Consider the following 72,089-nt stretch of genomic DNA (forward strand, 5'->3'; position numbering starts at 1 on the left):
CAGCCCCCGGATGAAAGAAAAGGGAAAAAAATGTTTCTCGCCTTTTTTCAATGTCACCGTATGTCTACTGGATGCTGCTGGCAGACACAGTGCTGCAGTGCTACACAGCAGCATCCCCTTCCCTTCCCTTGCCTTACGGATGGCAGATGGTATAGTATGACTGATATCTGTCATTGTCGTCCCGTGAGTGCTCCTGGCTGGCCTCAGTGAGGTCGGCCGGGGGCGCCTGGGCAAAAATGGGAATGACTCCCGGTCATTCCTTTCTTTAAGCTTTGTCTCCTGGAGATTCAGTCCTGCCTGGAATATCATAGCAGCTAGAGGCTGCCTCCTCCCCATTTTATCTCTGATTGCAGATGCAATAAAGTCAGTGTGGATTCTTATTCATGCATTCTTTATTACTTCATCACACAAATGGGGGGATAACTGCCCCAGTACCCCAGGAGGGGTGTGAGAGGAGGGAAGCAACAGATGGGGTTGTTGCAGGGGCACCCCCTAGAATGGCATGCAGCTCATCATTTCTGCGGGATGTCTGGGGCTCTGACCCGGAGCGGCTGTTTGCCTCTCTGGTTCTTTAGCAGACTTGCCTGATATTCTAGGCAGGACTGACTCTACCTTTAGACAAAATTTAAAGAAGGGAATGATCTGGGGAGTCATTCCCATTTTTGTCCATGTGCCCCCAGTCAACCTCACCGAGGCCAGCCAGGAGCACCCATGACAGCAGCAGACAGTACAATATAACTGGTAACCATCTCTGCTAACTTGCAAAGGCAAGGGGATAGTGCTGTGTAGCACTGCAGTATCGCATCTGTCAGCAGCATCCAGTAGACATATGGTGACAGTGGAAAAAAGGCTGAACAGGCTCCATGGTTGCCGTGCTATGGCGTCTGCCTGGGCAATCCAGGGAAAAGGGCGCAAAATGATTGTCTGCCGTTGCTTTCATGGAGGGAGGATTGACTGATGATATTTACCCAGAATCACCTGCAACACTGTTTTTGCTCCATCATGCATTGTGATCTCAACCCAGAATTCCAATGGGTAGGGGAGACTGCGGCAACTATGGGATAGCTATGGGATCGCTACTCACAGTGCAATGCTCCGGAAATCGACGCTAGCCTCGGTACATGGATGCACACTGCCAAATTAATGTCCTTAGTGTGGCTGCATGCACTCCACTTTATACAATCTGTTTCCAAATACCGGTTTCTGTAAAATCGGAATTATCCCGTAGTGTAGACATACCCTTTGTCCTCATCCACAATATTTCAGATTTGGGAATGATTTATACCTTCAAGTCAGCGGCACTGCTATGGGTATCCGCATGGCCCCACAGTATGCCAACATTATGGCTGACCTAGAACAATGCTTCCTCAGCTCTTGTCCCCTAGGATCCCTACTCTACTTGCATTACATTGATGACATCATCATCTGGACCCACGGGAAGGAGACTCTTGAAGAATTCCACCTGGATTTCAACAATTTCCACCCCACTATCAACCTCAGGCTGGACCAGTCCACACAAGAAATCCACTTTCTGGACACTACATACAAATAAGCGATGGTTACATAAACACCACCCTACACCGGAAACCTGCTGACTGCTATACTTACATACATGCCTCCAGCTTTCATCCAGATCACATCACACGATCCATTCTCTATAGCCAAGCCCTCAGATACAACTGCATTTGCTCCAATCCCTCAGACAGAGACAAACACCTACAGGATCTCTATCAGGCATTCTTAAAACTACAGTACCCACCAGAGAAGGGAAGAAACAGATTGACAGAGCCAGAAGGGTACCCAGAAGTCACCTACTACAGAACAGGCCCAACAAAGAAAGTAACAAAATGCCACTAGCCATCACCTAGAGCCCCCAACTAAAACCTCTCCAGTGCATCATCAAGGATCTACAAGCTATCCTGAAGGATGATCCCTCACTTTAATAGACCTTGGGAGACAGGCCAGTCCTCGCTTACAGACAGCCCCCCAACCTGAAACAAATACTCACCAGCAACTACATGCCACTCAACAGAAACACTAACCCAGGAACCAACCCCCGCAACAAACCCCTTTGCCAACTCTGTCTGCATATCTATTCAAGGGACACCCCCAAAAGGACCCAACCACATCAGCCACACCATCAGGGGCTCGTTCACCTGCTCATCTACCAATGTGATATATGCCATCATGTGCCAGCAATGCCCCTCTGCCATGTACATTGGCCAAACGGGACAGTCTCTGTGCAAAAGAATAAATGGACACAAATCAGACATCAAGAACTGTAACATTCAAAAACCAATAGAAGAGCACTTCAATCTCCCTGGACACTCAATAACAGACTTAAAGTTGCCATTCTTCAACAAAAAAACTTCAGAAACAGACTTCAACAAGAAACTGCAGAACTGGAATTAATTTGCAAACTAGGTACCATCAAATTAGGCCTGAATAAAGACTGGGAGTGGCTGGGTCACTACAAAAAATAATTTTCCCTCTGTTGATATTCAGACCTTCTTGTCAGTTGCTGGGAATGGGCCACATCCACTTTGATTGAATTGGCCTCGTTAGCACTACAAAAAGTAATTTTCCCTCTGCTGATATTTACTCTTTCTTGTCATTGGGCTACATTCACTCTAATTGAATTGGCGTCGTTAGCACTGACACCACCCCACACTTGGTAAAGCAACTCACATCTTTTCATGTGCTGTATATTCCACTCGATGCATTTGATGAAGTGGGTTATATCCCATGAAAGCTTATGCCCAAATACATTTGTTTCTCTCTAAGGTGCTACAAGGACTCCTTGTTATTATTACTGATACAGACTAACACAGCTTCCCTCTGAATACTGACCCTGAACTTAGTGAACTTCAGGCTCACTATCTGAAATGTCCAGTGACGTTCCAAATATCAGCATCAGCCTCTGAAGATTCTCTAGCTATTTGTCCCAGACAAAAACAAACACACCCAAACTGCAAAAGAGCATAGTCACTGACTCAGGGGTTTACTGATGAACAGAATTACAGTAAAAAATGTGTCATGCTCCTTCCTGAAGAAACTGAAGAGCATACAATAGGATTAATGGGCAAAATAACCATGTCTGACAAACAAACACCTCATGGTATGTCTTGTGTTTAAAAAAAAAAACCCACGGCTATTGTTGACGCAGCTATTAGTGAACAATTACTGCACAAATTGCATAGCAGAGTATGATTTTAGAAAACAGTATCTTAAACAGAGGGCTTCATGATCCTTTCAAACTTCAAGTGGTGATGATCATTAATAAGTGGACTTTTATTACAACTCAATTCATCGATCTCCAAAGTATCACAATATTCCATAAACATATAGCTATATGTGGATCATCCACTACCAAAATGCATCCACTTCTGGAGTGGAGTGCAACAGCTATTTAACAATACCCAGCAATATTAAAAATAGTTTAGGATAAGAAGTTAAGAAGAATGTTATATCCAATTTCTGCTGTATGTAACCTGTACCTATTGACTTGTCTTGTGTAGTATAACTTTAAATGGAGTGAAATATCTGCCTTGCTGCACTCATTTGTGTGTGTAGATGTAGTCTATTAGACAAGAAACTCACACACTGTGTATTCTCTCTTGGAGGTCTTACTTTTATTCTTTTACTACAAAAGAAAAGGCAATATAAAAAGTGTATTTATGTATGGTTGCTTTTTGTGTATGGAAAAAAGATAACATACTAAGGGGAATTTAGGAAGGCAGAATGTAATCTTCTGAGTTGGTATTTAGTAGGAACACCAGGGTTAACAATCTTACACTTGTAAAAAGAGTCATGGAAACTTTATTGACTACAACTGAAAAGACGCTTGATTTTATGTCTTATCCATCCCCCAATCCAATTACCACAATAATGGTAATTGGAGGGATAGCTCAGTAGTTTAAGCATTAGCTTGCTAAACCTAGGATTGTGAGTTCAATCCTTGAGGGGCCATTTAGGGAACGGGGGTAAAAATATGTCTGGGGATTGGTCCTGCTTTGAGCTGGGGGTGGGACTAGATGACCTCTTGAGGTCCCTTCCAACTGTAATCTTCTATGATTAGAATGATTTAGCACTTCTCTGGGAGGTTGTTTTGTCATTAGGAACTTGTCATTGTGATTTATAGAAAGCAAGGAAATATGGAGAGGCAGCTTTCACACAGGCAAGTGCATATCCTACATTCAAATATACAAAACTTCAGAGGTGTCTAATCATGATGTATAAGAGGTAAGGATTGCTAGCCAAATGAACATGAAACTGAAAGAGAGACACTACATACGTGTACGATAGCTTGACACTGGAGTAATGATAATCCATTTCTGAAACTGGAATTAAAAGGTAAGGCCTAGGTAGGGCAAGATTTTCAAAAGTGACTGGTAATTTTGGGTGCCTCATTTTTGGGTGTCCGAGTTGATACCCCTTAAAGTGGCTTGATTCTCGGTGGGTGGATGCTCAGTTCTTTCTGACAAATCAGTCCCCTTTAAGGGGTCTCAAGTTGGACACCCAAAAATGAGGTACCCCAAATTAGTAGGCACTTTTGAAAATCTCGACTATCTGTATTCAGAAAAAACCCTTGGAAATTAAATTGCTCTGGATTATTCAGCTTCAGAGATCAATTGACACAAAGTACAATATTTTATTATAAAGCAATTCAAATCTAACAATTAATCTTTCAGATATATTGAAACTTCAGTTTATGCCTAAGGAACCAGTATTCCATTTTCCTATGAGACTTTTCTTGGTGTTAACTATGGGCCAGATTTTGAGGACTCTTACTCATGTGAATAGTCCCATTGACTTCAGGGAGTCTATATGCATAAACAAGGACAGCAGCTGTCTTTGCAGTTTTCCTAGCCAAGGCAGAAAAAGTTTTTCACGCTCCCTCCCCCCGTGAGCAACCAGGAGTGGGAGGAAGGCTGGCCAATCAGCAGAGCAAAAATGGCCACCTGATCAGAGAAGTGCAACAAACAAACAAACAGAGAAGTGCAGCAATATGGCACCCCATGGAAGCTGGCACCCAGGGCCACTGCCCTGCTCACCCACTCCTAAAACTGGCCCTGTGTAACAGCTACTCACATGAATCAGAGTTTGCAGGATCATGCTCTAACTGAGAATCTAAATCACAGTTTGTGTTCATTAGTTCTTTGGAAGGTCTGAAGGGGAGTGGACAAAATTAGTTTCAATGGCTGATTTAGAACAGGAGAGAAACATCTGTCAGATTCATAAGAAACTTGCTGGCTGAGTTCGGAGTTGGCAGCAGACCCTCTGCAGTTTTGGTAGATTAGTTCACAGTTAAAATCTAAGCACTTTAATGAACAAGTGCACTTATTTTTCTCACACCAGAATTGTGAAAATTAAGACGCACTTCCCTGAATGTATTGAGAAATCAGTTTTATTTATAATTTGAAATCACATTTGGTATTTCTGAGCATAGTGGAAGCTGCTGCCTTCTTGTAAACTAAGGGCATTTGCAAGGCTAGCAGTACAAGATCTCAATGAGACCCTGGAAATCAGTGTCCCATTTACTCTGCTAATGGCTAATAATCATCAGGGTCCAAATTCTGCTATCCTTACTCATGCCAGTAATCCCATTGAAGTGTCTTTGGTGACTACTGCTTACAAGAGCAAAGTGATTAAGATTTAGCTCCAAAAGAACTTTTTGGTTTCAATGTATGATTTCCATAAGGATCATAGAGAGCCCCATCCTGCAAGCCTCATGCAGGCAGAACTCCCACTGGTTTCATCAGAATATATGGGCAACTATGGATCCTTGTTTTAGAACACAGTGCTGTATTCTACAGTAATTGTCCCAGACCCTGCAGTAATACTATTTGAAGCTGTAGCATTTTGCATCTTTGTTGTAGAATACACTGGAATGGAGGGTTTTGTTTGTTGCAGATTCAGGTGAAGAATCCACAGTTAAACTCTAAAGAAACAAGATCCATTTCCAGGTTAATATCACTCATACTAGTAAAGAGAAACACAGAGGAAGATAAATACCAGGTATGTAGTCTGCAGCATTTCTCAGTAGGTTGTTTTTCAATCTTTGTCACAAGGCATCAACTGCTGTTTAACATTACAGGGAAGCAGAAAAACAGGAATAAGTCAGGGCTGAGCTCTGGTTAAGATGCTTTCAGTTTCTTTAAATCACTCCAGTGTTCTGCCCTACGAAATCATTAATGAACATCCAGCAGCAAGGACAATATAGAATACTGAACATTAAAAGTGATGGAATATAATGTGGGAGCTGTAAATGGTGCAATAAAATGATACATTAAGAAGAGCCCCAGGAGAATAATTAGGAATTAAAATATAGCTGATTATGTGATAGAGATACTGAGTTTGATTGTAGGGCAACATCTCTATTTATGTAATATTTAGATTAAGGATGGACAAACTTGCTCAGATAAAAATCAGACAGATTAGAATCTATGTTTCAAACTCAACTCTATTCCAAACATTTTGTGCTTTCAGTTAGGTCCTGATCCAGAGACCAGGGCAGGCAATAGAAAGATACCTTCTGATTTGAATGGGCTGTAGTTCAAACCCTAACTAAATCTGTATTTGATATGAGGGTATTTTTACTTGAGTATGGAGATTCCTAAATATATTTAGCTACATTGTAAAACTTACCTTCCATATCCCCATGAAACCCACAAGTTTTCTGACACACAGAACACTTTAAAAGAATCTTGTTTCATCGCCTGGGAGTGGTGGATTGAGAAGTTCTGACTCCTGGGTTTCAAGGAAATCCTTAAACAATGTTGAATTTTGTGCTAATAGCTTGATAAAGAGATTACTGCAAAAAGATAGGTGTTTTAAGCAATGTTATCAGCCCCAAGACATATGAGGAACAACCACACCATGTGATAGCTTTGTTTCTCTTCCCATTCTCCCTGCAACACTGAAACAACATAAAGTAATGCAAGGCTGTGTACAATTTTGCATTAACAGTACAGTACATTGAAGTTATTGGGGCTCTGTCTATGTGATGCTCCTTGCAAGATCAGTTCCTAATGATAAGAAACCACTATTGTGAATAGCTGGTCTTCAGAGCAAAGAATCTGGAAGTTATTTATGAAATAAGCCCGAGGTTGGTATTGGGACCAATATTATATAAAATATTTATTAATGATTTAAAGGAGAAAAGTTGCAAAATCTGCACATGACTTTATGGGTGCATCTACACTGCAGGGAAGTTTTTTGGCAGCGCATAGCATGTATACACACATTGCCCCCCAGTATGGGTGTAAGTAGCAAAGAAGATGGTCAAGCATGGATTAAAAATATATAAGCTAATTAATTTTATAAGCATTACCAAGATTTTTTTCATTCTGTAGGCTAAAATAAGGGTAAAATAACGTAACGATTCATGATACAGTATAAGCTGATCAGCTGTGGGGATCTGGAAGGAATTTTTTAATCCCATGGGCCTCCCTCTGCACAGATACATGCATGTAAAAATATTGAATTTCATAGTTGGCACTAATAGAGGTTTCCGTCTGCTTCTGTAGCATCAGCTATTGGTCAGTCTGGAGCCTGGATGCCAGACTCTATGTCCGTGTGTTCTGAGCCAGTATGACAAATCCTATGCTCCAGTAGCTAATGTTTCTATTAAAAGGGCAAAAAGCAAAGGAAACAGAAGGGGACAATCCTATATTGTGCCTTGTGGACTTGGGCTGGACCTACATACAGCTAATTCTTAAGTAAATACAATGAAATATTTTAATAAATGACAGTTCTTTCTTTTCACATAAAAAGATTGGCACTTGTTGGCAACACTATTTTTAATTCATCATTAATTCTGAGGTTGTCAGTGCACTAAACAGAGTGATTACAAAATAACTGGATTCAAATCAGTGTTATTTTGCAATCAAATTTTGAGGTTAAAGAGTTTCCTTGTTTCTTTTCTTTTTTGTTACTGAAACATTTAACGTGCACTGTTTAGCAACAAAGATATAAAATGAAGACTGGAGGAGTTTTAATCACACACATTTCTAATGAATCCCTCACTTATTCATGTTCAGAAATAAGATTCTATTATACTGTACACAATAGTTCAATTTTCAAATTAGCAATGTGGTGCAGTTTCCTACTTAATTTTTGGTGTTTGGAATAGCTGTAAAGCTGGTTTGAAATGGCATTTGCCTTATCTGACGCATGCAAAGGCGATCTGGAAATAAAAGTGATTCACTCATATTTTATTCTATAATTCTTACATTTTTCATTCAGAGAGTAATTTTTTTGTTAATGAAATCATTGCTTACTCATCAGCCTGTATGGTAAATGAATGATTCCATGAGCCAGGTTCATCTTTAGTGTAACTCTACTGAAAACAGTTGAACTCAGTGGTTGAATTTAATGTTATACCAGGGTTGAATTTTGGTCCGTTGCATTAAAGTTATTCTATATTATATTTCATTTTAAAAAATATTTTTCATATATTAAGCAGGCTTCTTATTTTTTGATATTGGAGATACTGCTCTACATTATTAAGTTGTGAAATAAAACCTCACCCCAGAGAATTAAATGGAAAATTTAATCTAGCACTGCATCTCTTATGTAGCAATCTTCATTTCCTGTCCTAAACTTTTGGGTAGTATTGATGTGCACTGTTGAACAGCTGCTACATTCCATCCCAGAATGGCTGCATTTTGTTTGTGGATGAAGTGATTCCTATATACAGACAGAGCTAAATTCTGTCCTGGGGTACACTGCCCTAAAGGACACGAAGATGATCAGGAATAGTCAACATGGATTCACCAAGGGCAAGTCATGCCTGACCAACCTGATTGCCTTCTATGATGAGATAGCTGGCTCTGTGGATATGGGGAAAGCGGTGGAAATGCTATATCTTGACTTTACTTAAGCTTTTGATATGATCTGCCACAGTATTCTTGCCAGCAAGTTAAAAAAGTATGGATTGGATGAATGGACTAGAAGGTGGATAGAAAGCTGGCTAGATTATCGGGCTCAACGGGTAGTGATCAATGGCTCCATGTCTAGTTGGCAGCCAGTATCAAGCGGAGTGCCCCAGGGGTCAGTCCTGGGGCCGGTTTTGTTCAACATCTTCATTAATGATCTGAATGATGGGATGGATTGCATTGCACCCTCAGGAAGTTCACAGATGACACAAAGCTGGGGGAACAAGTAGATACACTGGAGGCTAGGGATAGAGTACAGAGTGACCTGGATAAATTGGAGGATTGGGCTAAAAGAAATCTGATGGGGTTCAACAAGGACAAGTGCTGAGTCCTGCACTTAGGAGGAAAGAATCCCAAACACTGCTACAGGCTGGGGACCAACTGGCTAAGTGGCAGTTCTGCAGAAAAGGACCTGGGGATTACAGTGGACGAGAAGCTGGATCTGAGTTGACAGTGTGCCCTTGTTGCCAAGAACGCTAATGGCATATTGGGCTGCATTAGTAGGAGCATTGCCAGCAGATCGAGGGAAATGATTATTCCCTTGTATTTAGCACTGGTGAGGCCACATCTGGAGTACTGTGTCCAGTTCTGGGCTTCCCACTACAGAAAGGATGTGAACAAATTGGAGCAAGTCCGGCAGAGGGCAACAAAAATTATTAGGGGGCTGGGGCACATGACTTATGAGGAGAGGCTGAGGGAACTGGGCTTATTTAGTCTGCAGAAGAGAAAAGTGAGTGAGGATTTGATAGCAGCCTTCAACTACCTGAAGGGGGGAGTTCCAAAGAGGATCGAGCTAGGCTGTTCTCAGTGGTGGCAGATGACAGAACAAGGAGCTATGGTCTCAAGTTTCAGCGGGGGAGGTCTAGGGTGGATATTAGGGAAAACTATTTCACTAGGAGAGTGGTGAAGCACTGGAATGCTTACCTAGGGAAGTGGTGGAATCTCCATCCTTAGAGGTTTTTAAGGTCCAGCTTGACAAAGCCCTGGCTGGGATGATTTAATTGGTGTTGGTCCTGCTTTGAGCAGGGGTTTGGACTAGATGACTTCCTGAGGTCTCTTCTAATTCTAGTCTTCTATGATGCTATAATTCTATATCCATCCAATCACAACCCTCTACAAAAGGTACCCAAAGAAGCCTATCTCCAAACAGCTCTGATGATACAAGCTGAGGAGACATCCTGGTTCATAAAGCTAGATTTGGATCATTTGCTAAAATCTACAGAGCTGTTGCTGTTTCAGAGTTAAGTGGCACTACTGCCAATATGGGCACGGTGAAGAGCTAGACTGCCTAACGCAACAGACTAGACAAAGAAGATAACTCAATAATCTTGCATAATATTATTGCATAATATTGCACTTTTCTTGGCATTCTGGTTGTAAAGCATGATCTAACTTCCTGGCATTACTCTGGTCTGTTCCAATTGCATGGAGTTTGTTGGAAACTGTGTCAAGTATTTTTAATTTTCATAGGCAAAAAATGCTAGCGGATGCTTTCTCTTCCAAGTGCAAGTCATGAAATCAAGCAACCATTAACTGATCTTGTGGTATAAGAGTAATCAAATTTCTGCTCAATAAGATGATATTCCACCCTTATTCAGAGTAATAGGATATGTTTATTTCAGGCTGTACCATTCACGGCATTATGCTCAATGAAATGCAGGATTCCCCCACAATGTGGTAGGTCTAATCATATATGGGAGGACATAGCCATGGACGAGTTTGTCATTAGAAGTTTTTTGTTACAAGATTTATGATCTTCTATCAATAGCTCCGTTATGAGTCAGTCTTTCTATGGGTGATTCTGAAGAAATTCTATTGATTTCCATTTTCATAAAGCTGCAGTCTTCTTGAGCTAGTGCTTCTGTGTAACTGTAATATGTGTATGCCTTGAGTTAATGGAATAAGAGGATAGCAGAGGTAAGTCGTTCCAAGAATGTTTGACTTTATGAGGTTGGTAATATAGCTGGTTAAAAAATTTCAACACAAAGTCTTTTTAATCTCCAAACCTGCATAAGGCAGTGGTCCTGTGGTCATATAATTAAAAACTATCATAATGCATATGAAGAAAGATACTGAATTATTGTTGCACAGACAACCTGAATTCTGACTTTTCCTAACTTTTGAGTGTTTGATTTTGCAAGCTTAATAATGTTTGTTTAGCCCAATGTTTTGGATATAATATACAAATATTATAGATAAGTGCATATGAAAAATAGGTGTATAGCATATAGTACTTATTTATTAAATCTTATATTAATTCTTTTGCCTATGGTATTATGTTCTCTTTAGTATTCTAGTAGCTGTGAAATTATTGCCAAGAATAACTTAGATTGAAAGATCTTTCTTAGTAAAAGTGGTCACATGGCAATCAGTATTAGCTGTAACACAATGTACTGTACATACTTTTAAGCCCTAAGTAATAAAAATTCTTGAAGGACCCAACCAAAGTCCTTAAGACTGATTTCCATGCCCTGAGATCAGCATCATTAGGTGTTGGTAAAACAGGATCATCCTCTTTCCTGACTCTTTTGATGGAGTTGGAATTAGAGTGGTAGTTTCTTAAAAATGAAAATATACAACACTTCTATTAAAGTGTGTGTTTTAAGAGTCTTCCTTTCAGTGCCAGGCTCGCTACAGGAAAGGCTCCTTGTTTTCTCTTGTCCCCTCTGGTTGAACAAACAAGCGTACCTACTGAATTTAAACACTATTTGGTGGTCTTTTCCTGAGCACAACTCCCTTGTGGTGGCTTCCACCTCAAGATAGGTGTGATGGCAAGAAAGAAGGCTGTGGACTGTCTGCCTTCAAGACTCTTTTCTATTCACTGAAGGAGAACACATCTTGATGGCTCTCTCTCCTGAGCCCATCTACCTTCATACTATTTAAACCACTGGCAGAAAAGGGGGACAGCATGAATCTGCCTTTTTTGGACAGGACGTATTCTGACACTGCATTAAGAGTTCCTCTAAAATCAGTCAGCCTCAGATCTAGTAATGCTGTATAATACAATGGTTTGATATGATTATCATTCTCTTGTAGTTAATCTTACATTACAAAATGGTACCACAGCATCGCACCAAGATACTATGTAACATTTCCAATATGTCCTGCCCGAGAGCTTGAAATCCTCAAAAAAGTAGTAAAAGTGAGCGTCCTGGGGTCCAATTACCGCAGGTGGTACCTCCTCCTGGTCAGTCTGGGAATCAGCTCTCTTCAGTTCCAATGCCCCCTTCTGCTTCTTGCTATATGTTCTATTGCCGCTCTCTCTCACAGTAACTCCATCTTCGTGCCTTGGCCCTCCAGCCAGGTCATTCTACATATTTCTTCAATCTGGGGTATCAAAGTATTTCCTCACTATCAGTTTCTGGCCATCTTCCCATTCACTGCCCCCATGCCACCTCCTCAGTGGTTGGCAGGGGAACCCAGGCCCACCCTCTATTCCAAGTCAGCTCAAGGACCCTTTAATCAGCAGCCAAGGTCCGTTCCCTCCTTGGCTTTTACTACCTTTCCCTGAGCCCTTTCCTTACCTTCTATCTCTCCCCCCACCTCTGGGTTTGCCAACCTCATAACTCCCTCTTTCCAGGGAGTAACTGTAAGCTGCTGGTTCTAAACCAGTGGTACACGGACCCCTGGGGATATGCAGAGGTCTTCCAGGAAGTACATCAGTTCATCTAGATATTTGCCTAGTTTTACAACAAGCTACATAAAAAGCATTAGCAAAGTCAGTACAAACTAAAATTTCATACAATGATTTGTTTATACTGTTCTATATTCTATACAGTGAAATGTAAGAACAATATTTATATTCCAATTGATTTATTTTATAACTATATGGTAAAAATGAGAAACCAAGCAATTTTTCAGTAACAGTGCACTGTGACACTTTTGTATTTTTATGTTTGATTTTGTAAGCAAGTAGTTTTTAAGGGAGGTGAAATTTAGAGGCACGCAAGGCAAATCAGACTCTTGAAAAGGTTGAGAGCCCCTGCTCTGAGCTACTTGCTTCTGTAGCCCCAAACACACCTCCCTTCTCCCAGGGAGTGTCTGCAGCCTTTCTTCCAGCTGCTCTCAGCTACCGGGCTTTATACAGCCCCTCTTCCATCCTGTCCATCTGAGCCTCATTTAATTTATCCTTGCTCCCTGGCTCCTCCTCCATGTACACCCTGGAGAGTTAACTGGCTTAGCTAGCCACCTTAACCCCTTTAGGGCTTGTGTGGCGTGGACACCTCATCACATTGAGCAATGGTGGTTTGTAGCAGGGTGGTCACCCGCTCCGTCCCTGAAAGGATTACAGCCAGACCTGGGAGAGGGCTGGGGCTGAAGGAAAAGCCTAGAGGAAGGCATCCACAGCTGGGGCCACATCCCAATCAGGCCACAGCTAGCACTAAAAAAGACTGGGAGCCAAGTACTCAGGCAGTCTCTCTCTAGATGCTGAGAGGGATGGGCCTGGCCGCTGGGAGCTGAGCAAGGTACCTAGACTGGAGCAGGGCTGGGGAGCTCCAGCCTGGAAAACCCCCAGACTGCAGGCCTTGCTAAAGGCTGGAAAAGGTACTGGGGTTCCAGAGGGGCAGCCCAAGGATAGGCAGAGGCAGCAGGTTCAAACCCTCCTTGCTGATGATGAGTGGCAATTATACTGCAGTCCGCCCCAGTGAGTGGGGGCTAGATGGTGACTGGCAGTAGCCAAAGACTGAGGCAAGATGGGGACGGGAGGTTCCCTGGGGACGGGAGACCCAGAAAGACTGTGTGGTACTGCAGGGGGAAGAATCCCAGCAGAAGGAGCACCGGGGTCTGGGAGGGACATGGGAGCAAATGGCAAGGTGAAACACTGGCCTGCAGAGGGTGCTCCAGAGGCTGGTGAGCTAATTCCCTGGATGACCAGCAGGAGGTGCCGCAGGGGTGAGTCCTCACCCTGTTACATGGTTGTACTGAATGTTTCCACAAAAGGGAAGATGGGGAGATTTAGGGGGAACATGTTAGTATTAAGGTCACCACTAAGTAAGTGGCTTGGTCTTTGTGTTCACCCCATTGCTTTACTGCAAACAAACAGACCCTCAGTTAGTTGAAAGGTGACAAATTTAAAAATTGATAAAAAGAAATATTTTTAATGCAATGTGCAACTCACCAATGCATAAGATTATGGAGGCTAATAACTCAACAAGACTAGATGGGACTCAGGTCTGACCCATTATTGCACTCCTTTGTTTCCTGCACTGGATCTTTTATATGTGCTGCTGCGAAGAGAACCAACACAGAGCACCACTTCTTTGCATGTAGGGGTGTAGCATCCCACTCTGAGGCCTTTCCATGGCCTGTCATCTTTTCCAGCACAGCAGAACTGCTGTGACTATACTGTATTTTAAACCTTGCATATCTGGGCAAGGATATTAGCTGGGCAGGATTTCCTTCTCGTTGTATAAGAACAGCATCTGCCATTACTAGTCTGTCTAGAAAACAAATGACAACATTTGCAAAGGAAGCAGGTGCCTGGGGCGGCCAATGAAAAGGGGCGGCAGTGCATCCATGTCAGGGTAGCACGTCCGGATCGGCGGCACTTCGGTGGCAGGTCCTTCACTCGCTGTCTTGCTCCTCAGCGGCACTTCGGTGGTAGCTCGATCAGGTTCTTCTTCTTTTTTTTTTTTTTCTCGTCGCTTGGGGCAGCAAAAAAGCTGGAGCCGGCACTGTCTACGCAGTGCTGAGCACTCTGGCCACAATCGAGAAAACTTGGGCAGTTTTTAACTTTAAGTATTTGAGTTATTTCATTAAAGACTATGTAAATTATACTATGGGGAAAAGTTTGTCTACATTTAATTAAAATACACATGGTATAGTACCTTATAGTCCTTATATATTTCCCTGACTCCTTCCCCAGCTGCTGCTCCTGTTTTATTCAGTTTCTTCTGCTGCTCAGAAAGCAAAATGCATGACATAAAAACCTATGAACGGCCATACTAGGTCAGACCAATGATCCATCTACCCCAGTATCCTGTCTTCCGACAGTGGCCAGTGCCAGGTGTTTCAGAGGTAATAAACAGAACAAGTAATCAAGTGATCCATCCCCTGCTGCACATTCCCAACTTCTGGCAAACAGGCTAGGGACACTTCAGAGCATGGTTTTGCATCTCTGCCATCCTGGCTAACAGCCATTGATGACCCTATCCTCCATGAACTTACCTAGTTCTTTTCTGAACCCTGTTATAGTCTTGGCCTGCATAACATCTCCCAGCAAAGAGTTCCACAGGTTCACTGTGTGTTGTGTGAAGAAATAGTTCCTTTTGTTTGTTTTAAACCTGCTGCCTATTAATTTCATTTGGTGACCCCTAGATCTTGTGTTATGAGGAGTAATAATACTTCCTATTTACTTTCTCCACACCAGTCACGATTTTATAGACATCTGTCATATTCCCTCTTAGTTGTCCCTTTTCCAAGCTGAAAAGTCTCAGTCTTATTAAGCTCTCCTCATATGTAGGCTTTTCCATACCCCTAATCATTTTTGTTGCCCTTTTCTGTATCCTTTCCAATTCCAATATATCTTTTTTGAGATGGGGTGACCAGATCTGCATGCACTATTCAAGATGTGGGCGTACCATGGATTTATAGAGAGGCAATATGATATTTGCTCTCTTATTACATATCCCTTTCTTAATGATCCCCAACATTCTGTTCGCTTTTTTGACTACTGCTGCACACTGAATGGATGTTTTCAGAGAACCATCTACAATGACTCCAAGGTCTCTTTCTTGAGTGGTAACAGCTAATTTAGACCCCACCATCTTATATATGTAGTTGAGATTATGGTTTCCAATCTGCATTACTTTACATGACCTCTTATTCCAGAGTTCATGCTAATGCTTATTATTCTGGCAGGAATGCTCCCATAGCAGCTTCCCCTCCTTCCATCAAATGACCCTGGAGACCAAAGTACTGATTCTTCAAGAGGATCAGAATACTTTTGATTCCTACTCATTGGAGTCAGGGGGAGTTGAGGGTGATGAGCTCAGCCCCCACCCAGGTGACTGGTAGCCAAGAGACTTGAAGAGTCATGTACACCACAGAAATGGTTTAGCTTTGTGGGGAGGCAATGCCATATGCTGTTGCTTCACAATTTCAAGAACAAAGGTTTTCAAAAGTCACTTTATAATGTTGCTGCTTCATACTTTAATTGTGTTCTTATTATGTGTCACATTGCTATATCCCATACTATCTATCTCATGCAGAATCTGAACACTCAGCCAATCTCAGCCAATTATAGCCCACTGACAGGACAGAAGAACAGGCACAGGCTACTAACATGACTGCAGATGGGTGGAAGAGCAGACATTGCCACTGGCTTCCAAGTTGGAAAAAAATGGTTACTCATCTTCTCGTAACTGTCTCTCTTACAGATATGTTGCTCATATCCATTCCAATTAGGTGTGTGTGCACAGTTGTCAGAATGTTTTTCCCTTAGCAGCACCTGTCGGGTCGGCTGTGGAGCCCCCTGGAGAGGCACCTCCATGGCGGTGAATATAGGTACCTACCAAACTGCTGCCTCCCCCAGTTCCTTCTTGCCAGCTACTCCAACAGAGGGGAAGAAGGGTGGGTTTGGAATGGATATGAGCAACACATCTACAAGAACAACAGTTATGAGAAGATGAGTAACCGGTTTTTCTTCTTTGAGTGTTTGCTCATATTGATCCCAATTAGGTGACTCTCAAGCCCTACCCCGGAAGTGGGGTTGGAGTTATGGAATCGCTGACTGAAGCACTGCTTTACCGAATGCCGCATCCCCTCTGGCATGCTGGGTGATGGCGTAATGAGAAGTGAATGTATGAACCAGGGACCATGTTGCCACCCTTCAGTTGGACCTTGTCCTTACAGAAAACTGTGGTGGGGGCGTTCAGAGGTGAGGGCCTTTAACTCAGACACCCTCCTCGCTGAGGTAATGGTGACCAGGAAATCTACCTTCCATGGTAGGTAGAGGAGTGAAGAAGTTGCCAGTGGTTCAAATGGGGGCCCCATTAGTCTGGAGAGGACCAGGTTAAGGTCTCATGCCAGAACTGGTTGTCTAACTTGCGGGTACAGATTTTCCAGACCCTTAAGGAAATGGCTGACGATGGGGTTGGCAAAGGAATGCCCAGCTGCTCCTGGGTGGAAGGCCAAAATGGCTTCCAGGTGCACGTTAATGGATGATGGTGCTACACCCTGTTGTTCCAGGTGCTCCAGGATGAGCGGTATGGGCGCCTGTAGTGGGGGTGTGCAGCCTTGAGTACACCAGAATGTAAACCTCTTTCATTTAGCCAGGTTGGTAGCCCTAGTGTAGGGTTTTCTGCTACCAAGTAAGACCTCCTTCACTGGCTCCAAGCACATGAGCTCTATGGGGTTTAGCTATGAAGCTTCCAGGCTATAAGATGGAAGGACATGAGGTTGAGGGTGGTGAAGGCAACCATGGTCTTGGGTGATCAAGTCCAGGAACAGGGCCAACATGATCAGGGCGTCCGCTGACAGCTCCAGGAGCGTGATGTATCAGTGTTGGCCAGGCCACACTGGTACCACCAGTATACGGCCGCCCTGTCTCTGCAAATCTTGAGCAGGACCTTGTGTACGAGTGGGAACGGTGCGAATGCATACAGCAGACATCCCATCCAGGGGAGGAGGAACATGTCCGCAAATGAGCCTGGGTTGCGCTTCTAAAAAAAGAGCAGAATTACAGGCACTTTCTGTTGCCTTGTGTGGTGAACAGATCAACTTGGGGAGCTCCCCACCTCTGGAAAATGTCGTGTATGATGTCTGGGTGGATAGACAATTCATGGTTGTGGAAGGATCTGCTGAGGCAGTCCACTAGCTCATTCTGGGCATCTGAGAGGTAGGACACTTCCAGGTGAATGGAGTGGCTAGGCAGAACTCCCACAACAGGAGGGCTGGGATCCACCCTGCTTGTTGATGTAAAACACCGCAGTTGTATTGTCCGTCATAACCGCCACGCACTGGCCTTGCAGCTGGGCCTGGAAGGTTTGGCACGCTAGTCGGACCGCCCTCAACTCTTTGATGTTGATATGAAGCAAGGGCCCGTCCTGAGACCAGAAGCCCTATATCTGAACATCTCCCAGGTGTGCGCCCCATCCCACCACTGACGTCCATTACCACGGACAGAAAGGGCTGAGGTCTGTTGAAGGGAACTCCCTAGTACACTTTTGAGGGTCAAGCCACCATCGGAGGGACTCGATTACTTGCACCAGAATGGTGACCACAGAGTCTAGGCTGTCGCACCTCGGATAGCAAGGCAAGCTTGGAGAGATCTGAGCCTCAGTCTAGCATCCTGTACCATGTATGTGCATGCCGGCATGTGGCCAAGAAGACTCAGGTACCCCTTTGCTGTAGTGGTAGGATACTGTCTGAGGCCTTGTATGATGTCAGTCATCGCTGGAAGCGAGCCTCCGGCAGGAACACCCCAGCCAGATTGAGTCCAACGCTGTACCAATAAACTCTATTCTTTGGGTCGGTAGCAGAGTTGACTTGTTCACGTTGAGAAGGAGACCCAACCTGTTGAAGGTTGATCTGATGAAGCATAGCTGAGACTCAGCCTGTTCCCTGGAACAACCCCTGAGCAGCCAGTAATGATGGTATGGGTATACCTGCACCTGCCTCCGATGGAGGAAGGCTGCTACGACTGACATGCACTTGGTGAACACTCAGGGGGCTGTTGACAGGCCGAAGGGGAGGACCATGAACTGATAATGGTTGTGGTTGACCACAAATCGGAGGAATTGTCTGTAAGCAGGCCGTATGGATATGTGGAAGTACGCATTCTTGAAGTCAAGGGCGGTGTATCAGTCTCTCGGATCCAGAAAGAGAATAATCACACTTAGGGAGACCATGTGGAACTTGAACTTTTTCATGAATCTGTTGAGGCCTCGCAGGTCTAAAATGGGTCTGAGCTTTGGAAATTAGGAAATATCAGGAGTAGAATCCCTTGCCCCATAGCTCCTGAGGAACCTTCTCCACTGCCCCTGAGGTGAGGAGCATCTGCACCCCCGTATAAGGAGATGCCAGTGAGCAGGGCCAGTGCTACCATTTAGGCAGCCTAGGCAATCGCCTAGGGCGCCAGAATAAATGGTGAGAGCCATTTTGCCGGAGGGGGCGGCAAGCAGCTCCAGTGGAGCTGCCGCTATCATGCCTGCGGACGGTCGGCTGCTCGTGCGGCTCCGGTGGACCGCCCGCAGGCATGACTGTGGCAGCTCCACTGGAGCCACGGAGCACCGGACCCTCCGCAGTCACTACTGTGGCAGCCCTAGCGGAGCCGCGGGACCAGCGCGCCGGGGGGCGAAATTGCCGTCCGCCTAGGGCGCTCAAACCCCTAGCGCCGGTCCTGCCTGTGAGAATGGTCTCTGAAGAGGGATGGGGGGGGCGAAGCAGTATTGGAGGGAATATCCCACTTCTACCATGTGGAGAATCCAGTAGCCCAATGCTATCTGGGACCAAGCATGGTAAAAGTGGGACAGATGGTTGAGAAAACAAGGGTAAGGATCTGGTGCTCTGGTTGGTGCACCATCCTCAGGCACACATTCAAAAGGTGCACCATCCTCAGGCACACCTTTGAGTGCGAAGAAGGCGTAGTCGGGCCCTGGCCTTGGTCCTGGCTGGGTGGAGGATGAATGGCTTGCGCCTGCCATTCCTGCCCCGCTTTCTCTAGAGATCCTGCCTCAGCCGAGGGGGATAGGAGCGCTGTTGCAGCTGAGGCTTAAAATGTTTACCTTGGGTTGCTGGTGTGTGCATGCCCAATGACTTCATAGTAGCCCAGGACACTTTAAGGCTGTGCAGCCTGGAGTCCGTTTGCTCCGCGAAAAGGCCTGCACTATCAAACAGCAGGTCCTGTAGTGTTTGCTACACTTCCAGGGGACGCCTGGATGCCTGAAGCCATGAGCTTCTTCTCAGAGTGCTGCCCGAGGACAGGGTTCGTGTAGCAGAGTCCGCAGCATCCAGTGAGCCTGTAAAGAGGTCCATGCCACTGCCTTGTCCTTCTTCACTATTGCCGCAAACTCTGATCTTGAGTCGGTGGCATCAATGTTTAAACTTCAACATGGAGGTCCATGAATTCAAGTTGTACCTGCTGAGGATAGCTTGCTGGTTATCTATCCTCAGCTGCAGCCTCCCAGTAGAATGGGGGGGGCACTCCCTAAGCTGAAGCCCTGCCAGCACTTCATCCAGCAATGAAGATGACAAAGCCAGAGGTGGCACCAGGCCCTCCTGTCCTTCCCACTCTCTGCTGTTGTCCTGTTTGGCACCGTGGCTCTCAGTGCTGATCCTCTCAGCAGGTACTGGGGATCAGCACTGCTCGGCTGGTGCTGGGAACCAGTGCCACTCAGCCGGAGCCAGAGACCGGTGCCGCTCCATCTGTGCTGGGAACCGGTGTTTCGGTGCCAGTGATGGGGAGCGATACTTAAATGGAACCGGGGAACCCCATCTGGAAGCTGATGCCAGAGAACGGTGCCACAATGGCAGTGTCAAGGAGCAGTGCCATGGGGGGAAGTGCCATGTTGGTGAAGGTCACTACCTCATCATGGCAAGTTTTCTTCTAGACAGTGCCGCTCCCTGCGGTTCCAGAGGCCTGTTTGTGCCAGCCAGGAACTGAGGTGCTGTCATGGCCTCAAAAGTGTCTGGGGTGGAGGGGAGCTCCAACTCCTCCACCTGGCACTCCCGGTCAGGAGAGTCTATGGGCACTGGACTCAACGGACTCCTTTGAGAGACTGAAGTCAACAGTGCCGTCTCCTGCAACTCCGGCACCAGGTGCTCCTGCACTGGATGCACTCTGGTTGCGCCAGCTGGCACTGCTGTCTTTGGCGCAGGGGAGCAGCCTCTGTCTGTCTTCCTGTGCTGCTTGTGCAGCACTGGGGAGTGGAAGCGGTGCCAAGTTGCCTCCATGGGCTTCGATGCCAGGGAGCACTGGTGTCAAGGGTCTCTTTGGCCAGAGTCCTTCCTCAGCACCATGTCACACATACAGGTCAGAGCACTCTGCATGGATGCACTTGGTGCCAGATCCTGTTGTCCTGAGAATGAAGGGCTGCCTCCATCAGAATCTACTTGAGCCTCAAGTCTCGCTTTTTCATTGTCCTTGGGCAGAACGCCCTGCAAATTTTGCACCTCTCTGTCTGGTGCGCTTCCCCCAGACATTTAAGGCAAGAGTTGTGGGGGTCACCCATTCGCATGGGCCTGTGGCAGGTTCCGCAGGGCTTAAACCCGTGGGACAGAGGCATGCCCCATAGCCCAGGGGAAGGATATGGGGGGGGCACACAACACTCCAACTATTCCTATCACTAACTAACTCAACTAACTACTTACCAACTATAAACTAAGAACTATGAGCTATAACAAATAACAAGCTAAGGGAAGCACTTGAGAAGCAAGCGACCGCAGTTCCAACAACCATCACTGGTAGTAAGAAGGAACTGAGGAGGCAGCAGGTCAGCAGGGACCTATATTCACTGCCATGGAGGCGCCACTCCAGGGGGCTCCACAGCCGACCCGATGGGTGTTGCTACGGGAAAACTTTCCGACGACTGTGTACGAGGCATGCACACACCTAACCAGTATGGATATGAGCAAACACGAAGAACATGCACTTATTTGCAGGAGAGACAGATGAAGAAACAACATGGCTAATACTGCTCAGCACTGCTCTTGACTGTGACCTTTCTGGAAGTTTAGTGTAGGGAAACTCACACACATCAATTATTAACAACTTGAGACCATTATACTTTTGTTTTGGTTGTCAGATGGAGGTGATGGGGGGGGGCATTGGACGGGTCAGCTTGCTGGTTTTCTATAGCATATTGCCTAATTGAAAAGCTTGATTCTGCAAGGTTAAATGGTATTTGAGGGTATGCAGCACCCCACAGGAGATGCTCAGAACCTGCTAGGATCTGGCCCAGAACTTCACCTCGCTGATTCACCTGAAACATACCTGAATGGGGTCCCTGCATTGCCCCCTGCCTCCTGCAGGACTGCTCAATCCCCACAATGCCCTGTGGAATCACTGCCCTGTGTTCAACTCTGATTTGAATACTGTATGAATCACACTCCACCCACAGGATATGTCTTTACTTTTCCAAATTTACCCAAGGATCTTTACAAAGGTAAATGTAAGTTTTTCTTCCATGTGTTTCCATTACATTTTACTCTTAATGTTCTTGTGCGTTGCCCACTATTGAATCTAGTCTCCTATCACATAAGCTCCCTGTTCTATGGGCACTATGTAAACAGCAATGTTAGTAGCTCTAACTTTTTGCAGCCCCAAGAGCCAAAAAAAAAAAAAAAAGGCACTGCCCCGCTGAAACAAAAAAAAAACCCTGAGCACCGCCACACCCCGACAAACCAAAAAAAACCCCAAAAACCTCCAAGCACAGCCTCACTCCAAAAAAACAAACAAAAAAACAAAACAAAAACCGAGCGCCGCCCTGCCAAAACAAACAACCCCCTCAGACAGAGTGCCGCCCCATCACCCCAAGATTGCCCGTTCTCCTTACAAGGTGCCGCCCCAAGCACGTGCTTGGTCGGCTGCTGCCTGAAGCCGGCCCTGCTTCTCTATAAGGGACAAAAGATGAGTGTGCACCAGTTTAGATGGGGACTTTAAAAAGGTCTCAGCTTCGGTCTGACTCTGCTCCTATTGAAATCAATGGTAAAACTCCTTTTGACATAACTGGGGACAAAGCTAAACCAATACTGAACAGAAGAACAGCCATACTGGGTCAAACCAAAGGTCCATCTAGCCCAGTATCCTAGCCAATGCCAGGTGCCCCAGAGGGAATGAACAGAACAGGTAATCAAGTGATCCATCCTGTCACCCATTCCCAGCTTCTGGCAAACAGAGGCCAGGGACATCATCCCTGTCCAACACAGAGCACTTTCAAAATTCCCAGGTTTAGCACACTCCATTTTTAAGCAGAACTGCCCATTGACCTGGATGGGGAATTCTCAAACACAGGCAAACAAAGAAACAACAACCTTAATGACCTAATGGCACAATCCGCCTTTTAATTAGGAAGAGGTACCAAGTGACTGTATCTCTCAAAGCTTATGGTGAAAGTAGACATTTGAACTAGCCCAGAATCTAACCTCATTTTAACATCCCTGGTTTATAGTCACCATTTATACAGTACAGTATTGTATGATGCAGAGTTTCAGCTGTTGATCCATTTGGTTATTACAGTTGTGCCAGGTTATAATGGCTGTTCTAACATCGCTCATGGATACAATAACATCACTATCTTCCTTTTTCCTTCTGCTCTGTGCATATTTATAGTGCCCGCCTTCCCAGGGTCTCAAAGCACTTTACAGACATTAATGAATCTAACCTCTGAAAACCCCTGTAGTTACTCACAAGGAATTATTATTCCCATTTTACAGATGAGAACACTGAAATAAATATAAGTACTAAAGACTATAAAATGACAATAATACTGTGAACACCCTTTATGTGACACTTATCACTTGCAGATTTCAAAAGGCTAAAAAGTCAATATCTGCCTGTTACAGAGAGAAAAACTGAGGCATGCTCGTTCAGTGACTTGCTCAAGATCACACAAAAGTGTGTGGCAGAGCCAAAAATAGATTTCAGGTATTCAGATTTCCAGTCCAGCATGATCCAGTGATTCAAGGGTGCTTATAAAACACAGAGGGTAAAGTAACATAGTATGTCAGTGGCAGAACCAGAGGCAGAGTCCAAGACTCTTATGTACCAAACTACTAAACTCTAAATCATCCTCCCTTTTGGCATTCATAAGGCAGAAAGAAAGCTGGCATTATCAGCAGCCACAATTCAAAATTCAAATCATGAAAACCAGCAAAATGTTACTTTGTCTAATATATAAAAATAAAACAGCAGTGCATAAACAGAGAAGGATTCTTGTTTAAGAAAACAAGTTCTGAAAATTAAAATAATTTGCAATACGCTGTCCTTTTGTAAGAACTGTGTATGTACTGCACATAGAAAAAAATCACACACTTGTTTACTTCCCGGCTTTGAAATGGGCTCAATAAACATAGGTTTGCTTTCCGATTGGTCAGCCTCTTGGCCCTATTTAATAATGCTCACCACAGGCCTCTTGGCTTGTAGAGACAGGCAAGCTGTTTTCCTTCAGAACAAAACAAATCTTGATTCTTTGCATTCGCTAACAGTTTTGGTCTTTAATTATGACCATTCTTGATGCTATGATTCATAAGGTAGTGTTGTTTGTTTTTCCCCCAAAATGAAAATTAATTAGATGGAGAGGCTAAAAGAAGCAGAAATTAGGTTAATTCTTTGAAGACTAGTGTAGCATGTCGGGTTATTAATAAATTCATAGGTTCATCTGAGTATAGCTCACCAAATCAATTCCCTGCCATTTCAAAGGCCATGCAGGCACTGGTGTACCTCAGTCACTTCTATTCTCTGCATGTGGCACACAATAGTTTAGTCTCCTGAGGGCTGTAATATTTTCATCTAATCTGGGTTATTGGGCTCAGTGCGAGGATAACTGGGTGGGGTTTAGTGTCCTGTAATACGAAGGAGGGGATCTCGTTGTCCCATCTGGACTTAACTCTAAGATTCTGTGATTTTATGTATGCAAGCATATTTAATTGACTATCAGAGCTGGTAAAATTATTACCTCTTTTTTTCTCTTCGTCTACAAAGAGTTCATAGCTCTTACAAACTTGTTTGCTATTCAGAGTTTTTTGCCAAGTGGATCGTGAACAAATTTTCAGGCTACAGACAATTGTGAACTGCTTGCAGTGAGTACTGTCTTTATTCAGCTATTCAGAATTATTGACTCACTATCGAGTTGTGTGATTGCACAATTATATGGGTAACTCCTGACATATCAAGATGAGACTATGCTCTTACAATGAGTAGTCTTCTTAAATTGGGCGTAACCCAAGGCTGACGTGGTCGAGCTATCTACAGGACACAGATGGTGTAGCTAACTACACTATTTTGCCTTCCTGAATTACCTCAGCCTAAAATAGAAGCATCACAAGGGAAGATAAGTAATTCCATACTAGCTCAACTCTGGCTTAATTCTAAGCAAGTAAACAACACTGCCATACTGTACCACAAGGCACTAGGCTCCTGATATGAGCTAAAATAATAAATGTATAAGTACAAAAACATTATAAATAAAATAGTCATAATAATACTGCAGTATCACACAAGTCCCAGGCATTGAGTAGGACCTCATTGTGCTAGGCACCATGCAAACACAGAACAAAAAGATGGTCCATGCCCCAAAGAGCTTGCAACAAAATATATTTATGTAGCACTTTCTTACTCATTCACTACACAATCACTCACTCATTATTATTTGTATTAGAGTAATGTGTAGAAGCTTCAACCAAGAGAGGGGCCCATTGTTTTAAGCTCTGTACAGACATGCAGTAAACAATTACTCCTTCTCTATAGCGTTTACCATCTTACGTCCGATCATACAGACATGTGGTTAACTTTAAGTATATAAGTCGTCTTATATACATAAGTATGAGCAGGATTGGGGCTTACTTAAGGCCAAGACAGGAAGGTGAAACCAGGCAATGGAGAAAAGGGATAATAGTTTTGACATAGATTAGTTGTGTGCACATTTTATAAGTATTACAGCATTTATTGTTTGTTGATGGACAAAAATAAGCAAATCAACTTGGCACCGGCCTAGCCATTATCATGAAATTAGTCCATCTTCAAAGCACTTTATAAATATTAATTAATATTTTCAACACCCTATGAGATGGGTAAATAAATATCGACTGCTTATAGATTGAGAAACTGAGGGAGAGAGAGAGAGATGAAAAGATTTGCTTAAGGTAACAGTGAGTCAGTGACAGATCTAGCCTTAGAATTCAAGACTTCCTGGCTCCAAGCTTTCTGCTAAGTCACTAAACCACACCTCTTTCTCAGCAGTGTCTTAACTTTCTCTTCTCCAACTCCGTCCTCATTTCCTTCCAGTTTGATTTCCGCCCACTCTACTCCACTGAAATCACCCTGGCAAAAACTCTAATTATATCTTCCTTCCCAGATGTAAAGGTCTTGTCTCCATGTTCATTCTCTGTCTTTCCACTGCTCTTGCCACTATAAACCTAACCACTTCTCACTGAGGGTACGTCTTCACTACCTGCCATATCGGCAGGTTACAATCGATTGCTCAGGGATCGATATATCGCGTCTCATCTAGACGTGATATATCGATCCCCGAACGTGCTTATATCGATTCCGTAACTCCACCAACTCAAACGGAGTTGTGGAATGGACAGGGGGAGCTGCGGACATCGATCCTGCGCCGTGAGGACGGTGAGTAATTCAATCTTAGATACTTCGACTTCAGCTACGTTATTCACGTAACTGAAGTTGCGTATCTAAGATCGATTTCCCCCCCCCAGTGTAGACCAGCCCTGACACTGTGTGTTCCTTGAGGGTTCTATGACGGTAGCTTTGCTGATTGCTCCTTTAGCACTTCCTTCAGTAGATACTCTTCCTTCTCCTCTTCCAGGTTTCTGCTCCCCAGGATTCTGTCCTTGGCCAGTGTATTTCAGTATTAGTAATAAATCTACTGTAATGCATAATGTATTGTTTAAGTTGATATATCAGATCATAATTAAATGATTTACTAATTAAACTGAACTTCCTGACCAAACACACAGAAGACTGAATTCAACAACATGAATTAGTGAGTGAAACACTCAAAACACTTTCCTTTTTGAGATTCAGTGTGTTGCACCAGGCAAACCAATTGTGAAACAACTGAATCCATTTCAACCCGGACTTAGAATGGTTTGTACAGCCTCATGTAATATTGGGCAAGTCACTTAATTCCTCTGAACCTCAATTTCCCCACTTGCAGCATAGGTATAATGCCTAGCTCAAAAGCATGTTGTGAAGCTTAGAATAGTAATGCTTGCAAAGTGCTCTGAGGTTCTTGGGTAATGGTGCTATAGAAGCACAACTGATTATATAATTAAATATGTAGTGACATATAACAACTTCAATATCTGTAGAATATAGGAGATATTTCTTTAGCAGACTCTATATGATTTGCAGCCACTAAGCAACATATTGAAAACATCATTTTGAAATTAGTGATAGGTAGTGGAGTAAACTAAATATTTCTTTCAAGACAGCAGGTATAGAATCTATCACTGATGGTAACAGACCTGATCGAACTGGAGGAGAAAGTGGGAATTGATGAATAATAAAGCTTAATTCCTTACAATGGGTTTTAATAATCTGTAAATAGGAATTAACGTTAAGAGAATCAGTTGTATAAATACTTTCCTTTATAATTATACGTTGCTTTGAACCTTTAGTTTGCTTGAGGTTAAATACCTCACAACAATGCCTGTGACCTATCTGACATACCTGGTTGCGATTTCATCTGATAAACACTCTCTACTTGTTTATCCTATATAATGTCACATTTTTTGGCTTTCCCACATCTATTTAGCATAGGTATAGACTCTGAGGCTGCAAACACTTGGGCACATGCACATACTTTCAATACAAGACTATTCCCAATGTAAAATTATGCATGTGCAAAAGTGTTTGCAGGATTGGAACCATAATTAATAAACAGCCCATAGATGTAGAGGAGTCTTTGTTTTAAAAACTCATCCAAAAAAGCAATGGAAATAAATTACACTTACAGTAAAGCAAGGTCCTGCTTCAGCCCCAATAAAAGTCAGTAGCAAACCAACCATTGATTTTAATAGGAGCAGGACTGGGTCTCAATGTAAAGTCCATTGATCTGATTCTGATCTTACACTAGGGTAGAACCATGGACACATTCTGTAAGAATGTTGCTAATACACAACTATTCATTCCAATTTGTGGGCGATATAGAACTTTAGATCATGAGGTTTTCCTCTTATATCATACCAGGCAAGATGTTATGATATTCCCTAACACTGACAACATAGGATTCTCCAGAAATAAAAAAACAAACAAATGTAACTTGTCATCTGTATCTGGACTTTTGTCCAGATTTTTAAAGATACTTATGTGTTGCTTTGCCCAGCATTGCAACATTTATGTAACTTAAATGGCTAAATCCCATTTTCAAAAGGACTTCACAAGAGCCTAAGTCTGACTGAAAGTCAAGTACCCACTGCAATGAATGCTAAGTCTCTCAGAACACATTGTCATACTAGCTTGGGAAGTTTCACGAAAATCCAGGATCAAAGAAAATAATTCAGGTATTCTGATTGACGAAACTAGCTATTTTAATCCCTGGGCCATGTGCCAATTCAAAAATCCAGCTCACTGAGGGGTGAAAGTGGCCATTTTTAAAGGATGGTCCAGGAAATATTAAATCAGACTTGTCCTGATGTAGAGACTTGGAAGATGGACTAGATAATTTGCTAGATTTTTTTTTTTACAAGACTAGTCTATAATCATAAAACACTGTAAAAAGGTGCTTTTTCATTGTATGGACCTCTCCATGAAAGAAAGATAATTATCATAGACCATTTCCTCTTCAAGCACCCCAATTCTTTACTGAGTGGCTCCCAAAACAATTCATTTTGCAGCTCACCAGGAAAGGATGGTCCATAGACCACAGCTTAAGAAAGATCCAGTGCTATAAATTACAAAGCTTTCACTGTCACCTCTTCTTTTGGAATCCTTGGTGTGTACTTGTGCTTAAATGTAGTCTTCCTAAATGAATGATTAAACAGCATCACATACATTAATTATTCCATCAAACGTTTTACCTTGTCTAGCTATGCAGGTTAGGATCACAGCTCAGGCCTCCTATTTGCATCTACCCTAATGATAGGGTGGATAAGTATTATGGCAAGGAAGCCATTAGTCATATTTGTGGGGTTTTTTGTACTATAGGTAGTGAGTAGATTTGTACATAATACATTGAATCACTGAAAACTACAATTCTTATAAACCAGATTCTCCATTTTGCAGAACTGGGCTTGTCGCAGTGCTGAAGAGGAAAACAAATGGGGTTTAGCCAGCAAGGCTGGTCTCCTGGTACAGAATGGAGCAGCTCAGAGGCAGTTCTAAATTGTGCCAGCTGCCAAAAGACTCTGGAGGCCATTCTGGCAGCTGGAGATCACCAGCACACAGGGACACTCCAGCCAGCTCCCCAGGATGCCTCTGGGGTGACACTGCTATGCACTGCCTTTTTAACATGGACTGTCCTCATAGCACCATCTAGGCCACAGATATCACTAACTGACAGGTAATTAGAAAGGGAAAGGAATAGTCATTGCTTCCCTCTTTACAATAATTTTATTATTCTTTTTTTAGATGAATTGCAGTAGTAACACAAAAGTATTAACTTGCATTCTTTTGTAGAAGAAGCTTGCAAACAAAAGCTCCTTCCTAAATATACAACCTGTTAGTTATCTTCCTAAATCTTGTTAACACTTGATGAAAATAGCGTAAAGACAGACAACATATTTGATAGCAGCAGTATTTATAATTGCCATGGTATTTTTTATTTTTAAGAGTGAGAAATTCAAAGTCAGAGAGATAAAGACTGAAACAACAAATAGTCATTTACCGTCTGCTAGCTTTAATGAAGTCAGCCACAGTCAGAGCTGGAAGAGTGGCAGGCAGATACTGATGTGCAAAACTGCGAAGTGCTCTTTGAAGACTAGGCAGCTAAGTATGAGAACTGAGAACTCAGTAATATAGAGAAAGAGCTAGTGAGTAGATTGGCTATATTAGTGGAACCACCCCGTCTCTAAAGGATTACAAATAATGATGCCCCAAGCGAAGGAAGGAGTGGAGAGTGGGGAGGGGGTTTAATTCTTGAGATGACATGACTGACTAGACCCTAGCTCAGTCCAGAGGAAGATGAGAAGCTGTACAGCACAGATGATCACCAGTCACCATCAAATACAGAACATGGTCTGGTCTCTTACAAAGTCAGAGACTAGAAAGAGACTATTTCTGACACTCGCACCCATAAACTAACATAACATCAAGCAGTTCCAGAACCTGCCTTGCTGAAGTTGTATGCTTTGAAGACCTAAGACCTTGATCTTGCAAGCTGCACTTCTGAGGAGCCCCATCACCTTCAGTGGGGTTCTGAATGAACACATGGTTTCACCCACACTGAGCAGCTTGCAAAATCAGTGCCAATGACACCAGCACTGAAGCTGCTGTTGTCTGATACCTGTAAGAGCATTCTGCCACCAAAATGAGGTTAACATTGTTACCCTCATAGGCACAGAAATAGCCATTACATGCATCTGATGAAGTGGGTATCCACCCACGAAAGCTTATGCTCCAATACATCTGTTAGTCTTTAAGGTGCTACAGGACTCTTTGTTAAATTAAGATGAATATTTGCTGACATATCATTTCCTTTAGAGTAGCAGCCGTGTTAGTCTGTATCAGCAAAAAGAACAGGAGTACTTGTGGCACCCTAGAGACTAACAAATTTATTTGAGCATAAGCTTTCATGGGCTACAGCCCACTTCTTTAGATGCTCACGCTTATGCTCAAAAAAATGTGTTAGTCTCTAAGGTGCCACAAGTACTCCTATTGTTTCTTTTAGTAATTCTATACAAGCTTATTTACTTCTCTGTTGCTTTATGCTGTGCTTGAATCATTGGTGAAAATTTTTACTGCTCCTATAAGAAGGGATGTGAGTGGTTACTATGGAATGCAGGGTATGGAGCTGCTGTTTAACCACAAACATTAATGATGGGTTATGCGTTGTCTCTCACTATTTAGCTAGTAGTAAGAAAAAGGGACTTGGTTTACAAACAGCACTTATGAAGTCAAATTCTTTATCATAAAAGTGCACGAGTACAAACAGGCTTTAAATGTAGCGAGACAGCCTTCTGAGACGTTCCTTTAAATTTAAATTTAATTTAAATTTATTGGACTTTTAGTCCCTAAATCAAATTTATAGATAAAAAGCCACGCCTTGAATTAGACCCAGAAACAAACTGATAGCCAGTGCAGTCTAAAGACCACAGCTGAATTACGCCCCAAACAGGAGCCGCTTCTAAAGGCTAGAGTTTACTGCATTGTTCTTGTCAAGTAGTTCCTTACACTACAAGAAGTTCCATTCAAACCAATGGGGCTAAGTACAGAGGCCCCAAATCAGCAGTCCATCTCTATTCAGAAAAACTCTTTAGCATGTACTTAACTTCAGGCATGTGCCTAAGCCTCAATGAAGTCAGTGGGATTTAACATGAGTCTAAAGTTAAGAACATTCTTTAATGTTTCCTGAATCAAGGTAAGAATAAGGTAATACTGGAGGTTAAGTGGGAACATCAGAATCTAGCTGAGTAAGCAGGTAGCCATGATCTGCACTAATTTAAACTTCTGAGTGATCTTCAAGCATGTAGAATGCATTATTTCCAAGAAAGGCATTTTCCAAAAGTAATAAAAACCTTGTCTGGTTTGTACTTGTATTTGATGTTATCATTTGCAGTAAAACTCCTGAACAACTGTTTAAGATACACATGTACAAAAATGTATTTCTGGAGGGGTGTGTGTTATGGAGAGAAAATGAACGATAAATCCCAATGTTTTCTCTTTGCAGGTCAAAATATATCCAGTCAATAAAATCTTGATCATTAAACATTTTGCATTGCTTAGTCATAGGGAACAGTAATGCCCTGGAGGGGACAAATTGCTGTAAGCGGTAAAGAAAACTAAACAAAATAAGCTTGAATTACAGCTAGCCTGTCACTGAATGCTGAAGAGTGATTTTAATTGCTTCCTCCAAACATACTGTTCCAATTCAAGCAATCACTTTCAGACTCTGGAGAGTAAATGTTTACAGTGTGATGTAGGGAGCTGTTTGCAGAAATATCATTGTCGTTTGTATATGGCATGTCCACTCATTACTGTTAACAAAATGTGACATTTTACTTTCTTTTTAATCACTCTTTTACGCTTGGTACAAGAATCTTAAATTGCACCTGTTAATGCACAGTGCCTTCTTTTTTTATGAATGAATATATGATCAGTAGTCAAACAGCAACCAAATCCTTTTTCCTGCAATATTTTTTTCCTCAGAGAAGCATCCTCCATTGTCACACACTGTCATGGACACAGATTTATGTCACTGATACCACCCTTTGTAGATTCCATTTTTTAATTTTGTGAAATTTCAAAGAAAAACCTTGTTCATTACATTATACTGGACACTAATGTGTTCTTTTTATTCATAATGTGTATTTTTAAATTAATAAGCAGTATCTTACATGCTTATATATCATTCCAGAATATTCTGTATCTTCTATTTTTTGTACCATCTGCTACTTCTGTCCCTTCTTTAATTTATTTTCATGGTTTCTAGAGCACTGTTGCCAGCACAACTAGTCACTTATTTACAACATTTTCAAACATATTAACTAAAGCTACTGGTGGTGGTAGCATTCATATAAACCACTGCTTCAGCAGTCAGAATAGTAGCAACCATATTTTATCGGAAAGGAAAATCAACCCAAAGTTATACCAAATAAATGCAACTTGCCTGATATTCTGAAGACTGCTAGTATTGTGCTTTGGTAGACAACCAAAGGGAGTGAATTCCAACATCAAAGACTTTTAACTGAGAAAGCCCTGCTGGAGGACCTGGAAGGTACAGTATCGGGAGTTGACAGCAAGAGCCTTGCAGCTGATATGAACAGCCACGAAGAGTATAGGACTTAGAGACAGTCTCAGGTAATCAATTTCACTCCAATCTGATCATTAAACACTTTTCACCCAACAACACCTTGAACTGCACACAGAAGCAAACAAGGAGCCAGTGCAGACACATTAGTACAGGGTTAATAGGTGTTTGGAGAGGTCTACTCAATTCAGGCAAACCACTGTATTTTGCACTGGTCTGAATGGTCTTCCTATTGAGTGTATCACAGTAGTCTATCCTGGTGGTGACAAACTTGAATATGCCCATTATAAGGTCTGTTTCAGACAAGAATGATTGCAGCCTACCATCTAACTATAAATGAAAGGTCCAATGTGTCATCACTGCCATCTAAGAATCCAGGAGGAACAACAGATCCAGTAAGACCACACGGTTTTGACTAATTTTAGAAAAAGGTGGGAATATACCAAGGTTGGCCAAACTTATTTACCCTCTGAGCTGCATACAACAATCTTCAGAAGTTCAAGAACCTGGGCACACTTGCCAGGGCTCAGGGCTTCTGCCCCGTGGGAAGCACCTGTTGGGCTCGGGGCTTGTTCAGTCCCACTCCTGCTGAAGCCCCGAGCCTCAGCAGACACGTCTGGCAGGGCTGAAGCCCTGAGAGCCCCTGTCCCTGCTGGGCAGAATCTCCTGCCCCCCAACCCTGTTGCAAGACAGAGGTCCCGAACGTCCACCCTCCTCAAGTCTGGTAGATGGAGAATGGGGCCAGATGTGGGGGGCTCAGTGAGCCACACTTTAATTGTAAAAGAACTGCAAATGGCTCATCGTCCACAGTTTGGCCACCCCTGGAATATACGTTCAGCTGATGGTACAAGCTTTACCTCTACTAATCCTGTTGCTGGATTCTGATTTAATTCTGCAACTGAATCCATGTGAGTATGTACCTGCACAAAGCTCCACTGATTTCAGTGGGGATTTGCACAGGTTTAGGGGTCTACCCATGCTGTCAGCTGTAGGGTCAGAGTCTTGATAACACATAAGCAAAGTCTGGGGGTGAAACGGATGCAAGAGAGGGTGAGTGAGCTGTGAACTTATCATGCATCTTGCTAGTTCCATGATTTTTTGTTCAATTTTATTTCTTTGTTTTTCACTCATCCCGTTACCTCTGTTGTTAACACTTCTTTGAGTAGGGTCCTAAGCTGTTCGGCAGAAGTGTATTTCAAGGAGAAAAAGACAGAGACATAGTGACTTCAGTGAGAGACGAGGCTCCAGGGATACGGGCTGAATGGAATAAAGCCCACTGGTAAGATAGGGAGAAGGATATGAAGAAGGTAGATGGAGGGACGTGAGATATGAAAAGAGGTAAGAACAGAGAGGTGTGCAGATTATGTTCTAGAGAGCAACAGTTTATAAGAAGAATGTGCCTAGCCCTGAATAAGAACATTGGGCAGGAGGCTTGGTGAGCACGAGGAACTTTTCCACCCCTCTTGTTTCCCCTATTCAGGGGCTAGGCATATTCTTGGTCCTCGTGCTCCAGGTGTCAATGGACTAGGAGACTTAGCGCTGATAGCAAAATCCATAAAGTTAGACAAGGACAGAGCCGTAGTACTACTGCCTCCGCACATGGGCCAGCACAGCAAGGAGTTTCATTGCTCCCCAGCACTACTAAGCTCTGTCTACACTAGTGTAGTTCACAGAAAAACTCACATCAGAATGGGAACCCTAATACAGAAAGGGCTCCAGCAGTCTCTGGTGCTTTTTACCATCATGTTAATTAAACTTACTAAAATCTTTAAGTAATCTAGACGGAGGATCTTATTCTACATGAAGTCTCACACTGACACTAAGACTTCTTCTGAATCAGTGGTAGAACTGGTGGGAATTATTTTGTAAAATTCCCTAGCATAGATAGGGCTCTAGGTTGCAGCATCTCTGCTACAGCCTCAGTGCTTCTAGATACTGCCACCGAAGTGGGCAATGGCTCAAAAGCACATACTATCCCCAAATACCTTTTATGTCATTATTTTTCCAGGAAATATACTTCAATATCCCTTTAATCTAGTTTATGTTACAATTACACACATATTAATAATTAAAACACTTTCTCCTTTTGCACCTTTGCAATGTTATTGTTACAACAAACTGTTAATCGGAGACAGTTTGGATATGCCACAGTGCATTTTATATCTTCTGCTCATTGGAGAAGTCCCTTCTACAGTGTGTGAACTGCAAATTGTTTTAATTATTAATCTGTAGTTTAAAAATCCAAAACCATTTCAACAGTTGCATTTCTTCACTTAGGCTATAACTGAGAAAACAACTTTATCTGTTTGTTAAATAAAGCCTGAGAGCTTTTAGAACTGTTGATACAATAAACAATTTGTCTAGGAAGATTATAATGTGTCTACAGTTTATGTGTGTTTATTCCTGTGCCTGTTAGGAGATAGCTTTGTAGAATTAAAAGAGCTTTCAAAACAAAGGACAGCATTTTAAAATTTCCCCTGCATAATCTACATGTAGGTATTAAGCAGAAACGCCAAAGAATTTTTTTTTTCACGTAAAGAAATATCTACATGATGGTATCAGTTTTGGTTTAATTAAAAGGAAAGGGCCTGATCAACCCTTCCTACGGGAAAACCCACATGATGGAGTAAAGGGGAGGAAATATCTGGATTATTATTTTGGAGGGTGGAGTTTGCTCATAAACATACATATGCCAGGTGATCTGTGGGAGGTCAGGGCCATCTGCAAGGAGGGCCCATATCTCTGCACTGGCTCTGGGCCCTGGTAAATACAGACACATGATCCAGGAACAGAAACTAGGCTTTCTGAATCCAAATTTCATACTCTAACTACCACAAAATTGGGCCGGGGGAGGAGGGTGGTCATCTATGCAGTAAAGGTGCAGAAGAAACAACAAGGACATTGTTTTCAATCTTAAATATAATGCACCATTTGTAATGTGTATGGAGTCATTCCAGTTGTTATTTGTATTCTTTATATTGTATTTTGTATTTGTGTTTTTGTATTTTAATTTATCCAGCTTTCATCATGGGAAACTCAGGAAAGAAAAAAAGCATAAACAAAACTCTGGTTTAGTAGTGTTTTCCTGACATGGTTCATTGACATCAAATGTATTTGAAGGATCATAGCAATTTAATAGAAAAATATTTAGGGCCCAGTTCTGCCTCTCAAACACATAAACATTGAAATTGACATACTGGATCAGAACCATCCTCCTTTGAGGACAGTATCCTCTCTCTGACAGTGGTCGGAATTAGATACTGCAGAGGTGAGAGTGTTAGAAACCAGATATAGGATAATCTGCCTTTCACACAGGTCTCACCTGGCGTCATATAGCTAGAGATTGGTTTAAACACTGAAGCCAAGGTTTAATCTCTCTTGAGTAATGTCTTACTCCACAGGTACTCCCCATGAAATCAGTGGGACTATTCAAAGAGTAAAGTACTATTCTTTGTGAGTAACAGATGCAGAATCAAACCTTTAGTAAATAGGTCTAATCATCAACGAAATATTGGTTAATTTTTGATATACATTTATTTAATATATCATAACATAACAAAAAAATTTTACCTGCTGATGAAGTACAGTACAATGAAGGCACTTAGGCTTTGTAATATGGGCATTCCCAAAACTTCCTCTGCCTTTGAGCCCAACCTGAGAGAAAGATTTGGTGCATTTTCTAGTTAGTATACAATGTGGAAAAACTACTAAACTAATTTCAGGATGTACAATATCCCCATAAAAATAGTAATTGTAGTCCTTTTGTATGTGCAGGTGTATTACTTTTTCCAAGGGGAGTGTTCTTTTTATACAAAGAATAAACTGTGATTCATTGATAAAAAATGTAGCCACCTCTTTAATAGAGAAATACTTTGAACAGGATCACAGGAGTGACCACACCAGAATGGATTACTGGTCCATAGAGTTTGGTATCTTGCCTCCAGCAATGACCTATATACACCTCTATCCTGATAAAACGCAACCCGATATAACACGAATTTGCATATAACACGGTAAAGCAGTGCTCGGGGGGGAGGGGGAGGCTGTGCACTCTGGTGGATCAATGCAAGTTCGATATAACATGGTTTCACCTATAACGCAGTAAGATTTTTTGGCTCCCGAGGACAGCGTTATATCGGGGTAGAGGTGTACCTAATATTTCTGGGGAAGAAAACCCTCTCCCATAAATTCATCAGGCCAATTTTGCAATGCACAGGGGTTCTCAAACTTCATTGCACCACAACCCCATTTTGATGACAAAAATTACTACATGTCCACAGGAGGGGGGACCAAAGCCTGAACCCACCCAAGCTCAAACCTGCCTGAGCACCGCGGCTCAGGTGGGAGGCCAAAGCCCAAGTCCTCCCACCAGTCCTGCTGCTCTGGGCAGGGGGAGGTCGAAGCCCAAGGGCGTCAGCCCCAGGAGGGGCCTGTAGCTTGAACCCTGCCGCCCCGGGCTGAAGCCAAAGCCTGAGCCCCGCTACCCAGGGCTGAAGACAAAGCTTGAGCCCACAGTCCTGTGGTGCTTGAACTTTGGCCCTGGGTCCCAGCAAGTCTAACGCCAGCTCTGGTTACCCCATTAAAATGGGGTCATGACCCATTTTGGAGTCCCAACCCACAGTTTGAAAACTGCTGCTCTATAACGGGAAGATAAATCGCCCACATGGCGCCATCAGGAGCAATCACTATGAACTGTAAAGCACAAGATTTGATATACCTTAAAACATTTGCATGACATCCTAGCCAGAAAAACTGCATATTGTAAATGTTTATTTAAATATCTACCATTTAAAAAATCTACAAAATTATTTGTTTCTGTAATTTCTATTCCTAGTGAATGCTGCAGGTTGCCCACATAGTATGGAAAGAAATACAGCGAAACCTGTAGTAGAGACCATCTTTACTGGGCTATCTCTGGTCTTAAAATATCCCCCTAAACCAGTGTTTTCAAAGTTGGGATTGGATCACGGCAGGTAAGGTACTGGGTTGCTCTGATCAGCACTGCTGACTGGGACGTTAAAAGTCCTGTTAGTGATGCTGCCCAGCTAAGGCAGGCTAGTGCCTATCTGCTCTGACATCACCCTGCTCCCCAGAAGCGGCCAGCAGTGGGTCCGGCTTCTAGGCATGGGGACCACAGGGCTCTGCACACTTCTCCCGCCCCGAGCACTGGCTCCGAACTCCCATTGGCCGATGGGAATTGGGGAGGGCGGTGCCTGCGAGTGAGAGCCACACAGAGCTGCTTGTGCACCTCCACCTAGGAACTTGACCTGCTGCTGGCTGCTTCAGGCGCAGCGCAGGCCATGGTGCCAGGACAACCAGGAAGCCTGCCTCCCTCTGCACCGCAGCTGCGCCACTGACCGGGAGCCACCAGAGGTAAATCCGCATGCCCAACCCCACACCCCAATCCCCTGCCACAGCCCTGAGCCCCCGCACACCCAGAACCTCTTCCTGCACCCAAACCCCTCATTCCCGGCCCCACCCCAGAGCCTGCACCCCCAGCTCAGAGCCCTGACTCCCTCCTGTACCCCAACCTCCTGCCACAGCCCTCAGCCCCCCCCAAACCCAGAGTCCCTCCTGCACTCCAAACCCCTCATCCCTGGCCACACACTCAGGCCTGCACCCCCAGCCCAGAGCTCTGACCCCCTCCTGCACCCCAATCCCCTGCCCCAGCCCAGAGCCTCCCCTACCCTGAACCCCTCATTTCCAGCCCCACCCAAAGCCTTCACCCCACCGTCTTCCCCAGCTCTGAGTCCCTCCCACACCCCAAAGCCCTCATGCACAGCTCCATTGGGTCACAGGCATCAACACTTTTGTTCAACTGGGTCTCCAGAAAAAAAGTTTGAAACCATTCCCCTCAACTATCTGTGAATGTACTGAGTACAGTTCTGCTCCATATTTATTAGACAATTACAGCAACTTTGTTAAGCAACCAATTCTTTGTTGGTCCCCTGCTTCATACTCCAGAGGAGCTTTGACTATATAGTATCAGAGGGTAGCTGTGTTAGTCCGGATCTGTAAAAGCAGCAAAGAATCCTGTGGCACCTTATAGACTAACAGATGTTTTGGAGCATGGGTGCATCTGAGGAAGTGGGTATTCACCCATGAAAGCTCATGCTCCAAAACGTCTGTTAGTCTGTAAGGTGCCACAGGATTCTTTGCTGCTTTGACTATATATGCACTTTGAAAGCTCGGACTCATGGTACTGCCAACCCTTGTGATTTTAGCATGGGTCTTACATTTGGTGTTTTCTCTTAAGTCCCAATTTCTTGAGTCATGTGATTACGTGATCCCAGCTAGATTTTTAAAGTAAATTTTTAGATCTCATGGTTCAGAAAAGCTTGAGAACCCTAAAAGCTTAAAACCCTAAAGGAAAATAAGAACCCAACAGTTTTTCTAATTGATGATTTTTCGAAACCAATCTCATGATTGTGTTGGGTTTGGCAATACGGGACTCATGAGATCTGACGTATATATCTATATCAGCATAGTAGCAGAACATTTTCCTTTTTCTCTTCCTTTACCTTATTACTTAATATTAGTGTCCCCTCTTAATAAATGTGAGTTACAGCAAAGGCTTCCTAACCTCAAAAGCCAGTAGGTTTTCAAGCGGGGGAAACCAGCAATCAATACACGAGACAGGTTGTTAAAGTGCTGCCTGCTTGCAGCCTAGGCGAGGGACGGGACAAAGCCTTGAGCCTGACCCGTTCCGAGACATCACCTGCTTCATTAACACGCGTAGCGCTCGGGGGGTGTGTATCAGCGTTACGCTGCGAAGCAGGGTGACAACACTTTAAGACGGGAAGGTTTGGCCCTCGGGCGGGGACAAAGATCCTGGCTGGAGCCTGTGGGGCGCGACACCCGCTCTGCTGCCTCTCCAGCCCCTCCTCGTCCAGCCACCGCACCACCCACAGCTCAACTCCGCTCCACAAGGGGCTAACCTCCTTCGCATCGCTCCTTTATCCCTCCGCGCCCCCGGCCACAGGCAGGGCGAAGCTCGGCGGGTCTTTTTTCGCCCCTTGCTCAGTCCCTGGCCATCCCCCTCCCCCCATTTGCCCCTTTTTAGCCACCGTAAAAAGCAGGCTGCAGAATCTTACGCTAATAAGGGCAGGGCTTCAGCCGCTCTTACTGAGCATGCGCAGTTATTGTGCGTTTGCTCCCTACGCCATAAGCAGCACGTTCCTGGAGGGAGCCGTTCGCCGCGCTACACTTGCCGGGTGGAGACATGCAGATCAGGTGGACGCTGATAAGCTGCTCTTGGGACCTCATCCCCCGCCTTCGGCCCAGCCTGCCTATAAAGGGGGGCGAGCTGCGAGGCGGTGGTAGCTGCGGCCGCAGGAGCTGGGCGCTGGGCTGGGACTGTTCCCGGTGGAGCGCAGCCCCGCCAGCCCCCGCGCATAAGGCTATCGCTTCCCAACTTCAGCTACAGTGATAGCTAAGTTGGGAAATTCAAACATTCAGAGAAGCCGTGTCGCCTCCTGCTCCCCGCGCGTCCCCTCCTCGGCAGCGGCTGGGGCACAGGACTGGCAGCGCGAGCAGGAATCGGGGCGCAAGCGGACATGACTCGGGCTGCAGAGCAGACAAGCGACGCAGGATGCTGTGGTCAGTATCGTGCGGAGCGCCCTGGGGGCTGCTGACCCGCAGCTGGCTGGTAGAGAAGGGACGCAGCATGTTTGCGGGGTACGCTGCCTGGGAAGGAGTGCGAGTGTGCACGGGTGTGGCACTTACAAGCACTTCACCCCATGCCGCTCAGATGTGTGACATTACATGTGTGGGTTACGGGGTATGACATCGTGTGGTTCAGCTGCAGTGGGCTGTGCAATAGGTAATACAGAGATTTTAAGGCCAGAAAGGTTCCTATTGATCATGTAGTGCTGTGGTTCTCACACTGTGGGTTGGGGTCCTGACTCGCGTTGGGATCCCATTTTAATGGGGTTGCCAGGGCTGGCTTAGACTTGTTGGGGCCTGTGACCAGAGCCCAAAGGCTTCAGAGGCTGAAGCCCTTGGGCTGGGGCTTTGGCCCCCCTACCCACCAGGGACTTGAGCTGGCTCAGGCTCCTGCCCTACTTTTTCTGTGATTCTGTAACAGAGGCCACAGAATTACATTCTGTAATTCTTGAATCAAGTCTAGTGACTTGTGGTTGAACCAGAGCCTAACATATCTGTGTGGTGTGTGTGTGTGTGTGTGTTTAGAGTGCTGTGTGGAAAGGGTGCACCCATTGGTGGTGTAGTGTAGGGTTTTTCAACCTTTTTTGATACCAGGGACCAGCTTGCTGCCTTTCTAAACTCTGTCAGAGAGATCTCAGGGATTGGTGCTGGTCTGCAGACTGGTCATTGAGAAACACTGGTACTGCATGTGAGATCAGTTGGATGGGGCACAATCAGGTGGCACAATGTAAATATGCTGCAAAACTTTGTGCATATTTAGCTAGTAAGACATGTTAAGATACATTCAGTGTTTCTTAATTTTAGTATAATGTTCTCTCTCTTGCACAACTGCTATGTTGTGGCTATTCCAGTGTGTGGAATTAAAACATGTATAGCAAACATCTTACCTTATTTTTACAATAAAAGACTTTTGCAGTGTAAAGATTGCTGAGTTAAAAATTGCTACAATTTAGTAGCAACCAAGGAAGATGCCAAATAGGCAAAATGCATCTGAATCATCTTTAGCATTTATCTCTCATTTCATTTTTAGGATCCTGTGTCAATTATTTTACATCTGCAAAGTTTCTTCTTTATCTTGGACATGCACTGTCCACCTGGGTAAGTTAAAAACATTTTTTTAAAAGTGTGTGTGTGTGTGTTACATCATGCAGTGGAACCTCCTTAATCTGCTTTTGACTGCTCTGCACTGCACGCTATAATTTATATACAGAAGGTGGTCTTTGGCAAAGACTTAATTGCAAAGTGCTGTGGTGAGATCTCACTAAGGGTATGTCTACACTATGGGATTATTCTGATTTTACACAACCTGGTTTTTTAAAACAGATTGTATAAAGTCAAGTGCACGCGGCCACACTAAGCACATTAATTTGGTGGTGTGCGTCCATCTACTGAGGCTAGTTTAATTTCTGGAGCGTTGCACTGTGGATAGCTATCCTGTAGCTATCCCATAGTTCCTGCAGTCTCCCCCGCCCATTGGAGTTCTGGGTTGAGATCCCAATGCATGATGGTGCAAAAACAGTGTCATGGGTGATTCTGGGTAAATGTTGTCACTTAATCCTTCCTCTGTGAAAGCAACAGCAAACAATCATTTCACACCCTTTTTCCCTGGATTGCCCTGGCAGATGCCATAGCATGGGAACCATGGAGCCTTTTTTGCCTTTTGTCACTGTCACCGTATGTGTACTGGCTGCTGCTGACAGAGGCGGTACTGCAGTGCTACATAGCAGCATTCATTTGCCTTTGCAAGGTAACAGAGATGGCTGCCATCCGTATTGCACCGTCTGCCATTGTAAATTGGTGATGAGATGATGGTTATCAATCATTTTGTACCGTCTGCTGTTGTCACGGGTGCTCCTGGCTGGCCTCGCTGAGGTCGGCTGGGGGCGCGTGGACAAAAGTGGGAATGACTCCCCGGGTCATTCCCTTTATGTTTTGTCTAAAAATAGTTAGTCCTGCCTAGAATATGGGGCAAGTCTACAAGAGAGCACAGCTGCTCCAGGTCAGAGCCCCAGACATCCCACGGAAATGATGAGCTGCATGCCATTCTAGGGGGTGCCCCTGCAACAACCCCACCCATTACTTCCCTCCTCCCACACCCCTCCTGGGCTACGGTGGCAGTGTCCCCCCCCATTTGTGTGATAAAGTAATAAAAAATGCAGGAATACAAAACACTGACTTTTTAGTGAGAGAAAGTGAGGGGGAGGCAGGCTCCTGCTGCTATGATAGTCCAGGGAGTACAGAATCTTTTCTTTAGACATGAAAGGGGGGGAGGGGAGCTGATGGAGCTCAGCCTCCAGCTGCTATGATGAGGGCGGTTACCCAGCATTTTGTACCATCTGCCAGGAATGACAGGGAGTCATTCCCATTTTTACCCAGGCGCCCCCAGCCAACCTCACTGAGGCCAGTCAGGAGCACTCACGGGATGATGATGATGATGATGATGATGGATACCAGTCATATTGTACCATCTGCCATCAGGAAAGGAAGGGGAGGGGATGCTGCTGTTCAGCGCCGCAGCACCGTGTTTACCAGCAGCATGCAGTAGACATACGGTGACATTGAAAAATGGCAAGAAACAATTTTTTCCCTTTTCTTTCACAGAAGGGAGGGGGGGGTAAATTGACGAGATATACCCTGAATCATCCCGGACAATGTTTTTGACCCTTCAGGCACTGGGAGCTCAGCCAAGAATGTAAATGCTTTTCGGGGACTGTGGGATAGCTGAAGTCCTCAGTCCCCCCTCCCTCCCTCCATGAGCATCCATTTGATTCTTTGGCTTTGTGTTATGCTTCTCACACAGTACTGTGCTGTGGACTCTGTCTGTCATATCCTGGAGATTTTTTCAAATGCTTTGTCATTTCGTCTTCTGTAATGGAGCTGTGATAGAACAAATTTGTGTCCCCATACAGCAATCAGATCCAGTATCTCCCGTACGGTCCATGCTAGAGCTCTTTTTGGATTTGGGACTGCATGGCCACCCGTGCCGATCAGAGCTCCACGCTGGGCAAACAGGAAATGAAATTCAAAAGTTTATGGGGCTTTTCCTATCTACCTGGCCAGTGCATCCAAGTTCAGATTGCTTTCCAGAGCAGTCACAATGGTGCACTGTGGGATACCGCCCGGAGGCCAATACCATCGATTTGCGGCCACACTAACCCTAATCAGACATGTCAATATCGATTTCAGCGCTACTTCTCTCGTCAGGGAGGAGTACAGAAACCGGTTTTAAGAGCTCTTTATAACGATATAAAGGGCCTCGTGTGGACGGGTGCAGGATTAAATTGGTTTAACACTGCTAAATTCAGTTTAAACGCGTAGTGTAGACCAGGCTTAAGTCTGTGTAATCTTCACGCAGTATGGTACAGTATATTTGCAATATTCTAATAAATAAAAGTGCAGTGCTCGCAATTGTCTAAGGGCCTGATTCACTACCCTCACGCACACTGAATAATACCTTACTCCTTGAGGAATGTCATTGAAACTAGTAAGGTTTGTTAGAGAGTAAATGCTACTCAAAGTGGGTGGAGGATAACAATAAAACTGAGCCCTACTAATAAGTATATTTTTACTTCTTTGTCCTTGACTTTATAATTTGAAGGGGTTTTTATACCTGCTCACCAGTGTAAATTACTGAATGTTGTACAATGGATTTCCTAGTCATCAGTACTTAAGAAACCTCTGTTTTTCTGAAACTGTAACATCCTTACCTGTAACACAGTGCCTGTTTACTGAAACACTTTCACCTGTATCGAAACCAACCTTTGTTAGCAATTTACAATGCTTCAAGGTGAATGAAGTAGATCTAGAAATTGATTTGAATTAAATGTATCTCTCAGTTCATTAAAATCATACGAAGTGGCAAAATCTAGCCTGAGAAATGCTACATTGTTTAATATCATCTTAATCCAGTATCTTGCAAGTGAATGACAAGTATTAATTATCAAGACAAGTAAAAGCACTTTTTTAAAGTAACTTGTCTTTCTATGTCTGTGTACTAATTTGTAAAATCTCTGAGGCAGAGACTGGCTTGGTATGTACTTTGTACAGCACTGAGCACACTGTTCTAGGAGTACAAGGTTGTATACTTCACTTCCTTTAATGTAAAGGATCACAGTTGTCTCTCCTAAGAAGGCCTGAAGAGAGACAGTCAACTTTTGGTTTAAATGGGTACAATATAGCAATTAATTATTTTAGTCCAAAGACTTCGTTGGTGCTACTGCTGTTATGAGAAGTAGTATGTTCAGTCAACAAAATGCACATCTTAGCAGAATCAAGCTCAGTGTGCTGCTAGTTATTTCTGCTAACATTGAGTGGCACCTTACTATGTGAATGGTCCCACTGAAATCCATCAAAGGGGCAACTTACAGATTAAGATAAGGTATCATTCAACGTGAATAAGGGTGACTGACTCCAAATATAGGATAATCTGGACTACTGGAAACAGTTGAGTGAAAAATGTCAGCTTTATAGAAGTATTAAACACTATACACCTTTATTGATTTCAAAAACTCAACTGAGGATCTGAATCCGCTGTCCTTAATCAGGAAAACTCCTATTTAAGCAACAGAAGTTTAGTCTAACTTTTAAGATTCAGGCCTGTACTTGTCTAAAAAGTTGTTTAACCCACAGTAATTCCTCTTTGGAGTCTAAAATAAGACTTTCAATAATAGAGAACGGGAGGAGGAGAGAAGGGGAAAGTTATTTGGTTTTTTTCTCTGCCCCTCAAGATGGAAACACATCAACCCAGATCTCTGAGATGGCTTTTGTATAGTTTTCATTCTGCAATATCAGTGATAGGTATTCAAAATACATAATCTTGTATAGATAAACCTCCTTTACTCTAGTTGGGGAAAACATAATTAGCTTCCATGTTAAGCACCTGCTTACAGGAAGAAACTGTAACTGATTAAACATACTTGTTTCTTATCTCTACTACAGGGAGTTGGGACCCCTCAGGGGGTTGGGACATTATTATGTGGGGAGTTGTGAGCTGTCAGCCTGCACCCCAAACCCTGCTTTGCCTCCAGCATTTATAATGGTGTTAAATTAAAAATACCTTTTTTATATATTTATAAGAGGGGTCAAGCTCAGAGGCTTGCTATGTGAAAGGTGTCACCAGTACAAAAGTTTGAGAATCACTGCTCTACAACCATTCAGAGACCTGAAGGAGGGCCTGAATAAGACTGTTAAGCCCCAGTTCAACAAAGCACTTAAGCATGTGCTCAAGTACCGCAGAAGTCAAGGACAAGCTAAGTGCTCTACTGAGCTGGTGCCTTAGGCCCAGTTCCACAGAGGTATTTTGAAATCAGTAGAAGTTAGGCACCTAAATACTTCTGGGATCAGGGCCTTAAACCTTATTCTATCAACTATATACAGTCATACTGTAATACAGTGCTAAAATCATCAAACTGCCATTAAAAGAGGAATGGTTAGGATAATTGTCATTCATACAGAAATAAATAGGGTTTAATATCCATGTTATGAATGATTAGAAAGATCTCAAGAATAGCAGGATTAAGCCTGTTATGTGCTTCTGCCTTTTCAGTAAGGCATAGGTCCTGCAACTAGAGGTGTAGGGGGGTGTTGTAGCACTCCCTGACTTGAAGTGGCTTCCCTTATATACAGGGTTTACAGTTCGGTTCAATGTCTCTCAGCACCCCCACTATAAAAATTGTTCCAGTACCCCTGTATTAAAGCTAAATTTATTATCAAAATTCCCTGAGTCCTGGGTGTAATTTAAAAATGCATAACTGGGTTGTTACTTTCTGTTTGTGCTGCTTAATTTTCAATTCCCTCTTGTTCTGTGCCATTAATTGATGATCTCTGACTTTTTTTTTAAGTTGATAGTAAAAACTACAACCCCAAAACAAAAACCAGTGTGCTTCCCCCGTTGAAAACAGCTAGCTTTGGAGAAGTTGAGGCAATGTGGAGTAGCATGAAAGGACTGTGGGTGAACACAATGGATGAAAATGCCCAGTTAATGAACTCCTAAACTGCTGATGCTGCTCAAAGCTACTGCTACAGAATCACAATCTAAACAAGATAAAACTGCTTTTTAATTTTTTGCATTAATAAAAGCTAAAGAGTAATGTCCATGTTCATACAATGTAGAACAGGCATAGGGAACCAAGAGAAGGCTACACTTAATATGTATTTGGGTTCTTAGTCTCCAGTAGCAAGATCTTGGCCTGCAGATACTGAGGGAGAAATCTTGAGTGCATTTAAGTCAATTGCAGTTTGGCATTGACTTCAGTGAGGCCAAGATTTTACCTTGAGAGTAATAGCTGTCATGGTGCCTTATTTTCAATATTTAAAAAGATGTATGTGGACGGGGGTGGAGGTTCCATAAAGCTCCTTTTTTATTTAATCAGTTTCAACAACTAAAACTTTGATGCAGTAATAGAAGTATATCAGGCCTGCATCATTGTTCATTCAGGTAGAAATTTAGTTCAGAAGAAAGCACTAATTTCATAATAGGATAGCCAGAATTTAGGGTTCAGTAACCACCTACATACATGTGAAAGTTGAATAAGAAGTACTATAGCTTGAATCATACTGAGTTCTTGATTCAGAAAGACACTTAACTTCCATTTATGAAAGAATTAAATTATGCATAGTTTTACACAACCCTTCCCAAATAAGGAATGTAAGCACAGCATGTTACAGAGGGATATTTTTTTGTCCTTATATGTGGAGAAATCAAGTCAATTATTGGGGGTCTGCCTGTCTGAGAGGTCCCAAGCCTGTGGAATTTGAGTGAATGGTTTTGTGATCTGGTGTATAGAGTCGCATCACTGCTTATGTTGACCCTGCTGCATCTCCATTACGGTGGGGGTAGCAAGACCAAACTTGAGTGGTGGTGTGATTCTGGGCAAAAGATCACAATGCCAGGAGTGAGTGGGCCCAGATCCCCAGGACATCTGCCATTGCAAGGTGAATGTAGGGTTGGAGAGCAAGTAAGTCTACCCCACCTCCACAGGGCCCTCAGTTTCAGATTTTGTCTTGAGCCTCAAATATCTGTGGCCCTGCTTCTGACAGCTATCACAGGCACTTGCATAAATGATAGCTTTTAAATTTGTGAGTGTTTGGCGCAACTCATCTCCAGAAGAGCCTCAGTTCATGTATTCTAACAAATCCCAAAAGCCAAATTCATCACTGGGGTATACTGCTGCTACTCCCTGGACTTTCAGCAACAATTAATTTGATCCCAAACTGAGTGACACTTCAGAGGCCTTTTCTTTTATTGCCATCTTGTTCAATTTGTTAGATTACTCAGTTTCTGGTCTTGCAAAAACAAAACAAAACATTTTTTTAAACAAACTTGGAACACTGTGCATTTCAAAGTCCTCTGTACTGTGCAGAAAATGATTACTGAGCCTTTCAAAAGAGGCTGATAACCGAAGAATATATATTCTATGATAGATTACCATTAGGGACTCTCCTTAACCAAATTATATCTGCAGTAGTACACTACAACTTCTGTAATGCAGTTGTTGCAATATACTTCTAAGTAAAATGAGCTAATGACCTAAATTATGTGGCCTGAATAAAGGGAAAATAAAATATTCAATGGCCAGCTGTGGATATATGCGTATTGCCCAGCATTGTTAGTAAATCACAATAATGGAAACTTGTTTTGAATAAAATTTAAGACTGGCTGCCTTTATACTATATCCTTGAATATCTTTAACACTTAAACTATTGCAATTGCTATGACAAGTTTTGGTACTACAATACAGGAAGGATAAATTATTTCTAAATACCACTCTTCTGTTGGAAACTTAAGGATGCTTAACTTGAAATCTAGTCAGTTTTTAAAATCTGGTTTCATATTCAACACCTACCACCCATTTCCCGACTAACTTGTGGTTTTCCAATCACATTTTCCTAAGTAGAAGCTCCATACAAATGCCAGACTCCCCGTCTACAGGGGAAACAGTACAACAGAAATGGTAAAACGGATTACCTAGGAAATCAACTTATTCTTTGCTCTCTCAGTTAACAGTTGTCTTGGAAGGTATTTTTGTAGGTGAAATGTATTCAGACAGAAGTGCTGATTAAAGTTGGCAATGTTACTTTAAACCTGAACAGCTAGAATAGATGACAGTTGCTTAGTTCCACCCTTTGAAACTTTCGTTTCACATGGACAAAGTTATATTTGCTAAAAGAGCACTGATGATGATAAGCTTCTGTGATGAAGAATCTTCATGAAACTTAGTCCTTACTCAGGCTCGTTGGTTGCAGCTGAGGACAGAATTTTGGCTCATAATATTACCATAGAAAGCCTTTGGTACTATGATGTACTGAGGATAACCAACATTAATTGGGACCAGTAATAGTATTGATCTGGACCTAAGCTCCCATTGACATGGGAGGGTGCTCCATGCACAGAATGGCAGAAAGGGCTTATATTAGGAGCGGGAGGGATGGGTGGGAAGGAGGTAACCAAGTTGTTTAATGCCATGTTAGCATAGGTATTCTTTGTGGAGCTATTAAAACATGGAAATCAGCTACCATCTAGCAAAATGCAAATACTGATATCAACTTTTTTCTTATTAAAGGGAGATCGGATGTGGCACTTTGCAGTGTCTGTCTTTCTGGTTGAACTTTATGGAAACAGCCTACTCTTGACTGCTGTCTATGGACTGGTTGTGGCAGGATCAGTTCTCCTTTTGGGAGCCATTATCGGAGATTGGGTGGACAAGAACTCAAGGCTTAAAGGTTAGCAACCTTAGTGGAGGCTATTACCTATTATGGGGTGACTCAGATCAGAGTCAGAAGAGGAAGCCATCTAAAGCAGCTGTCCGCATAATGGCATGCTAGAAAGATCCTCTGGTTAAATATGAAAACCAGGCTTAATTTACTAACATCTAGAAATATTATTTCAGAATAACAATGGACTAAATACTTCAATGTGGATAATCTCAAAGATAAGAGAACACCAATTTTAGGCTCTGATCTATTCCTTACTCATACAAAACTCTAATTGTCGCTAGAGAGAGAAGGTGAAGTCCATGTGAATTTAGCCTGAATAAGGATTGCAGAATCAGTTTTCTGGAATCCAGTAATCTAACAACATAATTTAACACTTCCTTGCTGATTCTGTCTGTCTACAAATATTCCACACAGTATTATAATTGCATTTGTAATTTGTTACTCTTGACTGTTGAGGTGACTGAAGAGTACATATTATGTAGTTAATTGAAAATCTGTTCTGTAAAATTAATTTTAAAATATTTACACAATAGCACTTGTTTTTTTTTAAAAACAGTGTTTGTTTTGAAGTCCTGGTGAATGGAGGAAAATGCCTACTTTTCTCTTATTGTATTACACTATTAGGTCAGTGGAACTACATGAAGAATGAATTTGATTCTGTGTGTAGAGTGTAAGATGGTGGTTGATTCAAAGTTAAGATGAGATCTCTGAACACTAAACAGTTTACCTTGTAAATAACTTAATTTTTAAAAGAGAAAATGGGGTGGGGGGCAGGAGAAGGACTTGAATATAGCTTTCATAGGAAAAAAATAATTCTAAAGATGAAGATGGGGGAATATCCATAGATTCTATAAACTTTTTTTTTTATCTGAAACAGTGGCTCAGACTTCCTTGGTTGTACAGAATGCATCTGTCATCCTGTGTGGTATCATCCTGATGATTGTCTTCTTGTTTAAAACCCAACTTTTGACCTTATACTCTGGATGGCTTCTTGTAAGTGCTCAAATTTAAGACTCCTTACATGTCACTAATAAAGGAAAGTAACTACCAGTAGTTAGTTTGACTCCAATACAGCTCTTACAACTGAGGATCTGCCCAGTGAGTCTCTTCCTGCATTCATGGACGTCAATGGAGGTTTTGCCATTGGCTTCAATGATGCAGGATCAGGCCATTAAATCCTACTTACTGTTTTTAGCTTTGTTGCAAAAGGGCACAGGGAACATACCTCTTTGTTAATAAAATTTTTTTTTAAATGTTCATATCATTGTACTGTCTGAAAAATAACATTTATGTGAAATGGTTTGAAATACAGAGCTATAATTGTGGCTGTCCAAGAAAAAGTCATGGTGTCTCTTTAGTCATTAACTTGGTCCATCATTTTACTCATGTTTAACACTTCTTTCCTTTCCTCCAGACCATGTGCTATATCCTGGTTATCACAATAGCAAATATTGCGAATTTGGCCAGCACTGCCACAACAATCACAATTCAGAGAGACTGGATTGTTGTGGTTGCAGGTGAAGACAGAAGCAAATTGGCAGGTGAAATACATTATTTCTACTATCTAAAAGTGTCTAACATGTGGGCTTGATTTTTAACAGACTGCAGTTTTACCCTGAAGTCAGCACATTCTTCTATGTTCCAGGAGCTGTGAGAGAACAACAGTTTAAAAGGGCAGCTTTCCCCCTACCATATTCCTCACTATATTTACAGAGATTAGAAATGACTGTTGTAAAACTCTGATTACAACATAGTTACCTAGCCATAAAACTATCTAATTCTAGTTTTAATCCAACTCTAACACTATTGAGGGAGATCAGTTTTATTTCTGCAAACCAAATATATAATTTCATCAAATCATCTGTGTTTAGTGTTTAATATTCAATCATATCCTGTTAGTCAATGCATTTACTATTAAGATTTATCAACATTTATTACCAAGGGAATCCCGTATCCAGAGCACATTAGAAAGAGTAACCTTCTTATTAGGCAAAGAGAGTGCACAATTTGTAACCTTTTCTGATATATAATTTTAATTTCTCAAATTACAAACTCCCTCTTAATCCCCTATTTTGACCTTGCAGTAGTTTCTTAGCAATTACCTTCTGTAGAGCAGTAGTGTCTTAATTTCTTCTAAGTTTCTTCAAGCACACAAAAGTTGTTGGAAGTTCCCTTGCAGAGCCTTAATGTTAATGGTTCTCAATAATCTTTCTTGTCTGTATACAGACAAATCACATCCCTTCTCTGTTTCCTCACACAAGAAGAGGTGCATGTCACCCCTGGGGAGAACCATCATATAATAGATGTGATGTAATAGAGACAGTATAGCCTTTTTTTGTCCTTCCTCAATTCTGACAGATTAATGCAGCATCATATGACCATTTGTGTTCTGTACAAGTGCCTCAGAAATGAGGCAGTCAGTTCCAGCACATTCCTCCTTGCAACTCTGTTTCAAATGAATACCTCACACAGAAAACCTGTTCCAATTTTATAGGCTTCTCCCAAGGAGGGTTTTGTGTCTGTGGTTTTCTTTTATTTTTAATTAGTTATAATAGTATCTAAAACAGAACAAAGATTATATTGTAAGGAACATCGGTAAAATATTTACCTTCATTGTGAAATATGCAGAATAACCAAAGGCCAAAAGAACACATTTCTGTTCATACTCTTTTCACAAAGAGGCACACACAGTTATGTAATTTAGCAGAACAGGCAAATAAAAGCTATTGTGTTCTCTCCTCACTTATCCCAGATGGTTCTCTCCATCTTGATTCCCATATGGCTTCCCTTCTAACTCATTTGGGGTGGGGAGGAATACTACTTTCCCAAGCTCCTTGCTGAAACAATCTCCCCCCTCTCTCTCTCAGTAGATCGGGCAGGTCTTCATGTGTGAAGACACCTCTGTCTTGTGTGCTCTGATCAGCAGTGAATTGGTTATTAATACTGACACTTAATTTATCATTAGATTTCAGAGTTAATTCCTTGAAAGGAACAAGCAATTTCAGGCTGTCTGCAGACTTGGGAAAACCTCAATATATTGGTTTACCCTTGGTTCACGTTTTTACAGAAATCTTAGGTCAAGATTTTCCAAGATAGGACTCTAAAATTAGGCTCTTATCTGTATGTAAGCACCTACATGTGTGGGCCCTGTTGAGAGGGGTGGAGAGAGCTGAGCATGCAGTGACTTCTGTTGGCCACAGAACAATCAGAAATGTAGGGCTGAAAGGGACCTTGAGAGGTCATCAAGTCTAGCCCCCTTCACTGAGGCAGGACAAAGTTCAATCTAGACCATCCCCGACAGGTTTGTCCAACCTGTTCTTAAAAGCTTCCATTGACAGGGATTCCACTGCCTCCTTAGTTAAAGATGGAAGCCTCTTCCAGAGCTTTTAGTTATAAAGTTATTCCTAATGGCACCAGTTCATTGCAAATAAAGATTAGTCATTGCTATATGCACAGCAACTTGGTGGGGAAAGTAAGGCAAAAGTTTATGGGGTCAGGGGACGGAGGAGGGAGAACGCTTCTTCCCATTATTAGAATGGAACCATGAACTATATATTAATGCCTAAACCCAAGAGGACTGCATCTAAATGTGCAAGAGTGGAACAGAAGGGAGAGAACTTTGCTCTCTGAAATTGAAGAATGATTGATGATCACTGCATGCCTCAGTAAGGAAACTTACTCATATCAAAGGTCTGTTGCTATCGAAATGGGTATTTATATGGTCATTTGTAATTGGAGAGAGGTGAATTGAGAGAGCCAAGAAATACATGTTTCAGTATTGTACAGATAGTTTAAGAAACTTCTGTCATCCATTACAGAAAAAAAATTTTCATAGGTCATGACCCATCCTGTATTTGGTGCACCCACTAATTTCAGGAGAGTTGCTTCAAAATCGGGCCAGGAGTACATGGTGATTTTTGATGATTATTCTGAAGACCATATGATGATTTTTCATCCCACTTACTTTAATCCCAGTATGCCCAATCATGAACATCTCTGACAAAACTCTGTGACCGCAGTGGGAGTTTAGTTTGATTAGCCCAATACAATTAAACTAATTTTCATCAGAGACAGATGTATTATACATAAGGGCTAAATCCTGGTCCCAATGAAGTCAATAGGAGCTTTGCTATTGGTTTTTGTAGGGACTGGGATTTGGCTCATGTATGTGTAATAGAAGATTAAAATGAATACTTCCGCTGTAAGTTTTCATTAATATTTTGCTTATCAAATTGTATATTATAGATATGAATGCCACAATACGAAGAATTGACCAGCTGACCAATATCTTAGCCCCCATGGCAGTTGGCCAAATAATGACCTTTGGCTCACCAGTGATTGGCTGTGGCTTCATTTCTGGCTGGAACCTGTTGTCTATGTGTTTGGAATATCTGCTGCTCTGGAAAGTATACCAGAAAACCCCTGCTCTAGCTCTCAAAGCTACTTCAAAAATTGAGGAATCAGAGCTGAAACAACTGAATGTACAGAAAGGTATCAATGATATATTTAAAATTGATTAGATACACTACATGAATAGTACCAAAACTGGAAACCATTCATTTTCCATTTTATTCTCAGACCATTTTAGTGTTTTTGCTTAATGATACTTTTCAGGATTTTATTCTTTACTGTTAAGAGCAACTTGTTTTAGTGTCAGGTGTCATTACCAATGAACTTAGTTTTGAGTAACAATATTTGAGGTTGCAGATGGCTGGAATACCCCATAAACAGCAGCCAAAAAATGGACATTTTGGATCATTCTCTCTCCTTGAATTGGTTTATTAAACTAGCCAGTTTTAATTATAGAATGATCAAAAATGTGGAAGATGTTGGAATATGGAGTCTAAAGAATATTTTTCCCTTTGAAAAAGAGAGAGATGTCTATCAGGGAAATACCACTCAAAGCACCTAGGAAAAACAGAGCTTCCAAACACCCACCAAGGATATGGAATTTGTTGAAATAGCTGGAAAAAGATACTCTAAATGTGAGGTACCACTAAATGAGGACTTGTCCTTTCGAAGACTTAAGGTTTGATTAGGGTTCTTAAGAAGGGACCAGAGTAGTTCCTGGGGGACATATGGGTGGGGCCATTGTAAGAAGAAATACATTATTTGTAAATTCTAGGATGATTTATAATCTAATGTTAAAGTTTAAAAAAAAAAAAAAAAAAGTGAAGGATGAGGCCATCTTAGCAGTCTACTGCTAGAACCACACACTACAGTTTAGGAGATCTCAGAGAGTAACATTCCCTGAGTGCTTTTCTCCCCAGTCAGCAGTGCATGGGACTCCTGAGAAAGCACATTGAGCCTCTGTGGAGGAGAGTGCCTTGGGGTTAATACTGGAGCAGCGGTGAAGTGCTCCAAAAACAGACCTTGTCACCTCTCCTATGCCAAGAGGTTGGTGACAACACAGGTTGATGGGGTGAAGTGAAGAGGTTAAAAGGTGAGTGCAGCTCATTGGAGCTCTGAATGGGTCTTCTTTGAGCTCCTTAAGACTAAGGACAAACTTAGCAACTGGCAGTGTTTGGAAAACCTGACTCATTCCCCACTATTTTGACTTGGTTTAAAACTAGACTTGTTAGGGCTGTAAATATGCCTCACAGAGGCCTTCCAGTTTGCAGGGATTTGTGCAAAGCTTTATGATCAAATAAACTCCAGAACACATACTAAAGTTCAGCCAGCCACAAAGTGTCAGATGGCTTCCACTCTAGCTGAAAGGCTTTTTCAACCTTTGCCAACTCTCCTGGCTTTAGATTTGCAACAAAATGAGAACCTGGCATGGTGTGAGTGTGTCTAGGATTGGAAATCAAGAATGTCTGTATTAAAATCCCAGCTATCACACAGACTCCATAAGTAGCCTTCAGCAAGTCACTTAACTTCTCTATGTTGGTTTTACCCACCAATAACATGGGGAATAACATTTCTTTACCTACCCCATGGGACATTGAACATTTTTAATTGTTGGTACAGTGCTTTGAACGCTAAAAGCCCTATATGTGTACCTAGTTGTGTCGTCATTAAGCAAATTATTTCGCACAAGCCATTGCTTAGTGTTCACATTTCACAAGAAACCTAGTGTGAGGAGAGAGTAGGCTACTCTCTTCACCAATGTGACACAACAAGCTGCTTTTTAAATCAATGGAAATTAGCTTTATATTTTTGGTTCCCCTATTCCTTTCTGGATTTAAGGGCATGGGTAGAATGTGAAATATAATAACTTGAACAAAGCTGTTTTTGTAACATAATTAACCAGAATATATTTAAAATGACACACCTCCCTAGAAAGGAAGAACATTCATTAAATACATACAACATAATGAGCTATACTCCTATAGTTCTTTTGCAGGAAAGCACTTAATAGTTATGTTTCTGTTTTACAGATAGCGAATTGAAGCCCACTGAAGGAGTCCAGTTAATTGGTGAGAAAGATGTAGCAGTCTTTGAGCCCCATCAGGAGAAGGAAATCAGCTGTAGTGGCCGGATTGCTGAACCTTTCATCACATTTCGTGATGGATGGGTTGCATACTACAACCAACCTGTATTTCTTGCAGGCCTGGGTCTCGCATTCCTCTACATGACCGTTCTGGGCTTTGATTGTATTACTACAGGTTATGCATACACTCAGGGTTTGAGTGGTTCTGTGCTAAGCCTTCTGATGGGGGCCTCGGCCATAACTGGAATCATGGGAACAGTAGCCTTTACCTGGCTCCGTCGCAAATGTGGCCTAGTTCGCACAGGCTTCATCTCTGGAATAGCCCAGATTGCCTGCTTGGTCTTATGTGTGATTTCTGTGTTCATGCCTGGAAGTCCTTTGGATTTGACTGTTTCCCCATTTGCTGACATCCATACCAGGTTAATGGAAGGACAACCATTGCCTACTGCACTTCCAGCTGATATGTCTGAAATACCCCTTACAACTGGAATGCACAACTGGTTAAACAGGTCTAGCTCAGTTAACAGAGACCTAGAGATGAGTTCTGACTCTGTGCCTTTAATCTCTGTTAGTCTTCTGTTTGCAGGAGTCATTGCTGCTAGAGTTGGTAAGTAATGTCTGTCTATTAAAATCTCTAATCAGTGCTTATTTTTAATTCTATCAGAGCTTTATTAGTTGTAGATCCTTTTTGTTAAACTCAGATTTTAATAAAGAACCCAAGATTAACTGCATTACTCTTAGTCATAACAAGTCTAAAACTTGTGGTATTCAATATTGCCGTAGTCTTGCCTATGTAGTTACCATAGCACCTAGTTTCTTGTGTATAATATTGCACAATGCCTTAAGTCGTAATTTTCTTTACTCAGTACCCTTTGTAAACATATGTAGTATACTCTCTCATGAGATGGAGTTAAGTATTTGCAGATGTTTAATTAAAATTGCTATATATTTGATAACATCTAATTAAGCTTTGAGGATTTGCTAGATGGCCTAGTATTAACATCTCAACAGAATCAAAGAGCAGAACAATTTAATTGCATGAATGAAACAACGTATAACTATCATTTTATAGTACGGCTCTTACGGCTTCTCTATACTTTAGTCCTCTTGGGAGGAGAAAATACTTGGCTTGCATGCATTTAGTGTTACCCTCAAAGAAAACTTAAATAATAATTAAACAGATTAATCAGGCACAGGAGCTACTACATTGAGTTTCTCCTTGAAATCAAATTTTCCTGCAGTGTTTACAGTTGAAAACATGCACTTCTCTCTTCCCCCCCTCCGCCCCCTCACCAAACACATTAATCTCTCCACAGGACAGAACTATTATTTATTACAGGCACAAACCTTAAATGGAGATGACAACTGGAATGAAAAATTCTTTTAAACAATAAGTAGACTTTGGTTATAGTCTACATGATGTGCTCTAAATTTCTTTAATTTTACTTTGGAAAAAAGTTAATCTTGCTGTATCTGTACATTTTCTCTTTTGCACATGGGGAATTTAAACTAGTTAAAGGAATTTAAATGTTTCAATATTTACCTTACTCAGTTTTAGTGTGGGTGTCAGCTAATCCAGATCTTTTTCTCACAATCCTAGAGTTTTTCCATTCTCTCCTTAAGGAAAGGATTGTTATACAAAGCATTGTTTGACAGGCATACTTGATTCAGTGTTGCACCAGTTCTCTCTATAAGACATAGCAGCAAAGGGCCAAATTCTGCCCTTAGTTACACTGGTGGGAAATCTCATCAAGTCAGATGAGAGCACAACTTGACCCAGATGTTTGTCTTCAAATCAATGCTTATTATGATGAAGATTGGATTGGTAAAGAAATAACTGTAGAATGAGACCCTTTGAAAAAATCTGACCTTTGATATAAATTAAGGTTTTTCTTTTTGGCTTTTGTTTTTTCCCATAGGCCTCTGGTCCTTTGATTTGACTGTCACACAGTTGCTCCAAGAAAATGTGATAGAGTCTGAAAGAGGCATTATAAACGGTGTCCAGAACTCCATGAATTACCTTCTTGATCTGCTGCATTTCATCATGGTCATCCTGGCGCCCAACCCTGAAGCTTTCGGCTTACTGGTGCTTATTTCTGTGTCCTTTGTTGCAATGGGCCACATAATGTACTTCCGATTTGCCCAAAAAACCTTGGGGAATCAGCTCTTTGCTTGCTGTGGTCTTAAATCCAAAGCCGTTTCTAACGATTCACCACCTAGTAATACATCCGCTGTTTAGGGGAGTCTCAAACTATTGCCACTCCCTGTTTAATTATAATTCAAGTATGCAGTTAGATGCTTCAAAGTAGCCATAAAGGGCAAAGTAAGGTGTTTCTCTATAGTCTAACACAGTCATAGTACACTCGCTTCAAGGGAGACCTCCAAACCAGATAAGAAACTTGGCCAAATTCATCCATATGTTTCAAGTTTGGGTTACAAGGAAATTACTCTGATGCTAAGTTGAAGGTTTAAACTGAATCACCAAAATATGTAGTGTAGGAATGCAACAATTATTTTATCATAATTGTAATTTTTAATTTCTTCCATTTTAACCATGATGAAGCCTATGGCCTCACTGGCATAAATACATACAGTACTCTTTAGCTGACGTACATGTGTAGTCCTCACCTGACTTTAGAGCAATTATTTGCCCATTGAGCAATATAGTTCATGTTTGTTAGCTTGAGTAAAAATTGTTTTATCTTTTTGTTGGTTTTTCCCTTTTACATAAATGTTGTGGTTTCTGCCTATATGCTGCTCCAGTTAAGAGAACTGGATTCTTTTTCTAAACTGGCTGAAATGTTATACTAACAAACAAGTTGCGAGTACTGTGTATTTTAATTTTATTTTAAAGTTCTGATGTTTGTGTAAAATCTGACATTTGCCTAAAATATCTCTTTGCCTTTGTCTGGTTTTGATTAACTTTAGAGAAACACCTTTGTAGGTTTAGCTTATACTATTCTATAGTATGTATAAGTTCAAAATATTGTATTACGTGTATGTAGCACTTCATAAAATTAAGTACAATATAACCAAGTAAGCCAAAGCTATAAATGTAATGTAGTATTGTAAAGCAAAGCTTTTTCTATTAAAGCACACCAAATGTGCTAAAGAAGGTTTGACAGAGCAGATAATATAAAGGGTCATGAGTTTGGATATAGAAAGATAGGCTAAGGGCTAAATCTACTGGTTACCTTTCTGAAAATTATCAGAATGTGAGCAGCTTGAGTTTCATTTTAATCTAATGCCATTGCTTTAAGAAACCCCAACATCAGCCTGGTGTATTAGAAAATTACTAATCCAGGCTAAACTAAACATAAAGGACAATTTTAAAATATTTTATGAACATTGATACATCTTTTTAAATTCTCTTGTAAAACATCATACACTTTTAAATTACTAGAAACTTGTATTTTTAAACATCTGTAAAACAAAAACAAGCTGTGACCGTTTGGCCCTTTTAAAGCAATTTTGGGGAGAAGAGTGGAGAGTGACCTTTTTTCTTAAAGGAGTCATTTTTCAATGTGCAGTTATGGACAGCTTTTATATTAACCATTTATGCACTTTTGTGGCAACTGCAGTAATGTTGCTTTAGTATTCAAAGTTTCCTATGGTATGACTTTTTTAAAACAATATTAAGAAGTCTTTGTAAAATGTTTGAAAAAATATAACTTTTTTCACTTTTTTGTACTGTCTTTTTCAAAAAGCCTTATGTGTTGGCCAACTTCAACCTTGATGTAAGCAGGCACAACTCCATTGAAACTATTGGTGTTTACACCATGGCTGAATCTGGGTCACTTTCCTCAGAATTGTGATAACTTGTATTTCTATTTTAAATAGAATGTAAACAATTTAGTATTTGTTTCTGACCAATATTTTTCTGAAAAAATCTGAAGTGAATGCATGAGGATCCCATATCAAATCTCAACTTTAAATGAAGTAGCAGCCCTCAAAATTCAGTAAGTGCTTGTAACAACAATCCCCCCCCCTTTTTTTTCTTCCTATAAAGGATCAACATTAATCATTGATTCTTTACTGAATGGCACTCAGGGACTCTTTCATTAGATTTATAATTGTTCCTACTTTCCAACAAAGAATCTGGTTTTGCACTGTAATGAAAGTCACATTTATTTAAAAAAAAAATTAACAATCAGTGGCTCAATCCTGGGGCATAAATTTCCTTCAGGAGTTGTTTTGCCATCAACAGAACTTTGTCAGGCAAGAAATTAAATCAGATCTTGTTTGTGTGGACTGTCTAATCATGTTTTATAGAATGGATACTTATAATGTTTGATATTGAAGACAATGGATTTATACTAAAGATGAATGTCCACTTGGGGCAGTGGGCTAAACAATAAAACTTAGATCTCTGAATTGCTAAATGTGTCTTCTTATTTCTGATTATCTGTAATCTCAGTTGAGGCTACATTCTAATGTTGAATGTGAATAAAGATTACTTGCTCTACTAGTTTGCTCATTAGTCAGTGGGAATACTTGTGGCCTAAAATGCTACTCCATACATTTTGTTAAGAACTTTACTTTGTATCGTTAGGGGGCCTGATATGTTTTGCACACACCAAACTCCGACTGATTTGAATGAGAGTTTAAGATAGGCAAGCAGTGCGCAACTAGATGCCAAGAGATAATCCTAAAGAACCCTTCTTACTCCCATTATTTCATAGACAAGAATGCTTTGGATCTAGCCTAAACATGTCAGGAGACAAATGTACTGTTTAAATATGTGTATGTGGGCCCTGAAGTAGTCTGTCTTTATGCAAGTTTTGTTGAGTAGGCACTTTAGGAAGAAGCCTGTCATCTCTTTTTTTAAACATGCACAAATTAGGAGGGGGGAATCTCTTAATGTGCATAGTAAAACCAATATTGCTATTCTTATTTTTATGTAGGATATAGTAGTTGATATATTAATCTCCTTAATAAAGCTTGTGAATAAATCTGGATGAGCAGCTTTAGTTCTATTTGGTTTTATTCTGTATATAGGTGGATGTATTTGATGAGCCAAAGTCTGCCACATTTTAGACTAATACTTTGGTCTGTTCCTCAATGTAAAGCTTGATCTATACTGTCAGGAACTGCAAACAAATGGGATAAAACAGGTAACAAAAGTTACCACAATGTGTGTGGCGGCTTTTGTTTTTAAGTAGCTAGAGTGACATCATGGTCCTATTGAAGTCCATGGCAAAATTCTTCTTGACTTCAATGAGGCCAAAAAGTCATCCCTGTATGGAGACAAAACACCTTCTCCAGACTCTGTGTGTGTGTTCTTAAAATTACACAAATACTTTAATACAGAGCATGGATGTTTTATGCAAGGCCTCTTCTCTTCTTCTTAAATGTTTTATATTAATTTAAAAAAAAATTAGAAAACCAGAATGGACTACTGTGATCAAGTCTGACTGCTGATATAACACAAGTCATAGGGATTTTCTGAATAATTCCTATTTGAGCTAGAGCAGTGGTTCTCAAACTTTTGTACTGGTGACCCCTTTCACATAGCAAGCCTCTGAGTGTGACCCCCCCACCCCCTTAAACACTTTTTAATATATTTAATTTATAACACTATTCTAAATGCTGGATGCAAAGCAGGGTTTGGGGTGCAGGCTGACAGCTTGCAACCCCTATAATAACCTCATGACCCCCTGAGGGGTCCCAACCCCCAGTTTGGGAACGCCTGAGCTAGAGCAGATATTTAGGAAAACCTGCCATTGGCTGTCTTTCTAAAGTTACATCATGCTAAAGTCTATAAGTCAATTATGCCGCATGAGAATTAGAATATTATAAATTTGGAGTTGTTGCACAATTAAGATATGAATAGAAGAAATCAACATGTATACCATAAAGAAGAATCTAACAAGGACTGTTATTTAAGAATTAAATTTATATTGCAAAGTCAAATTACAGTTAGTTACTTCAGTTCTTAAGAGGTGGTGGTGAAGATTAAACTCCAGTCTTAGAAAATATTGGAATACTAAATATGCTGTGCTTCTCACATGCAGAGTATGCATAATATATACAATGTAAAATGATGTAAGTGGATTTTTTTTCTTCCCCTAAGTGATGATCATAAGGCCTAAGACTGAGAGTTGCTGAGTTTCCTAAAGTCCCCTGGAATTCAATACACCACATCCATATGCATCCTCTGAAGTGTGATCAAAATATATACTGATTGTGATAAAGCTAAGCAGCCCATGAACAATAAACTATTCAGCAATAATAATACCATATTCCATAGCTGATGATTTTGAACATGGGAACTGTTTGATGCATTTTCTTTTTAAAATTTAAAGATGAGTGTTTTGTACATGGGATCATTCTAAGGTGGGTTTTAAAACTGAAATGTGGTAAAAAGCAAAGGACATAATGAACTTGTTCTCTTCCAATCAAATTACTCTCTCTCTGCCTGTGGTTCACAGAAAATGTCTATTACTGTTCAGAAATTTAAGAGTAAAGCTGCTGAGTGAAAGCTCACTTAACATCCTGTAATTGCACCTTTTTGTTCTATAGAATGTATAATATAAATAACCTGGTTTCCAAAAAGCACTTTCAATATTATTTTGGCCACATCCCCATCAGCACCCTCTGCATTCTTCCCACTCTGTGCCCTAATCATCCCCATCGCAGGATTCACCATTCCATTCCCACCATGTGGAAGAGTGGAGAGAACTCCTTTGAGCCCAACACTTAGCTGGTTTTGGAACAGCATAAAGCCCTTCCACCCCCCTGGGAGCAGAGTGTCCTCCAAGTACTAAGGAGCATTCACAGACCTTGCTGCTCACTTCATCTTCAGTTACCAGTCATACTAGCCAACTTACCTAAAGGCAAACAGAGTAATTGAAATAGGCAATGTGAGTGTTGCTTTTTCCTCTTTGGTTGTTCAAACAATTAGTGAATTTCAGTGCTTTTAAAACTGCAAGATTGATAGACATCATTCACTGGTAACTGCCAGGAAGACTAGATCCAGCACAGCCCTGAAACAGTGCTTTACAGCTACAAGCGAGGTTTATTTTACTCTAAGCTTACTTGGGGCTAAGTTTCTGGTAGAGAAGTCAAACTAGCACAACTAACTTCTCTGTAATCTGTCCCTTGACTTCACTATGAGTGGATCATTTCTGGATCTGTTCCTGTTCCCTTTAAATCAATGAGAGTTTTGACTGACTTCAAATGGTAGCATGATTAGACCCTCCATTTCTACCTTAACTTAGGTAGACTTAGTGTTTAAAGTGTGGAGGACAGAAAACTGAACAAGTGTGTTTACTTAAAGATAGGCAAACCGTCAGGACAAAGTGCATGCTGTTATGTAATGCTTTATACAAATACTTCAACCTGTCCTAGTGTGAGTAAACATTCATTGTAGTTAAACTTTTCCTTTATTGCATTTTGCCGGAAGAAAAGTACACAACAAAGTGCAGAGAGCAATCCTATTCCAAATACATGTAATAAAGTGGATACTACATGTCATGCATGCAAGCATAGGTTTCTAACTCTGTTACAAGGCAAATATCTTTCTCTGTGTTTATACTTAAAGGGCCTATTCCTGATCCCAAGGCAGTCAAGGGGATGAGTGTGAAATTATAACAAACATTGCTATTAGAGACTTATTTATCACTATGCTGTACCAAACATCCCTCAGTCTATCCGCAACATAAAAAAGACATACTCAACAGAATAAACAAACAGCCATTTATGAGAGTTCTGTGGAACCATAAATGAAATGTTTTAATATATGCAGCTAGCAATACAGGTTCAGCCAGTGTCTATTATTTCTAAGAGGGAAAGACAGATTATAGAATATTGCTACCATCTAGCCAACATATACTATGTCACAGAGTCTGAAGAAAAATGGTGTATATGTAATAGATCTATAAAAAGCCTATAGTCTGTTGCTAAAACTGCAAAGTGTAACATATTTCCATAGTCTGTTTAGCCCAATTTTATCCTCCACAACCACTGTACAGCCTGTGGGCCAATTCAGGTATTGACTTTTCACGCTTGGTAACCACCAATCAATTACTTTCCAGAGTTCTGTCTAATAGATGGCTTGCCCTATTCATAGCTCCAATAAATGTAGCTTTTGTCTCCATTTAAGATCCTGAGTTTAGCTGGCAGTTTCTAGGCAGTCTGTGAAACTTGCTATTAAAGTCTGTTCTGCATGGACATTAAAGATTTCAGGAAACGCTTTTTAAGAGTTGAGGTTTGCCTTGACATCCTTAGTCAAAGCCACCCGCCCATTGCAGTGTGCCTTGGCCAAATTTCCCACAGCAGGTATGTAGCAGACCCTTGTTCTAAAAAAACAGGTAATAGCCATTGCCTAAGAGAGTTTGCTGAATCAGAAGGACCAAAGGCAGGCTCTGGTGTGAAAATCCTCTAATTACAAAAAGAACAAGAGCAATGAGGTGCCATCTCCTTCATTATGTAAAGACATTTTTAAAGCAGGACTCTCTGTCTTTCTGGGCTGTGCAAGTGAGCTGAGGTCAGAAAATAATGCATGATTCTTCCCTCATATGTAGGACCTTTAATATAGGTCAAGCCACTTCAGAGATTTTATCTTGAGCCCAAGGAATCAGAATGGTGCCTTCTGACTAATGTCCTTATGTATACATTTTATGGGAAACCTGTAAACATTCTCAAAATAAATGGGATCTGCCTCATTATTGCTTAGCATGAGGGCATACCTGTGTTAGCAGAGGCACAAACATCATTGTCCTACATCTATTGACTGACCTTCAGAAAGTATTTCACAATGTGCTTTGCTTTTAAGTGCCATAATATCATTGCAGAGGACCTTAGACTATGTATGTTACAGGTCTACATACACAATATTTTAAGGTGTACTCCAGAGAAGCTTCAAGCAAAGTACATCTTTGGTCTTAAGAAGATTATAAGTGTCCCTTTAACATATAAAAACAGTACTTAGATTTTTCACCCTCTTATTACTGGCAGTTCATTTCCACAAGCTGACCATGCTAGACATAAGCAGTGACTGAAGAAGGCAGGCAGAAGCAGGAAGGAGGAAAGTTGCCAATGTTAGAAATATTTGTTCAGCTGTTCCTGGAGTGAGGCCAGTTAAAGTTACTGATTATAGTATAAAATGCCCTGAACTCCAGTTATCCATTGAGGGGTAATGTGGGGAAAAAACAAAACACTAAAATACAGAAACCATTGTTATGGTATAACTTTGGCTAAAGATTCAAAGGCAGAAAACTGAGCAAACCCATACTGAGAAAATTGTTTTTAATTCACTGTGTATGGATGTTTTGTTTTGTGTGACTGCATATATATATATATATATATATATATATATATATATATATATATATATATATATATATATATATAAGACCAAAAAAAAGTAAGGGTCAAGTCAGCAGTAACTGCATTACCAGCTGCAAACCTCCACTGCTGGAGCATTGGAGGAGCTAGCAACATGGTCCCCATGGCACCTAATTTCAGGCTGATTTTGGGAGCTAAATTAAGGGAGCTTGGCAGAAGCCTTGTGGAAATCTTAGGATGCACCACAAATCTGGGCATCAGTGGGTTGAGAGGATGGAACCAAATTCTAGTCCTGTGAGGAGTGGGAAACACCCCATCTTCATTATTAGGACAACCAGGAGGATCTCTGATTGAAAACCCATAAAAAAATCACACTTGGTATAGCATATGCCTAGGATTGGAACATAGACATACATAAGAACATAAGAATAGCCCTACTGGGTCAGACCAAAGGTCCATCTAGCCCAGTATCCTGTCTTCCGACAATGGCCAGTGCCAGGTACCCCAGAGGGAATGAACAGAACAGGTGATCATCAAGTGATCCATCCCCTGTTGCTCATTCCCAGCTTCTGGCAGACAGAGCTAGGGACACCATTCCTGCCCATCCTGGCTAACAGCCATTGATGGACCTATCCTCCATGAATTTATCTATTTCTTTTTTGACCCATGTTCTGGTTTTGGCCTTCACAACGTCCTCTGGCAAGGAGTTCCACAAGTTGACTGTGCATTGTGTGAAGAAATACTTCCTTTTATTTGTTTTAAACCTGCTGCCTATTAATTTCATTTGTTGACCCCTAGTTCTTGTGTTATGAGAAGTAGTAAACAACACTTCTTTATCTACTTTCTCTACACCAGTCATGATTTTATAGACCTCAATCATATCACCCCTTAGCCATCTCTTTTCCAAGCTGAAAAGTCCCAGTCTTATTAATCTCTCTTCATATGAAAGTTGTTCCATACCCCAAATAATTTTTGTTGCCCTTTTCTGGACGTTTTCAATTCCAATATATCTTTTTTGAGATGGGGCGACCCATCTGCACACAGTATTCAAGATGTGGGTTTACCATGGATGTTTATAGAGGCAACATAATATTTTCTGTCCTATTATCAATCCCTTTCTTAATTATTCCCAGCATTCTGTTCGCCTTTTTGACTGCCACTGCACACTGAGTGGATGTTTTCAGAGAACTATCCACAATGACTCCAAGATCTCTTTCTTGAGTGGTAACAGCTAATTTAGACCCCATCATTTTATATGTATAGTTGGGATTATGATTTCCAATGTGCATTACTTTACATTTATCAACATAAAATTTCATCTGCCATTTTGTTGCCCTTTCACCCAATTTTGAGAGATCCTTTTGTAGCTCTTTGCAGTCTGTCTGGGTCTTAACTATCTTTAGTAATTTTGTATCATCTTCATATTTTACCACCGCACTGTTTACCCCTTTTTCCAGATCATTTATGAATACGTTGAATAGGACTGGTTCCAGAACTGATCCCTGGGGGACACCACTATTTACCTCTCTCCATTCTGAAAACCAACCATTTATACCTACCTTTTGTTTCCTATCTTTTAACCAGTTACCAATTCATGAGCGCACCTTCCCTCTTACAACTTACTTTGCGTAAAAGCCTTTGTGGAGGGACCTTGTCAAAGGCTTTCTGAAAATCTAAGTACACTATATCCACTGGATCCCCTTGCTCCACATGCTTGTTGATCCCCTCAAATAATTCCAGTAGATTGGTGAGGCATGATTTCCCTTTACTAAAACCATGTTGACTCTTTCTCAACAAATTACATTCATCTATATGTCTGACAATATTGGTCTTTATTATAGTTTCAACCAGTTTGCCCAGCACTGAAGTCAGTACCTCCTCTAATGATACCTCAATCCAGGATAGTTCCTCAGATCTTTCACCTAAAAATAATGGCTCAAGTTTGGGAATCTCCCTCACATCCTCAGCCATGAAGACTGATGCAAAGAATTCATTTAGTTTCTCCACAATGGCCTTATCATCCTTGAGTGCTCCTTTAGCACCTGGATTGTCCATTGGCCCTACTGGTTCTTCAGCAGGCTTCCTGCTTCTGATGTACTTAAAAAATAATTTGCAATTACTTTATGAGTCTTTGGCTAATTGATCCTCAAATTATTTTTTGGCCTTCTTAATTGTATTTGTACACTTCATTTGCCAGCATTTATGCTCCTTACTATTTTCCTCACTAGGATTTAACTTCCACTTTTTAAAGGATGCCTTTTTGCCTCTCACTGCTTCTTTTACTTTGTTGTTTAGCCACGATGGCTCCTTTTTGGTTCTCTTACTATGTTTTTTAATTTGGAGTATACATTTAAGTTGAGCCTCTATCATGGTGTCTTTAAAAAGTTTCCATGCAGCTTGCTGAGATTTCACTTTTGGCACTGTACCCTTTAATTTCTGTTTAACTAACCTCCTCATTTTGGTGTAGTTCCTCTTTCTGAAATTAAATGCTACAGTGTTGGGCCACTGTGGTGTTTTTCCTGCCACAGAGATATTAAATTTAATTATATTACTCAGTGGTCCAGCAATATTCACCTCTCGGACCAGATCCTGTGCTCCACTTAGGACTAAATCAAGAATTGCCTCTCCTCTGGTGGATTCCAGGACCAGCTGCTCAAAGAAGCAGTCATTTAAGGTGTCTAGAAACTTTATCTCTGCATCCAGTCCTGAGGTGACATGTACCCAGTCATGCCTAAGGGCTCCTTTCAGCGGAAGAGATACGTAGTTCTTTTGTATATAGAACCTCTAGAAGCTTTGCAACAAGCTTCCTAGCCCATTTGAAATATCTGACAAAGCATCTGTGTCATGAAGCTATTTTTTTAAACCATAACTTTTCTCTTCAGTCTGTGCAAGGCATAATATAATAATTTATAAGCTATAAATGACCTCATACAAAAACAGCAATTATTTTGTACATACAGAGTTTATGGAACTCTGTGCTGGACTAGACATAGCATTTTTGTGATTACTTCCAGTAATACCTGGAAGCCCCAACTGAAATGAGAACCATATTGTGTTAAGTGCTATTTATACACATAATAAGAGACAGTCCCTACCCCAAAGTACATACATTATCCCCTTAACCACGTGCACAAAACCCAGGATGGGTTGCTGTGACAGTCTATATCCTTATGCTCACCCCTTTTAAAAAACTATAATGGATTTTGTACACAAGTGTGCCTTGTGAAGTATTCTTTGAAAACTCATAATTTGCTGATCATTATTGTCCTGGTAAAATATGTGTGGCAACATTGTATGCAAAGTTATAAGATTTTACTGTATAACATTACTAAGACATTTAAAGTTTAAAAAAAGCAGGCACAAACCAGTTCCTTATACAAAAGGCAAACTCATGCTCAGCCAGGTGTCAACAAAATCAAATGGACTATCATCTGGTCAAGCAGCCATTCTTTGATAGGAAAAAGGATGTGAGTGAGAAATTTACTTCTTAGCAAAAATCAGCTGGAGGTTCCCATCTCCTAAGACTTTCTGTCTCCTGAACTCCAGCTGAAAAGGATTCTCAAAGAATAGGAAAAGGATCAAAATGAGGAACAGAGGCCCCAAATCATCTCTTCCTTCATCTCTACTCATGGCACTGACAACACTTGAAGGACAAAAAGCATCATTGGATTGGGAAGGGATGCTGGCTGAAAGGATCCCAGAGCATGTGGTGAGAGAAACTTTTCCTTTGAAATCACTTAGCTTGTTAAGGTAGGTATTAGTTTGTGTTTTACCTTTTATTTCTTTGTAACAAATTCTGACTTTTATGCCTCATTACTTGTAATCACTTAAAATCTATCTTTCTCTTAATAAACTTGTTTTATTGTTTTATCTAAACCAGTGTGTGTTAGATTGAAGTGTTTGTGAAACTCTATTTGAGATAAGATTTGTGCATATCATTTTCTATTACTGAAATGACAGACTTCATATGAGCTCTTCTTGTCCAGGAGGGTGCTGGGCAGTACAAGACAGACATTTCTGGGGGGAAAGTCTGGGACTGGGAGTCTGCTAGTGTTACCCTGCAATATAATTCATGAGTGGCTGGCTAGAGCACTCATGCATTATAGCTGGAAGTGATTTACATGCTGGAGGCTGTGTGTAAGCAGGCCAAGGAGTGGTTACTCTCACAATGAAGCAGTGTAAAAGGCACCTGTCATAGCATTCCTTCTCAGATCTGAACCTTAGAGTTCAGAAAATGAGATATTAGCACCTGAATCCTCTAAGCTTAATTACCAGCTTAGATCTGATAGCACTGCCACCACCCAAAAATATAGTGTTTTGTGGCACTCTGACCTCCCCAACCTTCCCTGGGGACCCCAAGAACCCAGATCCCTTGGATTCTTAAAACAAGGAGAAATAAACCATTCCCCCACCTTTCCCCCTCCCAGAATTTCCCTCCCTGGGCTATCCTGAGAGATACTGCTCCAACCTCTTAAATCACCATACAGAGAAGCATCTCCCTTCCCTTCCACAAAGAGGCAAACAGATTCAAGGAAAACAGAGAGAGATTCTCTCTCTCCCCTCTCCCGTCTCCCCCACCCGTCCTGGTGAGTTATCCCAATCCCCTGGAATAAAACAAGGGAGACAAGAAAAAAAATCAATCAGGTTCTCTAAAAAGAAACCTTTTAATAAAAGAAAGGAAAAAGTAAAGAATTATCTCTGTAACTTCAAGATGAAAATATTACAGGGTCCTATAGCTTACAGACACCAGAAAGAGACTTTCCCCCCAGTACCAATACAAATCAAAATATTCCCAGCAACTACACATATAAAAGTTAACCAGCCAGATCCACAATTGCAAATAGAGTAAAACAATCAAAAAACCTAAACCGCCTGTTTTTACTTACTATTATAAAAGAAACTTAGAGAGCCTGTAGTAATGTCTGGTCTCTCTCAGACCCTCCAAGAGGAGAACACACAATGGACAAAGAACACACACACAAAAGCTTCCCTCCGCCCAAATTTAAAAGTATCTTGTCTTCTGATTGGTCTTCTGGTCAGGTGTCCCGTTCCCTGCTTGTAACCCTTTACAGGTACAAGAGACATTAACCCTTAACAATCTGTTTATGACAGCACCCCAGGTGAGAACTGAGGGGACACAGCTGTCCTTCAGATTGTACCCTGGGGAATGTCACAGATGCCATTTACCCCTCTCCTACTCTTTGTTGAAAAAAAATGCTTACACATGACCATGCTTAAGTATTAGAGGTAAAGCGCTGTTCACAAGAAGATCTGGCCATTTTATTAAGGCATAGTTGACAAATATCAAATATTAATTTAGCTTTACAGTTTATATATTACTGTAGGTGCAAGTGTAAGTCCCATGTTTTTGCAAGAAACCTCTTTTGTTAAGGCAAAGGCAAAGTGATGCTGAATCGGTCTTACATCTGATCATAGCTACAGTACTGATACTTGAAAGCAGAATAAAGGGACACTTGGAATTCAGATGCCCATGGGCCTTGGGATAGAAGCCTGACAATAGAATCATATGTCTATTTATGGTATGGTAAAGGTTTTTCCTTTCTCTTTTCCAAAACCTTGAATGTTTGTATTAGTGAGAGAAGCACTGGTGAATAGCGCCAACCTCAGCACTAGACCCAGAAATCCTCTATATTTCCACAGAACAGCTCCAGATAAAACATTTGATAACCTTTAGTTCTGTCCTTCGACTCGGTGTTACCAGGCTCAGATCCAGCCAAAAGAAAAGAAAGGGATATTGTTCTCATGTTGGATTTCTATCCTGGGATGTGATGTTTTGTGAGCTTGTGGGGCTACAGTCATCCCAGATATAAGTACTGTGAAATCAGTGGAAAAATTTGGCCAGTGATGTCGACCCTTTGGATTTACAAAAAAGAACAGCCAGCCCAAACAAGTAGATTGAGCTGAATTGTAGAAACAAATGGAAGGTTCCCTAATTATCCAGGCTGTGTCTGTCAGGCAGTGGCCACTTCAGCAAGGACAAATAAAACAAGAAGGAATAGGCAGAAGAGACAAAGGCCAACATCTGGGTGATCAGAAAAAACATATGTATGCCGTAGTTTACACTGATTCTGCATCCCTTTCTCTCATGGTGTCTAACGTCCAGTTGATTGTCCCCCATTCAACCACAGAGGTTGTGTTTCAGAGCCACAGAGGGGGGAAGCAGTAGAAGATTATGCGAATTGTAAATCCCCTAGGAAGATACTGCAATAAATACTAGCCTTCTCCCAGCCAGAATCCTCCAGGCCAATGGAGCCCCAAACTAATGGAAGTGGCTTCTGTGCAGTCAGGATGGATGATGCCGTTGAGGATTAGCCACTCCGACCTCTGACAAAAATTGCTCCTTATTTGTAAGTTTCCTGAACATCTCCTATCCTGTGTGTGATTTTTATGCATTGTCCATTTTAATTCTTTGTCAGCTTTATTTTACGGTGATTCCCATTGTGTACTCCAAAATACCTCCCTGTGGGAATGGGGGGGCAGCTGCTTGTGGGGAGAAGGGTCTAGAAGGAGCATTGTTGCCATGGCCCCAGGGAGCTGTGAGGAGGCATTGCTCCGCCATGGGAATTAACTAGGCCTTTATGGATGACATCAGTGGGTTTGGTGGACTAATCCTTAGGGTGTAAATGTTAACTATTTCCTTCACCCACCCACCCCAACAAGATGATTCCATGTCAACTGCATGAGCTGAAACTTCCAGTTTCCTGGAGTTGTGTGTATACGGCTTTACTGCGGAGGGGATTATGGACCCTGTGTGCATCCCTTTCATTATAAACATTCTAATACAATGAACTTCGAAAAGCATGACAAGCACCTATTTTTAGAAATCATTGATGTAGATGCTATATACACTAAAGATACAGATTTTTTGGTGACCTTTTTGGTCTTTTGTCTTCAGAGTGAGACATAAATTCATTAAACAGCTTTTACCTTTCTAATCCTCTTTTTAAACACTTTTAAAAGGGACAATCCTATGTTACCCTGGTTGCTATAATAATGGCTGAGTATACATTTAATTTTTTAAAATGTTCCCAAGAATGCACTTATTGAGCAAGAAAAGCTTGTATGTCATATAAGTTTAAGTAATAAAACAGTTGTGAACAATTCATTTGGCTACACTGTATTATAGTACTGGCTTTGTTTTCCACAATATACTTGCATGTGACCAGCTTTGTTTAAGTGTTTGAAGGACATTGTTAAAAGAGGAAAAAGCGGTTATGCAAGATAATTCTGAGGAAGTAATAGGATGTATTACTGGCTATAGCTAGAAGTGACTCAGCAGTTCTCATTTTACAAGATCCAGCTAATTGATTATTACAACAAGCTTGATTATCACCACAAAAATGGTATGAAGAAGACGAACACAGCTGGCAAGCCTGTCATTTATAAAGAATGTGCATTTTTAAAAAGCTGATGCTAAGATTATGAGTGTGTTTCAGAGCT

At 41.6% G+C, this 72,089-nt stretch overlaps 1 protein-coding gene and 1 long non-coding RNA gene across 4 annotated transcripts; one reads left to right on the forward strand and one right to left on the reverse strand.

Moving 5' to 3' along the window:
- Positions 1-5,723: 5,723 nt before the first annotated feature.
- LOC115659407 lies at positions 5,724-39,745 on the reverse strand. 3 transcript variants are annotated; one of them, XR_004002539.1, is made up of 3 exons: positions 39,622-39,745; positions 36,098-36,181; positions 5,724-6,081 (listed from the first exon to the last, which is right to left on the reverse strand). It is a non-coding gene; the product is annotated as an uncharacterized LOC115659407 (long non-coding RNA). The 3 variants fall into 3 exon arrangements; XR_004002537.1 differs by lacking the exon at positions 39,622-39,745 and adding an exon at positions 39,111-39,615; XR_004002538.1 differs by lacking the exons at positions 5,724-6,081; positions 39,622-39,745 and adding exons at positions 11,417-12,266; positions 39,111-39,615.
- Positions 39,746-39,853: 108 nt separating this feature from the next.
- On the forward strand, positions 39,854-59,722 carry SLC40A1 (solute carrier family 40 member 1). Its single transcript, XM_030579450.1, has 8 exons — positions 39,854-40,126; positions 41,223-41,290; positions 48,754-48,913; positions 49,785-49,900; positions 50,322-50,448; positions 53,153-53,398; positions 55,288-55,947; positions 57,260-59,722. Exons 1-8 carry the CDS (start codon positions 40,084-40,086, stop codon positions 57,577-57,579), a joined length of 1,740 nt encoding a protein of 579 aa, XP_030435310.1. The 5' UTR covers positions 39,854-40,083; the 3' UTR covers positions 57,580-59,722.
- The last annotated feature ends 12,367 nt before the right edge of the window (positions 59,723-72,089 follow it).

This window comes from Gopherus evgoodei, chromosome 11, assembly GCF_007399415.2.
Source record: "Gopherus evgoodei ecotype Sinaloan lineage chromosome 11, rGopEvg1_v1.p, whole genome shotgun sequence".
NCBI classification, from domain to species: Eukaryota; Metazoa; Chordata; order Testudines; family Testudinidae; genus Gopherus; species Gopherus evgoodei.

Bases quoted from the DNA above. Each gene is read 5' to 3' on its own strand.
- SLC40A1 (XM_030579450.1), top strand. From the start codon at position 40,084: ATGACTCGGGCTGCAGAGCAGACAAGCGACGCAGGATGCTGTG. The intron at 41,291-48,753 runs GTAAGTTAAAAA...TTCTTATTAAAG, and splicing joins GACATGCACTGTCCACCTGG to GGAGATCGGATGTGGCACTT. The intron at 48,914-49,784 runs GTTAGCAACCTT...TATCTGAAACAG, and splicing joins CAAGAACTCAAGGCTTAAAG to TGGCTCAGACTTCCTTGGTT.